The following is a 70,202-nucleotide window of genomic DNA, read 5'->3' as shown; positions in this document are numbered from 1 at the left end:
GTGATGGGTGTGTGTGAATGGTTGGTGTGTGTGGAGTGATGGGTGTGTGTGTGAATGGTAGGTGTGTGTGGAGTGATGGGTGTGTGTGTGAGTGGTAGGTATGTGTGGAGTGATGGGTGTGTGTGTGAATGGTAGGTGTGTGTGGAGTGATGGGTGTGTGTGTGAATAGTAGATGTGTGTGGAGTGATGGGTGTGTGTGTGTGTGAATGGTAGGTGTGTGTGGAGTGATGGGTGTGTGTGTGTGTAAGAATGGTATGTGTGTATTGATGGGTGTTTGTGTGAATGGTAGGTGTGTATGGAGTGATGGGTGTGTGTGTCAATAGTAGGTGTGTGTGGAGTGATGGGTGTGTTTGTGAATGGTAGATGTGTGTGGAGTGATGGGTGTGTGTGTGTGTGTGAATAGTAGGTTGTGTGGAGTGATGGGTGTGTGTGTGTTTGGATGGTAGGTGTGTGTGGAGTGATGGGGTGTGTGAAGGGTAGGTGTGTGTGGAGTGATGGGTGTGTGTGTGTGTGAATGGTAGGTGTGTGTTGATGATGGGTGTGTGTGAATAGTAGGTGTGTGTGGACTGATGGGTGTGTGTGGAGTGATGGGAGTGTGTGTGAATAGTAGGTGTGTGTGAAGTGATGGGTGTGTGTGTGAATAGTAGATGTGTGTGGAGTGATAGGTGTGTGTGTGTGAGTGGTAGGTGTGTGTGAAGTGATGGGTGTGTGTGAATGGTTGGTGTGTGTGGAGTGATGGGTGTGTGTGTGAATGGTAGGTGTGTGTGGAGTGATGGGTGTGTGTGTGAATAGTAGATGTGGGTGGAGTGATGGGTGTGTGTGTGTGTGAATGGTAGGTGTGTGTGGAGTGATGGGGTGTGTGTGTGTGTAAGAATGGTATGTGTGTATTGATGGGTGTTTGTGTGAATGGTAGGTGTGTATGGAGTGATGGGTGTGTGTGTGAATAGTAGGTGTGTGTGGAGTGATGGGTGTGTTTGTGAATGGTAGATGTGTGTGGAGTGATGGGTGTGTGTGTGTGTGTGTGTGAATAGTAGGTTGTGTGGAGTGATGGGTGTGTGTGTGTGTGGATGGTAGGTGTGTGTGGAGTGATGGGGTGTGTGAAGGGTAGGTGTGTGTGGAGTGATGGGTGTGTGTGTGTGTGAATGGTAGGTGTGTGTGGATTGATGGGTGTGTGTGAATAGTAGGTGTGTGTGGACTGATGGGTGTGTGTGGAGTGATGGGAGTGTGTGTGAATAGTAGGTGTGTGTGAAGTGATGGGTGTGTGTGTGAATAGTAGATGTGTGTGGAGTGATGGGTGTGTGTGTGTGAGTGGTAGGTGTGTGTGAAGTGATGGGTGTGTGTGAATGGTAGGTGTGTGTGACGTGATGGGTGTGGGTGTGAATGGTAGGTGTGTGTGGAGTGATGGGTGTGTGTGTGTGTGAATAGTAGGTGTGTGTGGAGTGATGGGTTGTTTGTGTGAGTGGTAGGTGTGTGAAGTGATGGGTGTGTGTGTGTGTGAATGGTAGATGTGTGTGGAGTGATGGGTGTGTGTGTGAATGGTAGGTGTCTGTGGAGTGATGGGTGTGTGTGTGAATGGTAGGTGTATCTGGAGTGATGAGTGTGTGTGAATGGTTGGTGGGTGTGGAGTGATGGGTGTGTGTGTCAATAGTAGGTGTGTGTGGAGTGATGGGTGTGTGTGAATGGTTGATGTGTGTGGAGTGATGGTTGTGTGTGTGTGTGAATAGTAGGTGTGTGTGGAGTGATGGGTGTGTGTGTGTGAATGGTAGATGTGTTTGGAGTGATGGGTGTGTGTGTGAATGGTAGGTGTGTGTGGAGTGATGGGTGTGTGTGTGTGAATAGTAGGTGTGTGGAGTGATGTGTGTGTGTGTGTGTGAGTGGTGTGTGTGTGTGTGAATGGTTGGTGTGTGTGTGAATGGTAGGTGTGTGTGGAGTGAGGAGTGTGTGTGTGTGTGAGTGGTAGGTGTGTGTGAAGTGATGGGTGTGTGTGTGAATGGTAGGTCTGTGTGGAGTGATGAGTGTGTGTGAATGGTTGGTGTGTGTGGAGTGATGAGTGTGTGTGAATGGTTGGTGTGTGTGGAGTGATGGGTGTGTGTGTGAATGGTAGGTGTGTGTGGAGTGCTGGTTGTGTGTGTGTGTGTGAATAGTAGGTGTGTGTTGAGTGATGGGTGTGTGTGTGTGAATGGTAGGTGTGTGTGGAGTGATGGGTGTGTGTGTGAATGGTAGGTATGTGTGGAGTGATGGGTGTGTGTGTGAATGGTAGGTGTGTGTGGAGTGATGGTTGTGTGTGTGTGTGTGAATAGTAGGTGTGTGGAGTGATGGGGGTGTGTGTGTGAGTGGTAGGTGTGTGTGAAGTGATGGGTGTGTGTGCGTGTGAGTGGTAGATGTGTGTGGAGTGATGGGTGTGTGTGTGAATGGTAGGTGTGTGTGGAGTGATGGGTGTGTGTGTGAATGGTAGGTGTGTGTGGAGTGATGAGTGTGTGTGAATGGCTGGTGTGTGTGGAGTGATGGGTGTGTGTGTGAATGGTAGGTGTGTGTGGAGTGATGGGTGTGTGTGTGAATAGTAGATGTGTGTGGAGTGATGGGTGTGTGTGTGTGTGAATGGTAGGTGTGTGTGGAGTGGTGGCTGTGTGTGTGTAAGAATGGTAGGTGTGTGGATTGATGGGTGTGTGTGTGAATGGTAGGTGTGTGTGGAGTAAAGGGTGTGTGTGTGAATGGTAGGTGTGTGTGGAGTGATGGGTGTGTTTGTGAATGGTAGATGTGTGTGGAGTGATGGGTGTGTGTGTGTGTGTGTGTGTGAATAGTAGGTTGTGTGGAGTGAAGGGTGTGTGTGTGTGTGAATGATAGGTGTGTGTGGAGTGATGGTGTGTGTGAATGGTAGGTGTGTGTGGAGTGATGGGTGTGTGTGTGTGAATGGTAGGTGTGTGTGGATTGATGGGTGTGTGTGAATAGTAGGTGTGTGTGGAGTGATGGGTGTGTGTGGAGTGATGGGAGTGTGTGTGAATAGTAGGTGTGTGTGAAGTGATGGGTGTGTGTGTGAATAGTAGAAGTGTGTGGAGTGATGGGTGTGTGTGTGTGTGTGAATGGGAGGTGTGTGTGGAGTGATGGGTGTGTATGTGAGTGATGGGTGTGTGTGTGAATAGTAGGTGTGTTTGGAGTGATGGGTGTATGTGTGAGTGGTAGGTGTGTGTGGAGTGATGGGTGTGTGTGAATAGTAGGTGTGTGTGGAGTGATGGGTGTGTGTGGAGTGATGGGTGTGTGTGTGAATAGTAGGTGTGTGTGGAGTGATGGGTGTGTGTGTGAGTGATGGGTGTGGTATGAATAGTAGGTGTGTGTGGAGTGATCGGTGTGTGTGTGAGTGGTAGGTGTGTGTGGAGTGATGGGTGTGTGTGTGAATGGTTGATGTCTGTGGAGTGATTTTTGTGTGTGTGTGTGAATAGTAGGTGTGTGTGGAGTGATGGGTGTTTGTGTGTGTGAATGGTAGATGTGTTTGTAGTAATGGGTGTGTGTGTGAATGGTAGGTGTGTGTGGAGTGATGGGTGTGTGTGTGTGAATAGTAGGTGTGTGGAGTGATGTGTGTGTAGGTGTGTGTGTGGTGGGTGGGTGTGTGAATGGTAGGTGTTTGTGTGAATGGTAGGTGTGTGTGGAGTGATGAGTGTGTGTGTGTGTGAGTGGTAGGTGTGTGTGAAGTGATGGGTGTGTGTGTGTGTGAGTGGTAGGTGTGTGTGGAGTGATGGGTGTGTGTGTGAATGGTAGGTGTGTGTGCAGTGATGGGTGTGTGTGTGTGTGAATGGTAGGTGTGTGTGGAGTGATGGGTGTGTGTGTGAATAGTAGGTGTGTGTGGAGTGATGGGTGTTTGTGGAGTGATGGGTGTGTGTGGAGTGATGGGTGTGTGTGTGAATGGTAGGTGTGTGTGGAGTGATGGGTGTGTGTGTGAATGGTAGGTGTGTGTGGAGTGATGAGTGTGTGTGAATGGTTGGTGTGTGTGGAGTGATGGGTGTGTGTGTGAATGGTAGGTGTGTGTGGAGTGATGGGTGTGTGTGTGTGTGTGTGTGTGTGTGTGTGTGTGTGTGTGTGTGTGAATAGTAGATGTGTGTGGAGTGATGGGTGTGTGTGTGTGTGAATGGTAGGTGTGTATGAAGTGATGGGTGTGTGTGTGAATGGTAGGTGTGTGTGGAGTGATGGGTGTGTGTGTGAATGGTAGGTGAGTGTGGAGTGATGGGTGTGTGTGTGTGTGTGTGAATAGTAGGTGTGTGTGGAGTGATGGATTGTGTGTGTGAGTGGTAGGTGTGTGTGGAGTGATGGGTGTGTGTGTGAATGGTAGGTGTGTGTGGAGTGATGGGTGTGTGTGTGAATGGTAGGTGTATCTGGAGTGAGGAGTGTGTGTGAATGGTTGGTGTGTGTGGAGTGATGGGTGTGTGTGTGAATGGTAGGTGTGTGTGGAGTGATGGGTGTGTGTGTGAGTGGTAGGTATGTGTGGAGTGATGGGTGTGTGTGTGAATGGTAGATGTGTGTGGAGTGATGGGTGTGTGTGTGTGTGAATAGTAGGTGTTTGTGGGGTGATGGGTGTGTGTGTGAATAGTAGGTGTGTGATGGAGTGATGGGTGTGTGTGTGAATGGTAGGTGTGTGTGGAGTGATGGGTGTGTGTGTGTGTGAATGGTAGGTGTGTGATGGAGTGATGGGTGTGTGTGTGTGAATAGTAGGTGTGTGATGGAGTGATGGGTGTGTGTGTGAATGGTAGGTGTGTGATGGAGTGATGGGTGTGTGTGTGTGAATAGTAGGTGTGTGATGGAGTGATGGGTGTGTGTGTGAATGGTAGTTGTGTGTGGAGTGATGGGTGTGTGTGTGTGTGTGAATGGTAGGTGTGTGTGGAGTGAAGGGTGTGTGAGTGGTAGGTGTGTGTGGAGTGATGGGTGTGTGTGTGAATGGTAGATGTGTGTGGAGTTATGTGTGTGTGTGTGTGTGAATAGTAGGTGTGTGTGGAGTGATGGGTGTGTGTGTGTGAATGGTAGGTGTGTGTGGAGTGATGGGTGTGTGTGTGAATAGTAGATGTGTGTGGAGTGATGGTTGTGTGTGTGTGTGTGTGAATGGTAGGTGCGTGTGGAGTGATGGGTGTGTGTGTGAATAGTAGGTGTGTGTGGAGTGATGGGTGTGTGTGTGAATGGTAGGTGTGTGTGGAGTGATGGGTGTGTGTGTGAATAGTAGATGTGTGTGGAGTGATGGGTGTGTGTGTGTGTGAATGGTAGGTGTGTGTGTAGTGATGGGTGTGTGTGTATGAATAGTAGGTGTGTGTGGAGTGATGGGTGTGTGTGAATAGTAGGTGTGTGTGGAGTGATGGGTGTGTGTGATTAGTATGTGTGTGTGTAGTGATGGGTGTGTGGTGAATGGTAGGTGTGTGTGGAGTGATGGGTGTGTGTGAATAGTAGGTGTGTGTGGAGTGATGGGTGTGTGTGGAGTGATGGGTGTGTGTGTGAATAGTAGGTGTGTGTGGAGTGATGGGTGTGTGTGTGAGTGGTAGGTGTGTGTGGAGTGATGGGTGTGTGTGTGAATGGTTGATGTCTGTGGAGTGATGGTTGTGTGTGTGTGTGAATAGTAGGTGTGTGTGGAGTGATGGGTGTTTGTGTGTGTGAATGGTAGATGTGTTTGTAGTAATGGGTGTGTGTGTGAATGGTAGGTGTGTGTGGAGTGATGGGTGTGTGTGTGTGAATAGTAGGTGTGTGGAGTGATGTGTGTGTAGGTGTGTGTGTGGTGGGTGGGTGTGTGAATGGTAGGTGTTTGTGTGAATGGTAGGTGTGTGTGGAGTGATGAGTCTGTGTGTGTGTGAGTGGTAGGTGTGTGTGAAGTGATGGGTGTGTGTGTGTGTGAGTGGTAGGTGTGTGTGGAGTGATGGGTGTGTGTGTGAATGGTAGGTGTGTATGGAGTGATGAGTGTGTGTGAATGGTTGGTGTGTGTGGAGTGATGAGTGTGTGTGAATGGTTGGTGTGTGTGGAGTGATGGGTGTGTGTGTGAATGGTAGGTGTGTGTGGAGTGATGGGTGTGTGTGTGAATGGTAGGTGTGTGTGGAGTGATGGGTGTGTGTGTGAATGGTAGGTGTGTGTGGAGTGATGAGTGTGTGTGAATGGTTGGTGTGTGTGGAGTGATGGGTGTGTGTGTGAATGGTAGGTGTGTGTGGAGTGATGGGTGTGTGTGTGTGTGTGTGTGTGTGTGTGTGTGAATAGTAGAAGTCTGTGGAGTGATGGGTGTGTGTGTGTGTGTGAATAGTAGGTGTGTGTTGAGTGATGGATTGTGTGTGTGAGTGGTAGGTGTGTGTGAAGTGATGGGGGTGTGTGTGTGTGAGTGGTAGGTGTGTGTGAAGTGATGGTTGTGTGTGTGTGTGAGTGGTAGGTGTGTGTGGAGTGATGGGTGTGTGTGTGAATGGTAGGTGTGTATGGAGTGATGAGTGTGTGTGAATGGTTGGTGTGTGTGGAGTGATGAGTGTGTGTGAATGGTTGGTGTGTGTGGAGTGATGTGTGTGTGTGTGAATGGTAGGTGTGTGTGGAGTGATGGGTGTGTGTGTGAGTGGTAGGTATGTGTGGAGTGGTGGGTGTGTGTGTGACTGGTAGATGTGTGTGGAGTGATGGGTGTGTGTGTGTGTGTGAATAGTAGGTGTTTGTGGGGTGATGGGTGTGTGTGTGTGAATAGTAGGTGTGTGATGGAGTGATGGGTGTGTGTGTGAATGGTAGTTGTGTGATGGAGTGATGGTAGATGTGTGTGGAGTGATGGGTGTGTGTGTGAATGGTAGGTGTGTGTGGAGTGATGGGTGTGTGTGTGAATGGTAGTTGTATCTGGAGTGATGAGTGTGTGTGAATGGTTGGTGTGTGTGGAGTGATGGGTGTGTGTGTGAATGGTAGGTGTGTGTGGAGTGATGGGTGTGTGTGTGAGTGGTAGGTATGTGTGGAGTGATGGGTGTGTGTGTGACTGGTAGATGTGTGTGGAGTGATGGGTGTGTGTGTGTGTGAATAGTAGGTGTTTGTGGGGTGATGGGTGTGTGTGGAGTGATGGGTGTGTGTGTGAATAGTAGGTGTGTGATGGAGTGATGGGTGTGTGTGTGAATGGTAGGTGTGTGTGGAGTGATGGGTGTGTGTGTGTGTGAATGGTAGGTGTGTGTGGAGTGATGGGTGTGTGTGTGTGTGAATGGTAGGTGTGTGATGGAGTGATGGGTGTGTGTGTGTGAATAGTAGGTGTGTGATGGAGTGATGGGTGTGTGTGTGAATGGTAGGTGTGTGATGGAGTGATGGGTGTGTGTGTGTGAATAGTAGGTGTGTGATGGAGTGATGGGTGTGTGTGTGAATGGTAGTTGTGTGTGGAGTGATGGGTGTGTGTGTGTGTGTGAATGGTAGGTGTGTGTGGAGTGAAGGGTGTGTGAGTGGTAGGTGTGTGTGGAGTGATGGGTGTGTGTGTGAATGGTAGATGTGTGTGGAGTTATGTGTGTGTGTGTGTATGAATAGTAGGTGTGTGTGGAGTGATGGGTGTGTGTGTGTGTGTGTGAATGGTAGGTGTGTGCGGAGTGATGGGTGTGAGTGTGAATGGTAGGTGTGTGTGGAGTGATGGGTGTGTGTGTGTGTGAGTCGTAGGTGTGTGTGAAGTGATGGGGTGTGTGTGTGTGAGTGGTAGATGTGTGTGGAGTGATGGGTGTGTGTGTGTGTGTGAATAGTAGGTGTGTGTGGAGTGATGGGTGTGTGTGGAATGATGGGTGTGTGTGTGAATAGTAGGTGTGTGATGGAGTGATGGGTGTGTGTATGAGTGGTAGATGTGTGTGGAGTGATGAGTGTGTGTGTGTGAATGGTAGGTGTGTGTGGAGTGATGGGTGTGTGTGTGTGAATGGTAGGTGTGTGATGGAGTGATATGGGTGTGTGTGTGTGAATAGTAGGTGTGTGTTGGAGTGATGGGTGTGTGTGTGCGTGGTAGGTGTGGGTGGGAGTGATGGGTGTGTGTGTGTGTGAATAGTAGGTGTGTGATGGAGTGATGGGTGTGTGTGTGAATGGTAGGTGTGTGTGGAGTGATGGGTGTGTGTGTGTGTGAATGGTAGGTGTGTGTGGAGTGATGGGTGTGTGTGTGTGTGAATGGTAGGTGTGTGATGGAGTGATGTGTGTGTGTGTGTGTGAATAGTAGGTGTGTGATGGAGTGATGGGTGTGTGTGTGAGTGGTAGGTGTGTGTGGAGTGATGGCTGTGTGTGTGAATGGTAGGTGTGTGTGGAGTGATGAGTGTGTGTGAATGGTTGTTGTGTGTGGAGTGATGGGTGTGTGTGTGAATGGTAGGTGTGTGTGGAGTGATGAGTGTGTGTGAGTGGTAGGTGTGTGTAGAGTGATGGGTGTGTGTGTTTGTGAATGTTTGCTATGTGTGGAGTGATGGGTATGTGTGAGTGGTAGGTGTGTTTGGAGTGATGGGTGTGTGTGAATGGTAGGTGTGTGTGGAGTGATGAGTGTGTGTGAATGGTAGGTGTGTGTGGAGTGATGGGTGTGTGTGTGAATGGTAGGTGTGTGTGGAGTGATGAGTGTGTGTGAATGGTAGGTGTGTGTGGAGTGATGAGTGTTTGTGAATGGTAGGTGTGTGTGGAGTGATGGGTGTGTGTGTGTGTGAGTGGTAGGTGTGTGTGGAGTGATGAGTGTGTGTGAATGGTTGGTGTGTGTGGAGTGATGGGTGTGTGTGTTTGTGAATGGTTGCTATGTGTAGAGTGATGGGTATGTGTGAGTGGTAGGTGTGTGTGGAGTGATGAGTGTGTGTGAGTGGTAGGTGTGTGTAGAGTGATGGGTGTTTGGGAATGGTAGGTGTGTGTGGAGTGATGGGTGTGTGTGTGAATGGTAGGTGTGTGTGGAGTGATGAGTGTGTGTGAATGGTAGGTGTGTGTGGAGTGATGAGTGTTTGTGAATGGTAGGTGTGTGTGGAGTGATGGGTGTGTGTGTGTGAGTGGTAGGTGTGTGTGGAGTGATGAGTGTGTGTGAATGGTTGGTGTGTGTGGAGTGATGGGTGTGTGTGTTTGTGAATGGTTGCTATGTGTAGAGTGATGGGTATGTGTGAGTGGTAGGTGTGTGTGGAGTGATGAGTGTGTGTGAGTGGTAGGTGTGTGTAGAGTGATGGGTGTTTGGGAATGGTAGGTGTGTGTGGAGTGATGGGTGTGTGTGTGAATGGTAGGTGTGTGTGGAGTGATGAGTGTGTGTGAATGGTAGGTGTGTGTGGAGTGATGAGTGTTTGTGAATGGTAGGTGTGTGTGGAGTGATGGGTGTGTGTGAATGGTAGGTGTGTGTGGAGTGATGGGTGTGTGTGAATGGTAGGTGTGTGTGGAGTGATGGGTGTGTGTGAGTGGCAGGTGTGGGTGAGAGTAAGAGAAGTGATGCGGGTGAGCAGGAATGGGCAGGAGTGAGTGGAAGCTGACAGGAGTGATGGGAGGGTGGGAGGTCTTTTTCCCCACTTCTTACTCTTGATTCCAGTGTTTGTTTGTTTGTTTGTTTGTTTAAGACTTTGCTTTTTAAGAAAGCACACCCTCTGGGCTGGAGAGTTGGCTCAGAGGTTAAGGACACTGTCTGTTCTTCCAAACACTGTCTGTTCAATTCCCAGCAACCACATGGTGCTCCATAACCATCTATAATGCAATCTGGGCCCTCTTCTGGTATGAGTACTGTATAAATAATAAATAAAATCTTTAAAAAAAAAAGAAAAAAAGAAAGAAAGCACACCCTCAGGCTCACAGTAAGAAAGGATGGTGCGTGCAGATTTCCCATATAACCCCTGTGATGGCTACTGTTGACCATCAACTTTATGGAATCTACAGTTACTTGGAAGAGGGGCCTCTGGATGTGTGGGGGACAGGGAGAGGGGTAATCTTAATTATATTGACTGGGGATGACCTGCCCACTGTGGGGGGCACCATTCCTTGGCTGGGATCCTAAGCTGGATAAATGGAGAATGGGAAGTGAGCACCAGCATGGATTTAATCTTCTCTGCTTACTGGCTGTGAGTGCACGATGGCGGGCTGCCACCTGACAGAGCAAACCCTCCTCTCTCAAGTTCCCCCAGTGAGAGCGTTTCACCACCACAGCACTAGGGGAGAAGCTGAGGCAGCTGCTCGCTAGCACATGCACCATTTCCTCAGTGACCCAGATTCCTCTCCAGAGCCACACATTTGTTAGAGCTGACACTTGGGAGTTACCTAAAGTCCATAGGGGGTGTGAACAGTCCATGACTTTGGTCAACTGTACAGTGCTTGCATCCTTCATAATAGAGTCCCATATAATATCTTCACTGTCCTAAAATAGCCTTTGTGCTCCAAATCTTTATCCAATTCCTTTCCAACCAACCAGCTGACATCACTGATCTGTTTACTGCCCTCACGGATTTTTTTATTTTTTATTTTTGGTCTCTTCCAAACACCATTTAGTTAGCCATACAGAGTACATAGCCTTTTCAGTTTTTTTTCAGTTAATAATATGTATAAATTTCTTCACTTATCAGTTTACCCACTGACCAGTGAAAATAATGACTTAGTTCCTTCCAAGTTCTGGTGGTTATGAATAAAGCTATCATAAATAATGTGTATGTGTTTTTTCAAATGGACAAACATTTCCAGTTCCTTTGGATTAATGCCAAAGAGTACAATTGCTAAATGCTACAATGAAAATATAGTTTGGTTTTGCAGTAATTGCCAGATCGTCTTCCAGGGAGTTGTGCTGTTTTGCATTTTTGAGAATGAGAATTCCAGCTGCTCCATGATCTCACCATCATTATTGGATTTTAATGATTATGAGTGTGTGGGAGTGACTGCTCATGCCTGTTTGTGCACACTAGCGCCACGAGAGGGTGCTGTGTTTTCTATTCTATCTCTCTCTACTTATTTCTTTGAGGCAGGCTCTCTCCCTGACCCTAGGCCCTGCACTTTCTCAGCTGGGCTAGAAGTCAGCAAACCTCAGAGATCCCCCTATCTCCACCTGCCTCAGAAACATGCAGACATCCATAGGTACATTCCTACATACATACATACATGTATACATACATACATACAGTTTGCTACGTGGGTTCTGGTATTGGAACTCTGAGTCTCCTGATTACACACCAAGTGCTATTAACTTGAGCCGTTTCTCCAGGCCAGGTATTGGTCGCTCTAAGAGGTGTGTAGTGGAATTTCATTTTCATTTTAATTATATTTCCTTGATAACATAGAAATGCTGTATGTAGTTTGTTTTATACATGTGTAATAAAATAAAAGGATAAAAAACAAATATACATACGTACGTATCAAAAGAAAAAAAGGAAAATAAGGCATAGTCTATGCTTACTCACTTATATCTGAGTTTTAATTACATATCTAATATTTCTTCACATTGATTTTGATTATATATGCACAAGCCTTTAAATTAAGAAAATAAAACTCAAAATGTGTTTTCTACAACCAAAATATCCTGAATGTTTTCCAGGATGATGCTAATTGTCAGAAAACCTTTACTTTTTTTTTTTTCTTTATAAAGCAGACATGCAAGAAAAAAAGAAAGAAATGAAGCGTGTAATTCACATTCATATTTACCATGTATCTTATTTGAGGAGATATCTGTTAGTCTTTGGTGCATTTTTAAATTGAATAGTTTAGTCTTAAAGAATACTTTAAGAGTTCTTTCTAAATTTTGGATATATCAGTCAGAAGACCTACCAGCATAGATCTTTTTCAAATGTTTTCTTCCTGTTTCTGGCTTGTTTTCTCATTCTCTTGTCATGTGCTCTTCAAACAGTTTTAAATTTTTAATGAACAAGAATGACCATGGCACAATAACGTCAAGGATGCAACGGTGGCATGCACACCTTGGTGGCAACCAACAGCTCTGTAATTGGACTTAAGCTCCACTGAACAAAGGGCAAATCATGCCTGGTACTGGAAACCTAGCCAACATCTCAGGGCCAGCGAAGTCATGGGTCTTGGAGGAAAACCTACAACCACCATTTTACTACATCATCATAAGCCGTAACTACACTGTAAATATCAGTCCTTGTATCCTCAGATGAGTGTAGCCCTCACCCCACAGCAAGGTCAAGATGCAGAACTGTGCAGCCCTGTCTCAATGGCTGCATCTACAACTCCCTCACCGAAGGCTCAAGAGGAGAGGGCAGCAAGATTACAAGAACCAGAGTTAACAGGGAGTTTGCTGTCTAAATGTCAGAAGCCACACCGTAAAGTCTCAGCAACAAGATGGCAGGCTGTGCGCTGAACAAGAGCAGTAGACACGCTGATCTGAGCCAGAGGAGGGAGGTCAGGGCAGAAGCCAGGATGCCTGAGCCCCACACAAAGAACTACAGGCAACAGGGATGCTGAGAGTGGGAGAAACAGTCTGCCAGGGCAACAGGGATGCCGAGAGTGGGAGAAACAGTCTGCCAGGGCAACAGGAATGCTGAGAGTGAGAGAAACAGTCTGCCAGGGAAGAGCACACTGATGAGTTATCCAATGCCAAGTGGTCAGCCCTGAAAACATATGTACACACACACACACACACACACACACACACACACACACACACACACACATGTGTACGCATGTGTGTATGTATGTAGACATATATATTGAACAGGTTGTATGAAGGTATTTAAGGAGTGTGTGTGTGTGTGTGTGTGTGTGTGCATGTGTGTAAAACAACTAATAAAAAAGGTCATGGACTTGAAAAAGCACAAGGAGGGGCATTTGGGGGTATATGGGAGGGTTCAGAGGGTAGAAAGGAAAGGGAGAAATGATGTAACTATATCATAATCTCAAAAAACAAAGCAAAGAGTTTAAAATGTTTTAACAAAGTCTAATTTTACCAATTATTTGGTTTTGTGCCCTCCAAATCTCACGGCTTTAATATCCTGGAAGGTTAATGGTTTTGCCTTTTACATTTAGAGCACTGTCCATGCTGTGTTAGTTTTTTGTCTGTGTCTAGATCCCCTGCACCACACACATAGGAGCCCACTTGTTCTAACATTCTTTGAAATGATATCTTTGCTTTTTTTTTTTGCCAAAGATTAACAAATTATGTGCATTTATTTCTGAACTCTGCTCTGTCCCAAGCATCTATTTGTCTGGTCCTTCTACCTCTTGCAGACAGATAGAGTTAGTCCTCTGACCTATTCCTCTACAATATGTGTTGTTTGTTCTTGCTGTTTTGCCTCTCTGTATAAACGCTGGGTTCAGTTTTTGGGTGCTCACAAAATAACTTGCTGGGGCTTTAAATCAGGGTTATACTGAACTCACACATTTGATGGTTGATTTTGTCAATGTGACATAATCTAGAGTCATCTGGAACAGTGTGTTAATGGGTGGCTGTCTAAATCAGCTTGACTCACGGGCATGGCTGTGGGGGTGTTGTCTTCATTAGCCAAGCTGTGTCCACCACAGGCGTTACCACTCCCCAGGCCTGCGGATCCTGGACTGTGCCGATGTAAAGACTGAGTATTAACTAACAAGCAAGCATGGCTCTAGTCTTTCTTTGCTCTCAACTGCGGTGTGACTGGCTGCTTCAAGTTCCTCCTGCCTGGACTTTCCCATAGTGATGGACAGTAACGTGGACTTGTGAGCCATTTCTCTTCTATGCTTCTTTGGTCAGGGCATTTTACCACAGGACCAGGAAACAAACTGGGACACATATTGAGTTGGGAAGAACATTTTGACGCTATTAAGTCTTCTTAACAAGGAATATCTTCATTTAGTTATACTATGATGTCTTGCATCAGAATTTTAGTTTTCCTTACTTGGGTCTTGTACATAATTGTGAATTTTTTGTTTTGTTTTTTACTCACAATTTTCATTTTTAGGGAGCTGCTAACATAAGTGGTGTTACACTTTAAAATTCAGTATCAGCCTCCCTGTTCAGATACAGAAAAGCAACTACAGAAGCAACTGCGGCGTACGGGCTATTTGCACTGGCCTATGACCACCATCTTACGTTCTCTTATTGTCAGGAGCTTTTCATTTATTTTGTTGTTGACACTTGGATATTCCTCACTAATTATCATACAAGCTGCAAGTGAAGCTTAGTCTCCAATTCACTTGTCTTTTGTTTCCTTTCATCTATATATTTTTTGGGTGGGGTTTGGTTTTTGGTTTGGTTTGGTTTGGTTTTTCAAGACAGAGTTTCTCTTTGTAGCCTTAACTGTCCTGGATTCACTTTGTAAACCAGGCTGTCCTCAAATTCACAGAAATCTGCCTGCCTCTGCCTCCCAAGTGCTGGGATTAAAGGCGTGCACCACCACACCCAGCTCAGAACATCACATTTTTAAAGGTAATTTTAGAACACATTTTATGTATGTATTTATTTAGTTAGTTGTTGCTACCTAATCCAGGTTGGCTTTAAACTGATATGTAGCCCAGGATAGCCTCAGCCTCAGCCTCCTCAGTGCTAGGATTTGATTACACTTGTACCACACTCAGCATTAGAATACTTTTAGATTAGCAAAGAAAGATAACACAGTGAGGGGCCATGTACCCCACATCTAGCTACTGTCCTCATGTATGTCCATGTAGTCTACTTGTAATGTTAATGAGCTCATATTGACACATGATTGGCTGGCATCTCTATCTTACTCATGTTTCCTAAAGTTTCCTTACTGTCCCGTCTCTGTTTCAGGGTCTGATTTAGGAAAAGTCATTGTGTTCAATAGCCATGTCCCCTCACGTCTGTCATGACAATGGCAGTTTCTTAGACTCTTCGTTCATCACGACCTTGACAATAGCGAGAATTGTTGGATAGTTGATTTGTGAGATGCCCTTGGATTGGACATGTTCTCTTCGCAATCACCAGGCAATGCATTCTGGGAACGAAGAACACACATGTTGACTGCAGCCTCATAGCACATCATAGCACGAACACAGATCACAGTGTGGCGTGGCTTTGTTGACATTAGCCTTGGTTAGCTGGTTCCAGATAATGAGATTACGTTTGCCAGGCTTCCTCTTTGTAAAGTTTCTCTTTTCATTTCCCATATGCACTAGGGAAAAGTCATTATCCACATCTCACACCTAAGGAGTAGTGAGTCACCCTCACGTCCTTAGAGAGCAGCACACAGATAATGTGACATGATTCCTCGTGGGAATCTGTCCTTTCCCCGCTGAGGCACGTATTCCATCACTTATTTGGGTATAGACTCATGGACATTTGTTTGTTACTTTGGGTTATACTGCAGTAGTAGTTGTTTATTTTTCCTCAGTATCTTCCAGCTTTCCTCAATATATTCCATGTGGACGTTTCATTTTCCTCACCATGGTCACTTCACTTCTCCACCTTTTAACATTAGCTGGCACTGCCTGCTCTGTGCCTACTGTCTACCACCTGGTTGGGCCTGAGAATCAGTATTTCTCTAAGTAACTGTGATTCCTTTGTACTGGAGAAAACATAACAGGGCACCTGATAGGCCTGTCGTTGTGAAGCATCACTTCAAGGCCTTTTTGCGTAAAGGTCTACACTGGCACAGACTGAGTAGTCTTTCTCTTCCAAAGAATAAGGAAATATGCTGGGTGGTGGTGGTGCATACCTTTAGTCTCTGCACTCGGGAGGCAGAGGCAGGTGGATCCCTGTTGAGTTTGAGGCCAGCCTGGTCTACAATGTGAGTCCAGGACAGCCAAGGCTACACAGAGAAACCCTGTCTCGAAAAACCAAAACCAAAAAGAACAAGAAAATATACACTCACCTGTGTATAGACACCCACATATAACTATTTCTACATATCATTATCTCGAAGTGTACCACGCTAAGTGTGTGTCTGACTTTGATCATTTCTACAGAAGTCATTTCTACACTCTACTCCTTATCAATTATGCACCATCCCAGTTTAAAAAACAAAAAACAAAAATCTTGCCTCCTGCCACCCACTTACTGGGTTGTTGAATTCTAGCTTACACATAAAATGGCTTCAGACTTGTGGCCCAAACCCCGTGGGAAGCAGTGTAGCAGTTACAAAAGGATCTTTACAACCCTCACCACTTCCAAAGTCACAGGGACCGGTCCTAATCACATGCCCAGTGAGCTCACCCCATAGAGCTATAATATATTCAGGTCCTTTAATGTCTTTATTCTATTCTTAGCTTCCTCAAACTCCTAAAGGATTTCTTAATTTGCATAAACTTTACTCTTTATGCTATGAAGCGCTATGCGTCTTGACAAATATCTAATGTCTTGTGTTCACCATTATGGCGTTACACAAAAGTTCACCGACCTAAAACATCAGCGTGTGTCATCTGTTTAACTCTTGCCCGTCCTCTGGAAACACCGATCTATATACGGTGCGCGTTTGCTTTTTGGAAGATGCATGTTTGCAACATACAATACGTAACTTTATACTTCTTTAGCTTAGAAATGTGGATCTGAGACCTCTCCACAGCTTTTCACAGCGTGAATAGTGCATTGTTTTTCCTTAACTCGTTGTACGGCTATAGCAACTCCTCACACGCATGCCCACAAGCTGACCTCGGTATTTTCTCCTGCCAGATGACAGTAAACTGTGGCAAGTTGACAATTAAGGGTAAAAACACATGGTGTGTGGTCCAGGATGTCATTGTAAATAAAGAATAAATAATGTGAGTGAAAAGCATTGTGGTCTACGTAGGTCGGTATTTTCCTGGCTTAGCATGTTTAAAATGAACACTTCTGGTTTTGCTCTGCTATGTGTGCTTTGCCACTAGCCAGTCCCTCTTTCCGCGCTGTTGCATCCACAGCTGCGGAATCTGTAAGCGGATGGCCTTACATAGAGCAGAATAAGAAGAACATGGCTGCCTACAGCCTCACACAAGTTTTAATCAAACAGCTTTTGCTTGGAACTTTAGAAGACCTTTCTCCTCTGGATTAAAATTAGTAAAGAAAAAGGGCTAAAAACAAAAAATGACGCAGCATGCAGTCAGCACTTCGCAATCGAACTCAGTTTGCTCCTTGCTCTCATTGATGCTCCCTAGCGTCTGGTAGACCAGCAGCTGGGCGACAGGTATATTTACGTGTCTGAGGTTCCCAAGGCACCCAGGTGCACTTCACAAGCACGTGCCCCTTTGTAGTTTCCAATGTCCTGGGCTCCCTGACTTTGGATGAATCACACAGTGAGAAACAAATCCAGAGCTTCTGTGTGCATTTTTACCACATGTCCTATGTCTCCAGAGCAGGCCGAGGGGGCCACAAGTACGAGAGCTATTACAAAGAGAATACGCTTGATTTTCATGACTTGGAAAGACCTGGAAGGTGAAGTGACTAATGCATTTGTTTATAACTTTATTGAGAAAGAGAGACAGAGACAGAGACAGACAGAGACAGAGACAAAAAAGCATATGAGTGCCTACAAAGGCCAAAGCCGTCCTATCTCCTGGAGGTGGGGTTTCGGGTACTTGTGAGCCACCCCACACGGGCACTGGGAACTGAACTCTAGTTCTCTGCAAGAGCGGCCAGTGCTCCTAACACTAAACCATCTCTCCAGCCCTGGAAATATTACGTATCAGAGCCGTACATGGTGTATTCCTGCATGAGGAATTGGAGCCTATAATCCCACGTATTTTCAAAGAAGTTTCCAGAATTTGGATATTTACTAAATAACACCCAAACAGACAGATTTTATAATGAGCCCTGGAGTTTTCCGGAGTCCTGACTTACACTTTCCTTTCATGTGCACTGAGCTATCGGTAGCCTTCTGGTGTTCAGGCAGGCGGTTCCATTTGCCCAGGTGGTGTGTTTTTCCCAACCCCCACCATGGGGGAAGCTTGGATCTTTCCAGAAGGTCCTACTATGTCAAACCCTCCTCTCCAGGACCTGCTGATGAGACCTCCTTCCCCTGAGCTGAGGGATTACAGCTGTAGTTGTGGAATTGAATTGGAATTAACTTGACTGTGGGCGTGGTGACCAGAGTTTGATTACACACACACACACACACACACACACACACACACACACACACACACACACACAAACATACACAATGTAATAATAAACAAGCCCACAAAATAAAAATATCCATCTTGGTCAGACACTCATATTAATATCTTCCACAAATAGGTTGTTATATACCAATTGGGGTTGGAGTCATAACTTGAGCTGGTTAAGTGACATTTACACGGGCAAGCGGGGAAGCCAAGGAGTCTGAAGTCTCCCAGCTGGACGGTAACCAATTTCTAACAGCACGTGTCCCTTGATAGCTACATATCCTGGCGCACCTCGCAAAGGAATCTTACTGTTTGTATGCGAACTGCGGCTGGCCTACTCTCTGGGCCAGCCGCATGCAGGTGGCCTCGTCCAGTTGCTTTTTGTGGTAACTGCCCGAGTATGTTGTCACTGAAGCCGCAGACCACCTCGACTCGTCTTGCCACAGGTCTCGGGCCTTGCATCTGATCAGCTCGAACTCTTTAGACGGGAGAGGGCTGAAGGGAAGCAGAATTTCTGGGGCCAAGTAAAAATAATGCGCCATGGCTATGGGCGGGCTGCTGCGAGCAACAGCCTTTCAAGCCCTGGCCATAGCGAAGTGCTCGCTTCCTTCTGGTTGAAGGAAGCTATTGACTGGATGACCAGGCTTCTGAAGCCTCACAGCTCACAAAGAGAAGCTTAGCAGCCTTAGGTACAGTTACCAGGCAACAGGTCACAAAATTCCACAAATAAAACCTCCACTCTAAGCACACAGATTTTTTTTTCACTAATTTCTAAGTTGTAAAACTTTGAGCTGTTGATCTGAGAAATATACTGCTTCGTAATTATGGCAAGAAGGCACTGGGCAGAATTATTTGCCTATGGGTACTGACACAAATAATGAGCTACATCCTAAAGATGGCAGCTTAGGCGGTAGGAGCCGGGGGTGAAAAATGGCCCCTGAAAACCTGGGCTCCGAGAGCCTAGAAAACAGCATTAGCTGCTTGTAATGTCAATAGCAGGTGACTCGACAGTTTCTGTGTATTACAGAGCAGTGGTATTCCCGCTGGCTGGGTGACAGGACGGACATTCTGGCCTGTTAAAATAACAAGGATACAACCCCAGATTCTGATATTATCAGTCTTGGGGGTAACTGTTAAAAAGCCAAGGCCTGAAAAACAAAAACAACAGCAACAAACAAACAAACAAAGCCAAGGCCTGAATGCTGTAAAGAATTGTCAGGGATAAGAATCAAGGCAATAAAGCAGGCTCACAGGTGCACACCTTTAATCCCAGCACTCGGGAGGCAGAGGCAGGCGGATCGCTGTGAGTTCGAGGCCAGCCTGGTCTACAAAGTGAGTCCAGGACAAGCAAGGATACACAGAGAAATCCTCTCTGGGGAAACAACAACAACAACAACTCAAGGAAATGGCTATATCACGGTGAACTCCGAGGCTGAGAAATCAGATAATTCAGCACATGGTTCAGGATTCCTTCCTGCTTAATTGCTCTGTCCTTGGTTAATGTTTGCCTAGCCACACTTCTCCAGGGCCACTCTTAGTCAGGGTTCCTGTTGCTTTCATGAAACACCATGACCAAAAAAGCAGGTTGGGGAGCAAAGGGTTTTTTTTTTTTTTTGGCTTATACTTCCATGTCATATTTCATCACTGAAGGAAGTCAGGACAGGAACTCAAACAGGGCAGGAACCTGGAGACAGGAACTGATGCAGAGGCCGTGGATAACGCTGCTTACTGGCTTGCTCCACACGGCTTGCTCAGACTGCTCCTCGCTTATAGAACTCAGGGCTACCAGCCGAGGGATGGCACCACCCCCAATGAACTGGGCTTCCCCACCCCCCCATTGATCACTCATTGAGATAATGCCCTACATCTGATCTCATGGAGGCATTTTCTCACTAGAGGTTCCCATCTCTCTGATGACTCTAGCTTGTGCCAAGTTGACACACAAAACCCACACAGGACACCCACCAACAATTGTATGACTCTAGCTTGTGCCAAGTTGACACACAAAACCCACACAGGACACCCACCAACAATTGTATCACTCTAGCTTGTGCCAAGTTGACACACAAAACCCACACAGGACACCCACCAACAATTGTTTGACAAATTAAAATGAAATTGTTTTTTTTTTCTGAGACCAGATTTCTTTGTGTTAGCCTTTGCTGTCCTGTACTTGCTTTGTAGACCAGGCTGGTCTCAAACTCAAAGAGATCCACCTGCCTCTGCCTCCCGAGTGCTGGGATTAAAGGCGTGCACCACCACACCTGGCTCCTGACTTTTTTTTTTTTTTAAATGTCTGGCCTTTATCTTATGAACTCCTGGAGTGGGCACAGCTCAACAGTTAGTGTTTGGCCAAGTCACAGGTGCTGCCTTGGGTGATTACATCAGTGGTGAGACGCTTCATTCGACAAGAAACACTGCCATCCATGACTTCAGAAGCTAAGTCAAGGCAAACCCAGGAATCTGCATTTTAAAAGTATCTTACAATGTATTTTTTATTTTTACTGTGTATGTGCAGATCTATGTAAAAACTCATGTGTACAGTTGTCCATAGAGGTCAAAGGAAGGCACGGGAGCCCTGGAACGGGCAGTGTGAGCAATTGTGAGCTGCCAGGAAAGGGTGTGCTGGAAACAGAACCCAGTCTGTACTCTTCCCCCACCCCCGAGATAGGCTTTCTCTGTGTAACTTTTGCTGTCCTGGACTCACTTTGTAGACTCACAGAGATGCACCTGCCTCTGCCTCACAGACTGCAGGCATGTGCCACCACCCCCCGGCTCAGTCTGCATTCTTCACCAATTAGCTCTGTCTAGAGCCTGTGTATTAACGGTGTCACTGGTCGTGATGCAAGCCATGTTTGAGTGGCCTGGACGGAGTTCTGGGGACAGGATTTTAGAACATCCGAGCCGAGGCTGCCACCCTGCCTGATGTGACTCTCTGAAACTGTTGGCAAATACTGCACGCACAACATGCGGCTTGAAGGATTTTCTTAAAGCGTTGAAATCTAGACCATCAGGACCCGTTGCTCCGGGAAAGTCAGTAGACTGCAGCCCAAGCTGCTGCTTCTCCCAGGTAAAGGCCTCCTAGAGAAATCCAGGTGAGGCAACAAGATGGAGAAATGAAATGAAAGACAAGAAAGAGAAATGCGTGCCCAGCTCTTGTCAACCCATTGGAGGGTCAAGGAGCGAGCAGCTGCGTGTGCCCTTGAGACTTTGTTCATTCAGACAAAAATGATGGGTTTTGCTTGGAAAATTCTGCTAACAATATGCATTGTTCTGAAATAAGATAGTAAACAAAACAAACTGGGAAAGGCCATTTATATAAAACGCTTTCAGATTTTCCTCTCAAATTATAGGGCAGTCTATAAACAAATATGGAATAAACTAAGATCCTTCCAAATAAATTTCCCTGTAAGTCACTTTACTGTCCCTGTCCTGTTCCTTTATAATTCTTTTCTTTCTTTCTTTTTTTTTCTTCCTAGAAATGATCATGATATCATTTTAACAATTATAACCACCCAAAGCGGTGACACTTGGGCTGCAGATACGGCTCCGGAGACTCAGAAATAAACTCCTGACGCTTCAGCCATCTGGTTTTTGACAAGAGAAGAGGAAACACGTACTGAAAAAAAAAAAAAAAGGACAGCCCCTTACAAGTGCTGCTGGGAAGCTGGGCATCGGTGCATGGGAAAGGACACTGGGTCTCTGCATAAAAATCTTACCCTGTACAGAAGTCAAATCAAAATGGACCAAAGATCTTAACGTAGGAGAATCTGAAACTGAGAGGACATGGCGAAGGCACTCATGTGAGGTAGAGGACGCATGTGAGGTAGAGGCCATTTTGAATAGGATTCCAGTTGTTGAGGAAATAATAGAAATAGTTCACAAATGACTGTATTTAGCTAAAAACACTCCAGTGTGGAAAAAAAAGCAATTAGCAGAGTGAAGACCTACAGAAGAGGAGGAAACCTGTGCCAACTACTCATCCAACAGGGGCTTAATACCCAGAGCACATAAAGAACCCAGAAAACTAAAACACTAGAGGAGCAAATAGCCCAGTCAATAAATGAACAAATGAACTGAGTAGATCCCTTTCAAATGAAGGAATGCAAATAGGCAAAACAAAAATGGGAAAAAAATATTCTGCATTTTGAGCCATTAGGGAACTGCAAGTTAAGCAAAATTGGGAGTCTATCTTATGTTAGTGGAAGCTTCCGGTTTCTTTAAAAACTCAGTTGTGTCATGTGGTGTTTTTCTGGAAGCTGTTTTATAAGAGGGTATGTGATGTCTTGCTTAAAACAGACACACGAGAGGGCATGTGATGTTTAGAAAGAATATAAATATATCCCCACAAACAATGAGATGTTTTTGTATTGCAACACCACGCAATGCTTAGCTGGTCTTCGGTGATCTTTGCTGGTCTTCGTGTCATAAAGAGAAACATGCCAGAGAACTTCTTATGGGATTCCAGCTGATTCTGGCCACTTCCACTGACTCGGGTCAATTTGGCAAAGACTTGCTGTTTCTACTGGATTATGGTGCCACTACTGATTTGTGTTGCTGCTTGGTGTTTGCTATTGACCTGGACTGCTTATATCCAGACAACGCAGGCTGGAATCTCCCCAAGGCACTATGTCTAAACATGTCCACAGCCCCCTCTCCCAATTAACCTTCTTTCTCCCCTACCTCTGGTTGATGGGTTACAAGGGAGGTAGAAACATTTAAGAACCCTGAATAAAGTAGGTTTTAAAAAAATCTAAGCCCACAAACAAGAAAATAGACAAGGAATAAATAGTTACAAGCATGAAGAAAGGGTCCCTTTATACACTGCTGGTAGGACTTTCAATCTGTATAAGTTAGATGGAAATCAGTGCTGAGGTTCAAAAAAAAAAAAAGCAACAACAACAACAACAACAAAACGTAGAATGAAACCCAATCCAGCTATTATCCAAAGGCGTCAAAGACACCTGCACATCTATGCACTGTTTACAACAGCCAATGTACACAACCAGCATGTGAGGTGTGCTTATGGTGGGATTTTACTAAGCCATAAATAAAATCATCTTTTTAAGGAAAATGGATAGACTTGTGTGTAGTGAGAATTTTGGTCTCTTTTTATAAAACAACAACAACAACAACAATTATGTTATCTAAATACATTTTTGTTTTAATCCCAGGTGTGGGATATGAGGCTGCCTCAGTTTGTCCACCGTCATTAACTATCATTGTCTTGTGCTTTAGGAGGGGCGTGACTTTTGCCAGCTGCAGATAGTTTAGTTCTGGGGCCTCTGGAGAGGGTATAAATGGGGGAGCCCTGAGAGGGCTTGTGGTGACTGCTGCTCCCCCTACTGCCCCTGCCGAGCCCCCTCGTCCATCCTCCCTCACCCCCTGCTGCTGATCCCTGCTGCTGCGTTTGCTATTGGTCGATATTCTGATGATGAAGATTGGACTTGCCCCTAGGAACCGGATGCCCCTGATTAGCAGGAACTAGTCTAAAGAGATCTGTGCCCCCTTTTCCTTTCTTTCTCTCCTACCTCGTATTGGGGTTGGAAGGAATTAGTGTAAAATGAGGGTTGGAAGAATCCAATAAATTAACCCAAAAAAGTACCCCTGTGTATCTCCCTGTTGAGCCAATCTCACAAGCACACACATCTTCTCCTACTTGTGGGAATTAGAAGGTAGGGGGAGATAAAGGGGGAATTATTAGAGATAGGGAAGGAGAAAGAGGTCGTGGGTGGGGGGGGGTAAGAGAAGATAATGGGTATGTGTGGATATGACCAAAGTGCATTATACACATGTACGAAATTATTATAGCAAAGCCCATCACTTTACACAATTAACGTGTGATAATGAAATTTTAAAAGGATAGCAGTGACACTGAATCCCAGTGTGTGAACTATCGGCTCAGGTGGCATTGTGGAGTCAGCCTGCTAGATGTTGAACAGCTCTGTTAAAATGTACTCACCCTGAATGTAGCTCCTGTTACAAGATCACTTTCCTCACACAAACAAAGCTGGGGGTTTGGTCTCAGCCCTGCAATGCTAAATAAATAAATAAATAAATAAATAAATAAATAAATAAATAGCACTGGATGTTTTAATCTGAGTGTTTGGTCTGTAAGAATCTTGAAGAACCCCATGCCCATTCATCTTTTTATCCATATTGTCAGGAACCGGCCTATGGCGTTGATCTGCATGGTCTGACTTCTATATCGGAGAGTCTTCACTAAAAACTTCCTTTTGGGGCTGGTGATGTGGCTCAGTAAGTTAAGGTGCTTGCTGTGCAAGCCTGGTGACCTGAATTCAATCCCCAGAACCCACATAATGGTGGAAGATGAGAACTGACTTCCTAAAGTTGTCTTTTAACCTCCCTACACACTCTGGGGAGTATGTGCCTTACGTACATATATAAACACACATAATAATTTAAAGAAATTAATTTTTGGAAATGGAAACCCCCTTTTTTTTTTTTGTAACCAGAGTTCAGTGACCTGTGATTTTCTATCACGATATGTTAAACATAACCAAAAACCTAACCAAGAGTACAGGGCTATGTGAACATGAGTTTTTGTTTTATGTATTGTTTTTACATAATGCTTGTGCCATGTTATCCAGCAGGGGGCTTGCTACCCATCTCAATAAGGGAGCCTTTGGAGGGTGGGCTGTGACCAGACTCCTCTGAATGCAACTGGTCAGTTTAAAGATGTCTTGGTAGACATTTACCTAAAAGGTTGCATGGTGAGAAAAGTTGAGAACAAATTGATGACACATGTTCTTAGCTATAGGTCTTCCCAGAACTTTCACTCTTTTGATGTGCATGATGCATCTTTGCAGGGGAACTAGATTCCGCCATGACTGCAAGCTTCCTTTCATGGGAGGTCATCCCTGGACCAGCTGTCTCTGAAATGGCCAGGAACTGAGAAGATTTGAGGAGACCATAGCTGAGATGATGACGAAGCTCAGACTCTATAGAGTGTTCTAGATCTCAAATAGGCCTCTAGTCTAAGCCTGGCAGGAGCCTGGACCAAGGAGCAGCGACGGACAAACAAACAAAAATACAAAACAAAAAACAGAGCGCTGACATTAAGTAGTAAAGCACCCACCTATATTCACCCATCCATGGATCTGTGGTCCAAATGCAGCCTCCTGGAGGACCTTGTTCCCCCCACCCCCAAACAACGCATGCACTGCACACCGTATTACCTGGCACTCACTATTTGGGTCTGTCATCACAGACTGGCCCCAGCAAGCTGTGTTCCCTGAGGGCAGAAACTCACTGATATTGTTGGAAGTCCAGGATGATGACATTTCCTGAGGGCGGGAATCCTACAGGAAGAAAGAGCTTCCATCTCAACCCCGATCTGTCTCTTCCCTATGAACAGACGCATCTGACATCTGCCTGAGTGTGGCTCATGTCTGAATCATCACACATATTGTGACAGTAGCTGTTTGAGTCTTTCAGTCATAATAATGTAATTCTTGATTTTGAGGACTAATGTCTTCACGCTTAACAACTGTGTGCCTCGGACATATTTTTTTTTCAGTAGCTCTTGAAGCCAGTGAGGTGGGAAACGTGGAGCTGTGTCCCACAGAAGTAGATGAAGATAGGGGAAGGTAAACTGCAAACAACCAGGGGAAAAACAAAAAATTGTTGAGAAACAAGAAAGGGAGATTTTTTTCTTTCCTTTTTGCTTTGCTTTATTGAACTTTAGTTATGCTTACTGCTTTAAAAAGAAAGCTGATAGTGGGTGGTGGCACACCCCTGTAATCTCAGCAGTTGGAAAGCACAGGCAGGGGTATCTGAGTTAGAGGTCAGCCTGGTCTACAAAGGGAGTCCAGGACAGTCAAGGCTACACAGAGAAACGCTGTCTTGGAAAACAAACAAACAAACAAAAACAAAGAAGGAGGAGGGAGAGGAGGAGGAGGAAAGAAAGAAAGAAGAAAGAGAGAGAAAGCCCAAACTGATATAAGTTAGCACTTGTTGCTGAGTGGGACACACATGTGCTATTTAAATCTTATGTTCTTTTCTTCAAGGATTAGGAGGTAAAGAGCTGGCTTCATTGACATCGTGACTGCCATGCATGAAGACCCTTAGCACCCACTTAAAAAGTAGCATATGGCAGCATATAGCTGCAATGCCAGCACCGGAGAACTGGAGACAGAAAGATGCTGGGGCTTGCTGGCCAGCCAGGTTCAGCCAGAGACTCCATTTCAAAAGGTGAATAATTGAGGAACATACCTGATGTTAACCTCTAGCCTCCAAAAGGGTACAACCGTGGGGTTGGGAGGTTGTGCCTGTGTAGGCCGGGAAAGGTGTTGGATCCTCCTGAAGCTGGAATAATAGGTGGTCTGAGACTCTCGAAGTAGGTCCTTAGTACTGAATCTAGGTCCTCTTCAAGAGCAGCAAGTATTTTTAACCACACCTCTCCGGTCCCAAATACATCTTTTGTAAGAGGTCATGATTACTCAGATTCTTGTGAAATCGAGATGTCATGTGTCTGGGTATCTCTAGCCAGAAATGCCATTCTAGAATGAAGGAGGCTGGTGACTTTATGAAGAAGGCCATGGGCACTACGCAGGTCCCTGCCCTTGTCACCTGCCAACATCTTGGATATATAAAGGACATGTATAACTCTTTAACAAGAAAATAAATAACCCAATGCTTAGGACATGAATAGAGATGTCTCCAAAGATGCTCAGATGGCAATAAGCATGGGGAACAGCTCAATCACTAATTGTTGGGGAAATGTCTATCAAAACTGTAATAAGCCTCATTTGGTGGTACATACCTTTAATCTCAGCACTCGGGAGACAGAGGCAGGTAGATCTCTGTGAGTTCAAGGCCATCCTGGTCTACACAGTGAGTTCCAGAACAGCCAGGGCTATTTCGAAAAACCCTTCCTGAAAATAACAACCAGCAAATTGTTGTGAGATGGCACCTTACACCTTATAGAACAGCCATCTTGAAAACAGAAAGTTATGTTTCCAATGGGGACATTGGCCCTACCCCTCACCTGGGCATCATGGGAGAGCTAGCCTTGAGGTCATGAGATCAGAAGAGCTGACCCTCCCCCTATCCGGCTGCAGTACTCAGGAGAGTGGGCCCTACACATTGTGGGAGTTGCAGGGGAGCCAGTCCAAGAGTGTAAGTGTGGGAGAACTGGCCCTACCACTGTTTCCCAAGTAGTGACATAGATAAGGGAGAGATGCCCTCTTCCCCGCCCCCTTCTCCTCCCCAACCATGGCAGGTGGAAGACCTGGCCCTGGGGTCAGGAGAGTAGGAGAGTTTTGCTCTGCTCTTCACCAGCTGCATCACTCAGGAGAGTGGGCCCTGCACCTCACCAGGGCAGCACGGTAGAGCTAAACCTGGTGACAGTTATGGGGGGGTGGGGGAGCCAGCCCTGGGGGATGAGCATGGGAGAGCTACCTCCACCTCTTCTCTGCTGTGGGGTGACATGGACAAGGAGGAAATCTTCTCCACTCCCATTCGCCCTCACCACTGCGGGTGAGCAGGAGAGCTGGTCCTGGGGTCATGAGAGTGGAGGGACTGCCCATGTCTCTCACCAGCTGCAATATTTGGGACAGTGGGTCCTGCACCTTGCCCGGGCAGCAGGGTAGAGCTGGCCCCGGTTGCAGGAGTTCCTGGTAAGCCAGCCCAATGGCCAAGAGTGGGAGAGCTGGCAGTCTGGCCAGCTCAGACACCTCTGCAGCCCAGATCCAGGGCTTTGAATTGGCCCATCCCAAAATCTGCTCCATCTATGAACCGCTGACATGCATGAAGAGATCAACACTACAAAAGCACAGCGTCTCCGTGACACAGGGCAACAACAGGATGTCTGAAAGGAGTCCCAGTGAGGTTCCGGTATTGACAGAGCAGCAGAAGCCAGAGACTCAAAGCAGATCAATGAGTCATTGCGATGGACATTTGCAAGCAAAGAAATGTGACAAAAGGGTATGTATACTGCGGGGCACACTGTGATACACACTAGCTTCTGCAAGGAGGTTTCTTGTTCTGTGGTGCAGGGTGTGGGAGAGGGGCTGGGAGGGTGGAGGATGGGTATAAAGAGAGGGGGAGATGTGTGGGATTGGGGTACATGGGGTGAAATTCACAAAGAGCTATAACAATAATTTATATTTGGGAGTGCTTTCCTATTCACCCACTCTGCTCCCCCAAATAAATGACACAGAGACTTCATAGACTGATTTATAAGCTTTAGGCTCAGTAGCTGGGCAGCTATGCATTTGTACTAATCCCCCTATGTTAGTCTTGTGCCCCATGCTACATGCCATATTGGGCCTGTGTGGATGTTTCTGTTCCATCAGGCCATGTCTTTCTCTTCCTCTCTCCTCTCATTTTTCTTCTTCTCTCTTCTTCCTCACCTCATCGTCCCTGCGGAGACCCCAAGCCTGAGACTGGAAGCCCCGCCTACTCTCTTCTGCCCAGCTACCAGCTGTCCAGATTCTTTATTAACCAATTGGAGATAATTGGGGAGCAAAATATATACAATATTGATCAATATACATGACAACGCCCTTGTATGGACTGCAACCAGACGTTGGAGCCCAGAATTCAGCATTTGTATGCATAAAGCACAAGACCAACCCCCAACATTCCCTCTTTTTGTTTAAATAAAAAGGCTCTTTCTTTTACAGTAATAACTACATACAGTAAGAACAATTATGAAAACTATGATGTAAAAATTATACTCACAATGTCTAGTCCGTTTTTATTTGGCAAATTAGGAGAAATTACTCTACTGTCTACCATGTCTTGGTGAGTGCTGTACCCCAGTTATTTCTATCATAGCTTGTAGTTATCAATCTGAAAGTCTGTTTAGACCTAAAAATATCTTTTAAAACTTTTTTAAAATCTGAAACAACTTAAGCTTACTTGTGAGACTATAGCTATGTAGTCTTCAACCCTGTCAGAGACCCAAGAAGGGTAAATATTACCTGAGTAAACAAGAAGTGCAAAGCAAGCGGCTTCCTAAATATAGAAATGGCAGGTACAGTGGAGTCTGGTGGCCCTTTAACAGAACGGAGTTAGTCAGACTCCACAGCCTCACTTTGCTTCCTGTCTTGAAATTTGGCTGCTCACATGTGCTCCCAAGACTGTCATCTGGTACCTGCACCAGCACCACACAGATGGGCGCCCTGCCTCTGAACCTCCAAAACTGGGAGCTAAATAAACATCTGTTTATGTTGGTTACACCAGGTATTTTGCTCTAGTAGTCTCTCACTGACTAGAATACTCAACAATATTTTCAATTGATGATGATTTTATTTGGATATAATCTGATTATAAATTGAAGAGCAGTGCATGTGCTGTCACAATGTTAATTAAATTCCTAACATGAGTTGTTTGGGGGACACATTAAAGCCACAGTAATGAACAATGCAGGATTGGGGTAGTTCTGGAAACCTGAGGCGTGACAATCTTTATGTTGTTAACAATACATAGTTGTGTGCTTGTAGATTGTTGGGAATGTGACAGGTGTGTGTACATGCACAAAACTGATTAATAGGCAATATATTTACCTTAAGTTATTTATAATCCATGTGTACTAGTTTCTTTTCTGTCGCTGTGATAAAATACCCTGCCAAAAATCAACTTATGGGGAAAAGTGTGGGACCGTAATGTCCCCAGGCTGCGGAGGAAGGGTCAAGCAAGCTTCAACCGAGGATTCTTCAGACATGAGGACAGCATGTCTTCCCTCCCTTCCAATCTGGTGCCATAAAGCCGGGTCCCCCACCACTAACCCTAGCAAGAATTTATTACCCTGACAGTTCCCACCACACTTTACTCCTTGTTTGACCTTGTAAGGGCCCATCCACCTACCCAACAGCCCCTGAATATGCGGGTGAACCATGTTCCAAACCCCATGGCTGATGTTGCACAGCCACACAGTCCCTGTCCCACAGACCCTGGCCACCTCCCCAGGGGCACAAATACACCCCCCCCCAATAAACCAACACAGCTCTCCAAAGCTATTTCTGGGTGTGTTTATCACCCATGCCCAGCTACGCTTCCCTCCCTCCAGTCCAGCTCAGAGCACAGGCAGCCTGGTACCCTGAGGGGGAAGCCAACACCACGGAGTAACAGAAAAAGAGTTTGTTTTGACTTAAGGTTTCAGAGGAGTAAAGTCCATCATGGCAGGAAGACATGGAAACTGGCAGGGAAGTCACATGGCAGGTGCAGGACCCTCGCTGATGACTTCACATCCATGCGCAGGACTCAGAGAGAGCATAGCAGAACCTAGCTAGAAAACCTCCAAGTCGGCCTGCTGGCAGTAAAGCACTTCCTCTGCCAAGACTCCACCTCCTAACAGTTTCATAGCCTTCCAGAACAGCGTCATCGGCTGGGACAAACTGTTCGAACATGTGAGTCTATGAGGGGACACTCATATTCAAAATACAACACTGTCCAATGGAGAGAGTGTTGAAAACATAGAGAAACACTTAGTACTTAAATAAATCCTTCTTTCATCTTCCAAGTGATTTGTTCAGGGTGAGAGCAAGCATCGCTGCCTGATCTACTCACAGACCTCAGGAAAAAGAGCCTTGCAACCCTCTCCTGATTAATAAGCAGGAACCATATTCATACTAGATGTCTTCCTCACCCAACTAAGACTGAGGTGCCATCTTGGTTCTGAGCCACCTGTCTTTAGTCTTCTTCCGTGACTCTGTTGCCTCCCAAAGTTGACCAAGCCAGTCAGATTTCTATTAAGAATTTAAAATCTGGAAACAAAAATGTAAATCGTAGCTCACTGGGTCTTTGACAGTCTACATGAAAATCGTTTATGACTGAGTCAAGTCCAAAATGGTGCAGAAAAAAGAGGTGCTAGAAGCCGTGACAGGCAGTGTCAAGCACTGACTCCGTTCTTGTAGGTGTGGCTTCTGAATGTGATGTGGCAGCATATGGGGGTATTTTTGGCTTATGTTTTGTCTATTTGATTTTTGTATTGTCTAGTGTTCTTCTAAGTTTATCTTGCTTAGCTCCTGGATCTGTGGTTTGATGTCTGTCATTAGCCTTGGCTTATTCCAAAGCATTATTATATTATTATTTCATTTTTCTTCTTCTTCTTCTTCTTCTTCTTCTTCTTCTTCTTCTTCTTCTTCTTCTTCTTCTTCTTCTTGGAATCCACAACTTGTGTGTAGCATATTTTGATATTTTTCCATGGTTCTTAAATGTTCTATTCTGCCTTGTCATCTTTTTTATGTTTCATTTTAATTTATAAAGTTTCCAAGTGACCGATTTTCAAGCTCCCTGACCCCAGTTCTTGGTCATGCTAGCCTGTGGATGAACCTATAGAAAGCAGTCTTCATTTTTTTGTTAGTGTTTTATTCGTAGCGTTTTTTTCTTGAGTGCTTCATGGAGCCCTATTTCTCTGCTTAAGTGATGTTTATTTTCCTCCACTAAATTCTTTAACATATTAGTCACAGTGATTTTAAATTCCCTGTTTGATCACTCTGGCTTCTCTATCATGTCTAAATCTGGTTCTGATGAGTTTTTTTGTCTGTCCACACTGCTTTTCTCTTACCTTTCAGGATATTTATGGTTAAGGGTTGAAATGGGAACATATTTATAGGTAATAGGAGCTGAGATACAAATGTATCTGAGAAATCAACTTAAATGAATTATCCACGGTCACTAAGCCTTGCAGCTTTTAGGCCTGGGGTGATGCACATAATAATATAGCAGAAATGTGTGCTTGAGCAAAGTCACTCCCTTTCTATCCAGGAAGGAGAGGGGGGTGGGGAGAGAACACGAAAAAGAGTGGGGGCTCCCAATACACTCTTCAAAGGTGAACAGTGCCCCATGCTCTGAAGCAATGGCTCTCAACCTCCCTAATTCTGACTCTTTATTACAGTTCCTCATGCCGTGGTGACTCCCAAACATCAAATTATCTTTATAGACACTTCATAATGGTAACTTTGCTACTGTTAGGAATCATAATGTAAGTATCTGCGTTTTCCAGTGGTCTTAGGCGACCCCTGTGAAAGGGTCAATGGGTTGAGATCCAGACGTTGAGAACCACTGCTCCCAACACAACTAAACCTATGGTATGTGAGCCTTCAGGAAACATTTTCTGATGCAAACTACAACTTTTCTCTTCAGAAGGGAGCCAGCCTTTTCAAAAGCTTAACGTGTCATGATTTAAAACACAGGTCTCACTTCCTCCACAACCTGAAGGCTGAACTTTGACTTCTGTCTTTATGACTTTGTGACATTCACCATATTACAAATAAATCCATCTTTTTTTTAGTTGTCCTGCACAATAAACCATGCAGACAAAAGACTTGTGGGTGTAGTTCATTGCCCTGCCTGAATCACAGCTCCCTCAATTGTATAAACAGGGTTGGGGTAAAATAATTTTAAAATCTTTTTTGTCGTCGTTGTTGTTGTTGTTTTGTTTTTCGAGACAGGGTTTCTCTGTGTAGCTTTGGCTGTCTTAGACTCACTTTGTAGACCAGGCTGGCCTTGAACTCACAGGGATCCACCTGCCTTTGCCTCCCAAGTGCTGGGATTAAAGGCATGTGCCACCATGCCTGGCTTAAAATCTATTAAATTTCTAGTGATAAAAATTTGTACTAAAAAAGGTAGCATGATTTATTGAACTATTCCGCTTTAGATTACTGGTCATTTCCTATCTTCAGATGTCTTCACTATAAGGAAAGGTAAATGATTATTAGTAAGAAGGGGAAAAAAATAAGTAGCCTTTAAAACTGGGTCAGAAAGAAACTTCCCAGTAACCAAGAATGCTGTGGCCATACCAGTTAGAACATGTGACAGCTGACTGTATAAACTCTATTTCATTGGTATGCTATCAATCATTAAGCATTTTCATTACGAACGCGTTGCTTTTCAGTGCAGAAGCCTGTACACGGTAGGCCAGCACTATAATTGAACTAAATCCCCAGCTCCCGGCATGTTCACTGCAAGACAGCCCAAACCATCTACTCTAAGTCACTTGTTCAAAACAGAATTAAAGCGTCTGTTCTAACATTAGTTCTGTCTGCCTGGCGTCCTGCTTCTCTCTGTGACTACCAATCCACTTAGTGTGGAAACTGATCTTTTCCCAACTTCAAGTGTTTCCCGTCACTCATAGAAGCCCCACACCCTGTAGAGACCTGAAACCCGACAGGTAAATCAGTCTGAGTGCTTCCTTGAATCCTTCAGACTCGAATCTGTGGAGCTACGGACATCTTTCCTCTGCTGAGGACTGCAGGTTGCCTCACGTGGAGCCGCAGGGAGGAACCGAGGAACTGGAGGCGGGATGCAGAACCGGATGAGGAGAGTCCTCGCAGAGTCTGTGTTCTGGAGGCTGGCATGGGTGGGTTCATGTCTTATTCCCAGCCAAGATGCCTATGTGATATAGAAGCTGATGGAATGGGCTTTTATTTTGTTCAGGGCTGGTTCTTAACATCTTAAAGTGTTATTGTCCAGCATAAGCAGAAAGTCAACAGAGAAATACCTCAAGGGACTCTTCTGCAAAATAGCAAAGAGGACAGACAGTAAGTTAAAGAAGACGAGAGTTAGAAATGAAAACTCTGAGGCCCTTCCCATTTGAATTATGTAGAGTCTTATCTGCTCTGTACCATGAAAGTGTCTATAAATGCAGATCTCTGTCACTGGACTGACTTATAGAAAGAATAAAATAGAGTTCATGAAGTGCTTACAACTTCTAAAACACTTCTACTTGAGTAGAGTATGGATCGTGCATCACTTTTAGGACCAGTGCCTTGAGACTTATTTCCTAATATCACTGACGTTCAATTTCTTCTTTTGTAAAATGGAGGTGTATTGTTTTAAGGTAGCTCATGGTTTAACCTAAGATGATCCTATTAGATAATTAAAGACTGCCAGCCCCTGAGCATTCTTTGTGAGAGTTAACATGTACTTGTGGTATTGTGGGGCAAGTGGTCTGCAGAGAGCAGAGTGGTTCATGCAGAAATATTGAGGAGTAAAACTGCCTTCATCTTAGCTACTGTTGTTCTATTGCTGTGAAAAGACATGGAGACCAAAGCAATTCCTCTAAAAGAAACATTTAATTTGGGAGGCTTGCTTACAGATTCAGAGAATTGGTTCATGATTATCTTGGCAGGAAGAGAGCAGCAGGCAGCAGGCAGGCAGGCAGGCAGGCATGGTGTTGGAGAAGTAGCTAAGAGCTTTATGTCCTGATCCACAGGCAGCAGCAGTCAGAGAGAGACTGGGACTGGTGTGGGCTTTGGAAACCTCAAAGCCCAACCCCAGTGACACGCCTCCTCCAACAAGGCCACACCCACTCCAACAAGGCCACACCTCCTAATTCTTCCCAAAGAGTTCCACTCCCTGGTAACTGCCACTCAAACAAATGAGCCGGTGGGAGCCATTCTCATTCAAACCACTGCACCTGCTGATGTGACTTTATTCTAAAGGGAAGTTAATCCCTGAAACCCCCCTCCCCCTTCCCCCACCCCCACATCCCACATAGAACAAGGTACAGGATGAGGCTGAGGAGTGGCTTTATCATTCTTCTTGATAGTGCTCTACCGAATCTACACTTTTGGTGATGTCGTCACATGATTACTTCCCTTTAAGGTAGAAATAACATGAAACACTTGATCTTGCTAAGAGCAGAAGAATTTCTGGCCCATACACACCTTCATTCCTTCAGGAGGCTGAAGTGGCAAACAACATCAATCATTACCTTTATACTATCACACATTCAGGCCCAAACATTCATGTACGTTAACCCACGTCATCTACATTTTATGCTCACGAATAACCCTATCATATCCAGCACAAGTTTTACGCTGTTTATATTTTATAAAACATGCCAATAGTGTTTGGTGAGTGCTCGTCTTGCTCATGATTCTGGTACTATCCCTGAATTATGTAAGTACCTACACAAAGAAACCCTGTCTTGAAAAAAATCAAACATCCACTCTAAAGCCAGGCATGGTGGCAGCACCCCATGGACAAGGACAAGAAGTTTGTGGGCTTGAGGCCAGATCAGGCTACAGAGACCTTGTCTCCAAAAACAAAGTCATTTAATTTAAACAGGAATTTCAGAAATGGGTTTCCTCTCTTTTCCTCCACAACCTGTATGTAGCATATTTTGATATTTTCCCGTGGTTTTCTAATATTCTATTTTGCCTTATCATCTCCCAGCTTCTGCTTCCCAAGTCCTAGGATTAAGGGTAGAAACCACTATGCCCAGGTTTCTCCCCGCCCCCCTTTATTGTTTTTAAAATGTATGCATGAGTGTTCTGGCTGCATGTATGTGCATGTACTACGAGTGTGCCTGGTGCCTTAATAGGTCAGAAGAAAGCATCAGGTCAGAACTTATGGATGTTTGTAAGCCACCTGTGGATGCTGGGAACTGAACCCAGGTCCTCTGCAAGGACAAGAACTCGTAACCATCTCTCCCACCCTGGTAGTTATGTTTAGCCATCCTACGAGGCAACGCCTACTCACTCTCCAACATTTAGCACTTGCTATGCCCACCTGCTCCCCAGCAGCTCTGGGTTGACAGCACTGTATTAGTTCCTGTGAGAGTGGGAGTTGCTGGAACTGTGGGGTGAGCACAAGTGACTGGTCGGAGAGTTGGCTACCCTCCTGCCAGTTCCATTTAACAGTGGGGAAACTGAGGAATGGGGCGATTAACAGTCTGGTCCATCTGAAAGGAATGATAGCCTTGGGGGGGCGGGGTCAACAAATGTCTATGAGCAATCCCGAGAGCACTGCCTGCCGCTATTGAGTGCCAGCCACTTCAGTTTCTGCAAACACGGAGAACTAATTTCCCTAACGCATTTGTCTGCCTCATGACAGAGCTGCCTGTTACATCAACATGCAGCTGAGTCAGAATCTCCGCTTTTGACAGAGCCAGAAGGCCCAGCACTATTGAACCACTGCTGAGAGCAAAGGGAACCAGTCATCAAGCTTAGCAAAATGGAGCACAGATTAGAAGAAGAAGAAGAAGAGGAGGAGGAGGAGGAGGAGGAGGAGGAGGAGGAGGAGGAGGAGGAGGAGAGGAGGAGGAGGGGAAGAAGGGGGAAGAGGAGGAGGAGGAGGAGAAAAATACCTTAGAGATCGGTTTATCACAGCCCATGGCAACAGCCACAGGAGGAGGGCAGAGGCTTTTCTTGTATTTTTATAGCTACATGTGTCATTTAAAAGTTCAAAAGAAGAACAAATACATTGCTAAATTCAGTGCTGACAAAGCCTGCTCCCCTTCCTACCTTTCTTTACAGTGCAGCAGGCACCTCATCCATGCTGACACTACCACAAGTGCAGGCTGTTATTCCCTGCTGTAGCTTATTAAGGGAAATTATGACATGTTTTTTCTGATCGTTTCTAAACATTCAGTTTTCTTCTTCTCAAGTCAAGAAACTCTCCTGATTTTGGGTAGAAACCAATAAAGCAGACAAACTGTGCAAAAAATCCTAAAGAATCCAAAAAAGCAGTGTGCTTAGAACTTCTAGAAGGGTATTCTAGAAGGGTATTTTGTTTGGGAGAATTTTTTTATGGCTGGAAATAATTTTACCCAAATGCATACAATTATAACTACCATCAAATAGTTTAAGATATTCAAAGAATTAAGCAGAGACAGGGTTTTAAAGACAATCATAAAATATCATGAGAGCATGATGGTAGTAATAAAACCATGGAGAAATTTAAATTATAAATAAGGTTTATGTAGCTTTAGGGATCCACAACTTTAGTATAATAAAAGCAGCAGGCAATATTTCCTATATGCCATCATGGTGAAATGATTTTCCTGAATAATTTAATCCTCATCAACTCCATAAGGCTGTACAGCAACCTCATCTTGCCAGGTAGGAAACTGAAGCCTACCAGAGTTAGGTTCCACGTTCAGGCTCAGAGAGGTTGGCCTGGTCTGGTTACACATACAAGGTAACCCTGAGCCCAGGTTCTTAGTCCCTTCGGTGAGCTTCCTCTTTCAGACCTGACTTGTGGTCAGCACCAAGGAAAAAGTCCATCTAGCAAGCAGGGACATGGCTCAGTTGGGCAAGAGATTGCTGCGCAAGCTTAAGGGCCTGCCTCAGAACCCAAACAGGAGTTGAGCATCATGCTTTGTGCCCATAAGACTCCCCTGGAAAGCTGTCGATGGTGGTGGGGCTGGAGAGGCTGCTGGGGCTAGCTGAATTGCTGAGTTCCAGATTCAAGGACATTTTCTAAAATAATGATGATGACGATGATGATGATGATGATGATGATGATGGGGATGGGGATGATGATGATGATGGGGATGATGATGGTGGTGGTGATGATGATGATGTGGATAAGCTAGGCATCGTGCACACCTTTAATCCCAATACTGAGGAGGACGAGGAAGGTGGGGAAGCTGGGTCAACATAGTGAAATCAAGGCTGGATAGGGATACACAATAAGAATCTATCTCAAAAAAAAAAAAATTGGCCAGCAATAGAACACATGCAAACATACTCAATGATGACCTATTATTACCACATGCAAGTATACAATATGTCTATATATATATATATATATATATATATATAGAGAGAGAGAGAGAGAGAGAGAGAGAGAGAGAGAGAGAGGAGAGAGAGGGAGAGAGAGAGAGAGAAGTAGATCCAATGTGAAGTAACCTGGCCAAGACAAGACTAGAAACATCTCTTAATTTTCAAACCGAGTTGGCCTGGCCTGTCCTGTCCTCTCTCCCCGAGTCTCTAGGGAGCTTGGGGCCCACATCTGTAGCTGATGTTCCCTTTCTACTGTCACAGAGAGCAAAGTCCAGCCAAGTGGAGCTTGAAAACTGGATTCGCATCATTCCTGCTGTTTTGTTACAAGTACACACGGCCACTTCAGAAATTCTTGGAATAGTCTGGTACACTAAATGCCAATCAAAACCCTCAGTTCTAAGAAAACTGGGGTGTGCTGTTCTGGCCTCAAATAAGTTTTCAGAAATGTGGTGATTCTGGCTTGTATTTTCTCCAGCAGCTCAGAGAAGTGAGAATTGATGTGTGCGCCTTCCTCTTCTCCTCAGCTCCCTCCACCTCTTACTCTGCAGGCCAGCATGCCAGGGCATAAGGAAAGGATGGAGTGGGACCAGCCCTACACAGCAGGCTCTCACAGTGTGGTGCATGTCTAACCACCTTCAAGGTCACAAGCAGTTCAGACAAGTCAGCTGGGGTGTGATACAGGAATCCCAGTATAAACTCACAGGTGCTATTTTAGATATTAAGTGCTCGAGGAAACTTTATAATATGATTGTGCAGGAAAAATTTATTAGTGTGTGCTTTTAAAAGCTTTCAACAGTAAGTCTGCTGCTAGTCCTGGGGAGAGGGCCCCGCTGACGACCTTTCTCTCCATCAGGGGAAGCTGCTCTCGGATGCTGGGATGGGCCCTAAAGTGCTCCAAGACGTTCTCCTGGATGAGGTTCCACATCCAGACTTTCTGCTGCTTCTGCCTCTTGGTGGCCAGCTCCCCGCTGCTCAGCATCAGGTCCTGAAATTCTCTCATTGCATCCCACACCTCACCGATGCCCTCTCCACTTCTGGCAGAAATGCGCATTACCTGTTGAGAGGACGGAACCCGAACTGTCATTTCACGGGAAATCTGAGATCTGCCGATTAATTCTTACAGGTGGTGGAAACAGATGAATGACCAAATTGAGGCGTCACTGCTCTGTGAAAGCAAACATGCTGGCAAACATCGCAGCAAGCGCCTCAGAAGACCAATGGTGTGGCAGAAGGAAGACATCAATCTAAGGCCTAACTTTTCAGCCCAGACAGTTATTTTAACTTAGGACGGCTCAGATAATCCCAGGGGACTCATCTGCTCATGGGATGAACAGAGGCAATGGGAGGCCTGAGTCAAGCGAAGCGAGGAAGAGCTCCATTCCCTGTCTAGTCAGTGCAAGGCTGAGTAAGCGGCCAGCACCTCCATGGACAAGATGGCGTAGGCCCCACACAGGAGTCACCGGAGAAGCCAGCAGTAAGAAAGGGCCCACTGCTCTCATGCTGACCATGGCATACTCTGTCCTAAGATGGCGTCCTCCTACAGAGAGGCTGCCAGCGTCAGTGGACTGCATTGCTTCTTCCTACATCATTTTTCTTCCTTTCCTTAGCTTACTGAAAATCATGTGGCTGGAAGCATCACATCCCAAGCCTTTGCTCTGCTGCCCAGGTCCTAACATGATCAAACCATGAAGTGCTCCCTAACCTTAAGGACAGTTCCTCTCAGGACGGGCCTCCTATTACTCTCAAATGGTTCACACCAAGTGTTGAGCAGTCTTATCTACTACCTCACTCTAGCTTTTGACATCCTGTGGTTGAAATATTATATTTAAAATCAGTGCTACAAACTTTGGCTTTGTCGTATTTTCAAAGTGTAGTGTTTACACTGAAGCAAAGGCTCATCGTGTGTCCGGCCTGGCCCTGCACCCTCTCTCCTACGGTGCACAGGCTACTCCGTGAAAAACAGAAAGGCGTGCAAGCCAACCTTTGGTCTCCAGACTTCTGAGCGCCTGCGGAGCAACTTCAGGGCACTCACGTACTCGGCCTGGATCCGGCGGGCTGGCACAACCAGGTCTCCATCAGCTTTAGTTATAACTACCAGGTCCGCCATCTCAATTATACCCCTCTTGATGCCCTAGAGAGAGCAGAGGAGCTGTGTTTAGCAGGAGCATCCCGTTTACTCTCGACCAGAATGGGAACAAGACAACCAGTAGATGCTGTGGCTTCAAACTCACAGTTTTTCTGTATCTTCCTAAGTTCCATGTGCCAGGAATAAAAATTATTTGGCAAAAATTACCTAGATGTACCAGCTCTTGGTATTATGAAAGTCATCTGTAATATCCCTTCCAAATTTAAGGACTAATTTCATGAAATATATCCAGATGATCAAGACAAAACCTGACGGTGGCAGGAGGCAGCTCACAGCAGCTCATGGAAGTAAGAGGCAGCTGCCCAGTGCACAGGAAGTAGGAACAATGGTAAATGACAAGCTACTCATGTAGCCCAAGTACAGGGAAGGGAAATTATTTGATCAGTAGCCCACAAAGTAGGTAAGGCAAAGTAAGAGAATAAATCAAGGTGACAGTGACATATGACCACTGCCTGGACTGGATGAGCAAAGTTTAACTGTCTCCACATGAGTCAAGGAGACACACAACAGTGTGGGGGCTCCTCACTGGTTTGGCTCATGATGTGCTCAAAGGATGACGAGTCTCAGAAAAGAGTACCTCAGCTCCTATTCACTTCCCAGCTTACGTCCCACAAAAGGCCGCTAAACAGCACGAGGGGACACACCCCTCTCCTGGGACAACGCCTCCCACTCTACAGGTCTTTCTCCTCGATAAAAATCAATGTTCACATGCTCACCCCTTATTCTTCATCAACAAGAGACAATTAACTCCACGGCCACTGGCTTAGGGTCCTCTGGTGACTGTTGAGCATCTAATACCTTAGTCTCCTGGGTTAAGCCCACCAGAGCCAAGAAAGGATTTTAACAGAAAAACAGACTTTTTTACATGATCATGGTGTATCTGTCCCCCTCCCACCCACACAGAACCCCACCCACTGCACACACAGAGACCCCTCCCACCCACACAGAACTCCACCCACTGCACACACAGAGACCCCACACACACACACAGAACCCCACCCACTGCACACACAGAGACCCCACACACCCACTGCACACACAGAGACCCCACACACCCACGCAGAACCCCACCCACTGCACACACAGAGACCCCACACACCCACGCAGAACCCCACCCACTGCACACACAGAGACCCCACACACCCACGCAGAACCCCACCCACTGCACACACAGAGACCCCACACACCCACGCAGAACCCCACCCACTGCACACACAGAGACCCCACACACCCACGCAGAACCCCACCCACTGCACACACAGAGACCCCACACACCCACGCAGAACCCCACCCACTGCACACACAGAGACCCCACACACCCACGCAGAACCCCACCCACTGCACACACAGAGACCCCACACACCCACACAGAACCCCCACCCATTGCACACACAGAGACCCCACACACCCACACAGAACCCCCACCCATTGCACACACAGAGACCCCACACACCCACACAGAACCCCACCCACTGCGCACACAGGGACCCCACACACACACACAGAACCCCACCCACTGCGCACACAGGGACCCCACACACGCACGCAGAACCCCACCCACTGCACACACAGAGACCCCACACACCCACGCAGAACCCCACCCACTGCACACACAGAGACCCCACACACCCACGCAGAACCCCACCCACTGCACACACAGAGACCCCACACACCCACGCAGAACCCCACCCACTGCACACACAGAGACCCCACACACCCACGCAGAACCCCACCCACTGCACACACAGAGACCCCACACACCCACGCAGAACCCCACCCACTGCACACACAGAGACCCCACACACCCACGCAGAACCCCACCCACTGCACACACAGAGACCCCACACACCCACACAGAACCCCCACCCATTGCACACACAGAGACCTCACACACCCACACAGAACCCCCACCCATTGCACACACAGAGACCCCACACACCCACACAGAACCCCACCCACTGCGCACACAGGGACCCCACACACCCACACAGAACCCCACCCACTGCACACACAGAGACCCCTCCCACCCACACAGAACTCCACCCACTGCACACACAGAGACCCCACACACCCACACAGAACCCCACCCACTGCACACACAGAGACCCCACACACCCACTGCACACACAAAGACCCCACACACCCACGCAGAACCCCACCCACTGCACACACAGAGACCCCACACACCCACGCAGAACCCCACCCACTGCACACACAGAGACCCCACACACCCACGCAGAACCCCACCCACTGCACACACAGAGACCCCACACACCCACGCAGAACCCCACCCACTGCACACACAGAGACCCCACACACCCACGCAGAACCCCACCCACTGCACACACAGAGACCCCACACACCCACGCAGAACCCCCACCCATTGCACACACAGAGACCCCACACACCCACACAGAACCCCCACCCATTGCACACACAGAGACCCCACACACCCACACAGAACCCCACCCACTGCGCACACAGGGACCCCACACACCCACACAGAACCCCACCCACTGCACACACAGAGACCCCACACACCCACACAGAACCCCACCCACTGCACACACAGAGACCCCACACACCCACACAGAACCCCACCCACTGCACACACAGAGACCCCACACACCCACACAGAACCCCACCCACTGCACACACAGAGACCCCACACACCCACACAGAACCCCACCCACTGCACACACAGAGACCCCACACACCCACACAGAACCCCACCCACTGCACACACAGAGACCCCACACACCCACACAGACTTCTTTGGGTGGGTGTATCCCAGTATCGGGGTGTTTACTCTTCACTGGGCTAGCCTTTGTCATAAACCTATGATTACAGAACCTTCTTGAATTTTGTGAGTTATTCTAATGAATTACTGAACCTGAGAGAAAGTGGGAACTGTCAGCTTTGTAGCCAGTTCCTCAATGGTACACATGGCCTGGAAACCCAGCTGGTGTCTAAACTGGATGGGTACGGTGAAGACTTGAGCTGGCTAATGAGGAGACGACGGGGTGGGGGAGTGCTAGCCTCTTACACAGTATGTAGACTACACAGTGATACGGCATGGATTCTTTTTGAGCCAAGTGTTCTACAAACACACTTGATGCTGTGGTCCCTCTGGGCCAAAGCCCTCCCGGTATTCCAGTCTCTTCCATGCTGAACAGGAAGAAGTTTAAGTTGTATGAATAGCTCTGAGTCACATCTTTTATTACTGTCAGTTCAGAAAAAGACATGTAGAGAGAATTTGTTCTTCATACGCTATCTTCAACTGATTTTACAACAACACCACACTGCACACTTGCACTTCAGAGCTGTGACCTGAGAGTGGGGACGCGGAAGCCATTACCTGCAGCTCATCCCCTCCTGCTGGTGGCAGCAATAAAACAAACATGTCAACCATGTCAGCAACAGCAAACTCCGACTGCCCCACACCTGGAATTTTAAATTACAACTTTACTGAAAATATTCACTTATTATTCTTTTTTCAAAGTTACTGGCTCATTTACATTCTACCTCATTCAATTCCTCATCTTCATAGTTATGCATTAACCCTTTAAAGCCCTGTTATAACTAAACACCTAAGACTTGAGAAGGAATAAAAGCTTCTTTGCTCAGAGTTCTGCAGTGGCAAACGCAAGCGCACAAGCCAGCATCGACTCAGACAGCATCACATGGGGAGACAGGGCAAGCAGACCGATGCACGTGTCTTTTCTGCTTCTTAAGAAGCCACGGGCACCATTGCAGGGCCTCGTGCTCACCACCTTACCTAATGCCAGTTACTCCCAAAGGCCCCACCTCCAAATGAATCAGCATGCTTTTGGACTAAGTTGCTGACACACGGTCCTTTGCTCGCTAAACCAAAGCTTTGGATGGAAACCTTATAGACTTCCATTCTCTGCTACCTTGAAGCTTTCTCTTGCCTTCTCCTTCATCAGCAAGTGGTTTGAACACTGATTCTAGTCCTAAAGCATGTCTACCAAATATTTTCATCTCTTTATGCCTTTTTATCTTTATTCCCACTCTGCAAACCCCCAATTATCTCCTCTTTAAGCATGCTTGTAGAGATCTCCTCATTGCAGACAAGTATCACTGAAGGGTCTCATAAGCCACTCCCCCCTAGGGAGCTGGAGAGATGGCTCAGAGGTTAAAAGCACTTGCTGCTTTTGCAGAGGACCCAGTTCTGTTCTTAACACCACCTAGTGGCTCACAACTCTAGTTCCAGGGGATACAACACCCTCTTCTGGCTTCTGTGAGCACCAGGAACACATGTGGTATGCAGACATACATAAGGCAAAAACCTATACACACACACACAAAAAAAATTTAAGCCAACTCCTAAATGTCTTCTGTCAGTTTCCTCCATGGATTTTCACTGTGGCAGCCATATCACAGAGGAAACTAAGGAAGTACATCCCAGCTTTCCCCCAGCCCACTCTGTGGACAAACAGATGCCAGCACAGCCTTAGGGAGGTGCCCACTCTGCAGTTTCAATGTGAGCAGTACTCCATTCCATCCCCTTTCCTGAACTCTCACTCTTCCTTGAAATCAAGCCCAACCCAATCCAAAAAAAAAAAAAAAAACCCAGAACAGAACAAAAAATAGGGAGGGGGGAGGAGAAGGAAGAAAAGGAAGGAAGAGAGAAAGAGAGAGAGAAAGAAACAAAAATTTCACAGCTTCTTTAACCAAATTTCTTACTTTCTCTTTATGGTCAAATTTTTAGAAAACTTTTTGTTGTTTTTGTTTTTAGAGACAGAGTTTCTCTATGTAGCCCTGGCTGTCCTGGACTCACTTTATAGACCAGGCTGGCCTCGAACTCACCGAGATCTGCCTGCCTTCACCTCTGGAGTGCTGGGATTACAGGCGTGTGTCACCACACCCGGCTTGGAAAAGTTAGTGGATGCTCACTGTCCACGTCTTGATCCACATCCCTAGCTCAAACACTCACCTGGAGACTCTTTTTGTGGTATAGACTTTTGGTGCCTATTTCTATCTTTTTGTTTCCTGTCCTCAGCCTAGAGCGTCAGTGTACCAAGTCAGGCCCACATTCCAAGGTCTCCTTTCAGGCAGATGAGCAGTGAGTGACAGAAACGCTCAGTAGACGGGGCTCCCAGGCAAGTTCTCTGAAGAAGGCCAGGCCAGCTGGGCGCCCCTCTTCTACCCCACCTCACATTTCACACCCCCTCTCCTTCCTTCCCTCTGGAACCCAGGCGGGACGGTGAGAGCGTCATTGCCCACCTTCCAATCATGAGGAACCTTGAGGACAGAAACTAAGTGTGAAGGATGCGGAGCGATGCTGGGGCGTCCCGGGGAGTGCAGCTGGGGACACCTGTCCTCACCCACCTGCCCTGGGGCTTCCTTACTCCCAGGGCAGCAATCTGCCTCTTATCCGAGTCACTGTTACTGAGTCTCTGGACAAGCAGCAGAATACAACTTTGAGACAGCACGCTTGGCTTTTGAATCACCTCTCCTGCCTCTCCTGCCATCATCACTCAGGTAACTCTTCCCCCATTCAGACTTAAATGGGGCACTCCCTAAGGCTGCTCGGACTACTGTTAGGGGCTAAGTTAGGCCTGTCTTCCCCTCACGTCCGCTGTGGAAACCCCAGCCCTCAGTGTGATGTAAGGAGATGGGTTCTAAGGAGGCAGGAGAGTGGGGCGATAAATCAATGGCACTGATGCCCTTGCAGGAAGAGGACACACCAGGGTAAATATGCCTGAGAAGCAGCCATGTGAAGGCACAGCAAAAAGGAGGCCATCTGCAAACAAGGGAAGAGCGCAGAAAACCACCCTGCTGCTGCTGGACCCTGGAGTTCCAGCTTCCAGAACTCTGAGGAGGCAGATGTCTGTGGTCTAAGCCACCCAGGCCACATTATGACAACAATCCTAGCAAACCAATGTGGCTAGTTTCCTTTTTTATCCCCCATTTTCCTTCATTTAACCTAAACCAAATAAATTTGTAACAGTACAAAACTATGAGCCACGTTGATACCGTCAGGTCTGCATCTATTGCCCGGTCTCCTAAAACAGTGTCACCTGGCACCTAACGAGCATGTCACAGTGGTGTCCTGATGACTGACTCCCATCATGCGCCTTCTCCTTCCTGCCCTTTTCCACGTCCTTCTTCCTTCCTCATCTCTTATATTTAATCAGCAATAAAGTCCTGCTGACTTACTGCCAGTGCTTCTTAACCCGTCGCCTCCTCTCTAGGCCCGGTTCTCACTAGATGTAGAACGCTGTGTGCGTTTCTTTCTTTGATTGGCACATGGTCTAGCTGCCTCCCTCCACCACTACATGTTCCAGTCACTCTTGCTCTGCTGCAGGGGTTTCCTCCACACGCACCTGCGGCTTCCCTTCTTCTGCCTTCCCTCTCCCTCTAGAGAAAGTAAAAACTCTTTGGCTGGGCATGTAAGGAGAACCTGACCCTGGCCACTGCTCCGAGCTCCTCTCTTTGCCAGCAGCGCTGCAAGCTGCATTTCTCTGACTGAGTCACACGTTCTCACTCTGCATCTGTGCAAATCCCCGTTTCCTCCTACGATGAACTCCCACCCTCCCCCCTCAGGAAGTTTTCTTAAATCCTCCAAACACTGGTTTGGGTTGTGTCAAACACATTCATCACAAACTAAACCAAAACATCATCTCTCCACAAGAATGCGAATTGCTTGGCATTTCCCTGTCAATGCTCTCAACTGCACATGCGCTAACGATGAAACAGACAGCCTCATAATCCCAAGTTCCCAGCGGCCCTGAGTTTCTTAATGAATGCTGTGGGCGTGAAGTGTGCTTAAGGAGTGCTGCTTTGCTTCTCAGGGTCATGCTCGTGCTTACCATCCTCTGGCACATAGAGCCCGTCAACTTGCGCATCAGCTATGCAGACACACGGCTCACTTTCACACTTATAGGAAGGCTCCTGCAAGTAGGGAGCACAGCCACATCCTCACCTTGCCTGTGGGCAACGCCTTGTATATAATTACACTACACATCTGCTGAATGAACTAAACGAACTCAGTTGTATTCATCTTTAAATAGCATTCATTATAACACCACACTATTTTTATGACAGAGTATCACACTCACCTACAGTTTCGATAAGAATGATGTCATAGCCCCCTGCTTCACACAACAGAATAGCTTCATTTGTGGTCCTTGTCACACCTCCTAAAGTCCCACTGGTAGGAGATGGCCTGATGTATGCATTCATATCTCTTGATAGCTCAATCATCCGGGTTTTATCACCTAAGAGGGACCCTAAAACACACACATTTTACAGTGAGGGAAGAGCTGTAAGGACTACTTACCAATCAGTGCAGTGCAAGGGGCATGACTTAGGGCGTTCCTCCCAGCCTCAGGTGTGGCTCACGTTACTGAGCTCCCCTCCAACTGTCTGTCCTCACACTGGAGCTCTTGCCTGTGCACCTCAATCTAAGGCTACTGTGCACTGAGTGCTGAGCAAAGTGGGTACAGTGGGGAGTCAGCTAGTACCCAGGGAATGGATTGATTATGTATTTTTTATTTAATTGTCACATTTGAGCAAACATCAAGACTGGAAAATTTGCAAAGAATTAAGCCCTGAAACCATTATTACCTTTTCTGACTTTGCCTTTTTTGTACTTTAAAAAAAAATTAGCTTTTATTATCATTAGTAGTATTAATATTAGTATTTCGAGACACAGTTTCTCTTGTGAAGTCATGGCTGTCCTAGACTCACTTTGTAGACCAGGCTGGCCTGGAACTCACGGCAATCCTCCTGCTTCTGCTTCTCGAGTGCTAGGATTAAAGGCATGTGCCACCACACCATGCCCGGCTTTAGGCTTTATTATTCTTAATTACATGTATATGTGTATATCTGCTTGTGAGTATGTGTGCACAAGTGCAGGTGCCCTTGGAGGCTGGAGGTGCTCGCCTCTTGTCCTCCTAGAACTAGTGTTACAGGTGCTTGTATAGATGCTGGGAACTGAACCCAGGTCCTCTGCAAGAACAGTCAGTGCTCTTAACTACGGAGCCATCTCTCCAGCCCACTAATTCTTTTTGCCATATAGTTACATACGAGAAGTGGGGATATTCTAACCTGAATATTTACACCATATATAAGGGCTTTTCCTTACCACATGAGATGTTAAAGACTGAAATGTTCCTTAAAGGTATGTGCTTTTCTTTTATTAGTCCATATTAGAGCCTTCTAATAGGTACTAATTCTAGGGTGCATGCCTACCATATACCTCAATTACCTTATTCACTTCACATGAAACTTTTTCCTAAAATATTTTTATGTACGAAGTCATCCCTCTGGAAGTGCACAATCTACTGTAGCTACATATTACCCTAGGGATCCTATCACACTTGTAACGTCCCATCTGTCAGCTGTAGACCCCAAGATGGTCTCAGTGCTATCACAAGAAAGCTTATAAATCTAAAGCACAAAGGCAGATGAAGAAACCAATGTTGTTCAAACTTTAATTCAGTGCTATTTTTCCAATATACATTAATGTTCTGTTATTAATTACTATTTCAAGCTATCGTTTTATTTTCCTATGGAAAATATTCTAGATGATGACGGTGGAGAGGAAATGACATTCTCCCTTGTATGAAAATTAGGACCATTTATGAAAACCCTTCATTAATTTGCATTTAGCAAAGTTCCTTTGGGTGGTTGGTTGGTTTGGTTTTTGGACACAGGGTTTCTTTGTGTAACCCTGGCTGTCCTGAAACTTGTTCTATAGACCAAGCTGGCCTCAAATTCAGAAATCTGTCTGCCGCTGCCTCTGGAGTTCCAGGGTTAAAAGTGTGTGGCAGGCTCATTTAGCAAAGTTCTTAAACAGTAAATAAACAACAAACTGACAAGGCTTTAATTTTGGAACTTGAATGTAACTTCATCTACACTTTTTCTTTTCCCCATTTCAGTATACCTTCCTTTATTATTACAGTGGGCCAACCCCGATGACTTCTCTGGGCCGTGTTGTCAATAAAGGGTAACTAGAATTGTCATCTACTTCTCTATAACCTCAGGCCTTCCACATGATTACTGCCTGCAGAATACCACAGCATACAAGCCAAGCACTTTTACTAAATACCTATTATTTACCCCTCATAGCACACAATACAATGTGACTCCTTGCACTGCCTGCTTCCCTCGTGAGATATAAATACGGGCAAGGCCAAGAGCATCGTGTCCTTTTCACCTGTTGCCATGGTCTCTGTTGTGCTGGTCCCTCACCTCCAGAAGGCACTCCAGTACCCAGGCAGGGAATGGCTGGGATCTGAGCAGCTTAACTCACAAAGACAGAAAGGGAGGAAAAACAGTTCCTGGGTATTTATAGGAAAGGCTTTATATGGTTTCTTTAAATGGTCCTTAGGGAGCTAAGTTTATATTCATTTTATCTCTGATGAGCTGCAAATTAAATGTTGAGTGACGGCATGACCTCACATCAGCACATGATTGCTGAACACTGTGAAGTGCAGTATGCTCTGCAGAGGGCTGCAGGGGAACAGCAGTTAAGTTACGCAGCCCTTCTAGAGCCTTCTGCTTCACTGGACATGGAATAGACAGATGATAAGCTATAAACAAGTGTACTTTTTTTCCTCAAGCTTAATTTAAGAGATGCTACAACACTATGAAGATAACAACAGAGAAGCAAGGACTACTGGGGAAACAAAGACTGCAAAAAGGGCCTGGCCTCAGGCGTGATCACCAAAGGGCTAAAACGTGCTGTGCCGTTTGAGCAGCCTCAACTTCTGGCACCTCTGACCCTACCTGAGTATCCACGGAGCTCCCCACAAGCTGACCTCCTCTGTGGAACTCAGCACTTCCTAACTAAGTCTCAGACTTTCCACCTCACTCTGCAGAACAGAAATGGCTCTTTTCCTGAGACCAAACCAGCTGGGTAGAGGTCACCCAACTACCAGTTCCCACTGATCTGTCACGGAGCCCCCACTAGCTGCCCAGTTAAAAAGTCGGCTGTACTCACCGCCACTGGTGCAAGAAGATGGGTCCACAGCAAGCACAGATAATCTGTGCCCTCTCTCAGTCAGCATTTTCCCAAAATATTCTATAAAGGTTGATTTTCCTGCACCAGGGGGCCCAGACAGTCCTAGAGTGGAAAGAGGTCTTGTAAGTATTACAGCTCAGATGGAAAGGCATCCTGGCATCGGGAGCCAAGGACCACCCCAAAGTCACAGCACACAACAAACCTCACACAAGACATGTATTGGGAGGGGAAAACGCAGGAGGGTGGCAAGCAGCAGAGAACTGAGCAGGAGGTGGGGCTTTATTTAGGGTGTGGGTGTGGGGGGAGGGCCTAATCTTGGCCTTTTTGGGGTTTTGTTGTTTTTCTGTAGGGCAGGGCCTGGTCTTTGTGCCTTAAGAATTTACAGGTCTCCCATAAATACAATCAGCACCATGACTAGTTTCCTCTAGTTTATGAAAATCACAGCTTAACACGCATAAAGGAGTGGGTGAAAATCATCTCTTTATCAACTCCTGAGTAACAGTCAGATAGAGAGGAAACAAATCCAAATTTATAAAGTTCACTTCCGCCAATCAGAGCAAGAGTTTCCCTTTGTGCAGACCTCCCTCACCTGCCCTCCTCCCATCACAGTAGGGGATTATTCCACTTGCCCCACTTGGGCTTCTGCCCATTAGAAACAATCCACTACTTCAGAAATTGCCAGTGACTGAGAAAGTAATTTCCTATACTAATATTTTTCCTCCTTCTCACTCATAACTTCAAAATACCCAATAAAAAGAAATCTGAAAAAAACAAAACAACAACAACAAAGAAACTTGTGTTCAGAAAAGCAGGAAGCCCCTCGTAGAGAGACAGTCAGGCATGGCAGGTAAGGGGCAAACCCTGAGCTGCCAGTGCCTCTCATGTGCTGTTTCCAGCAAGTCTGTGGTCTGTACTGTGCTGACCCTCTCCTGGCGCTCTCTTCAGCATTCTCCTCAATGCAGCAGCTACTGCAATAATATGGATCTTTGCATGTTGTTTTAAGAATTAGATGAGATAATGTTTAGTACAGTGTCACATATACTACATGCCATGAGAGCTGTTCCCGGTCAATAAAGAACATTCAATGCGGGCATTTAACAATCTTCAAGAGTGTATGCGGTGTATGGCAGGCTTAGGTCCTTACTACTTACTATTCACGGCAGGTTTCCATCTTAAGCACCTTTACAGATGCTGAGTAAATCTGTGCTGCTTTTATTTATAATAATGATAAAATAACTGAAGACGAGTTTATCTGGCCTAATCAGGGTAGAATATCCAGAATGCCCTGAGAAGGTGTGTGTGAGTTGCTAAGCAAACAAATCCCTGGAACTCTTCAAGAGTTCTCTAGAGCCAAGCATAAGTACACACTTTGACATGCTGGGTGTCTCCTTGGGGTTTGCTATTCTGTCTACAACACATAAAGATGCCAAGATCTAGTGTGGCACTGTCAACATGAAAGTCCCTCCTCGCAGGTAGAGGAAGGACTGTGAAATCCGTGGGCTAGTGTAAAGGCTGGTTGGAGACCTATGTGTGAGAGCATCTTTAAAGCACTCCTATCCATCCCTATAAAGAGGAGGAGGTTTGGTCCTCTGTGATACCGACACACCACGACACCGTCTAGTACAATGCCAGTGCTTATATGTATCTACTCCTTGCCCACAAGCTCCCTGCACTATCCCAGCATCTCAAGCTGTTGTGCGCAGAAGAGTTGATTCAAAACACCTGCTTCACTTCTGTGGGACACTCTCTTTCTACCCAAACTGCCTTGCTTAATTCCTGCTGCTCAAATATTGCATGGTTTCAAAATATAACAAGCTTACTCACAGTCTTAGGACAAAGAGTCAAGTGAACATTTAAGTAAGACAGTAAGCGATATTGTTCCTTTAAAAATCACAGTATGGAGAGGCTTCGAACAACTCCTAGAAGCTTAATAAAAAGTACCTCAGTGAGACGTGAGAGCCTAGAGTCATAGGACAGGTTTGGAATCCCAGCATTCAAGAGGCTGAGGCAGGAGGATGTGACACAGCAAGACTAAAGAAAAGGTGCAGGGCAGTGGTGGCGCACGCCTTTAATCTCAGCACTTGGGAGGCAGAGGCAGGTGGATTGCTGTGAGTTCGAAGCCAGCCTGGTCTACAAAGTGAATCCAGGACAGTTAACGCTACACAGAGAAACTCTGTCTCGAAAAACCAAAAAAAAGAAAGAAAAGATGAGGCTCGTGTACAGACAGACTTCAGAGGCAGAATTCAGTGTGGCTAGGAGAAGTAACCACGGGTGCAGCACAGAACAGAGACCCCACCCCCACCCCCATCCTATCAGATAAGGACTGTCGAAGGAAGGGCACACTGGCTCACACGTCATTCCCTGAGTAGTTCTGCTCTGGAATCTGTTCTGCTGTTCTTGCCACAACACAACTCTCACTCTGCCTAGGTGCACAGGCTTGCTTTAAATGGTCATGGTCATTTTACCATATATGAAGATTAATACTTATAAAACAGTGTTTATATTCCATCCACATATCAAGGACAGAAATTTCTATTTGATCTCACAGTACTTAGATGTATTTTAAAAGAAGACAGAACTTAGAAAAACACTTACTGAACAAGCAGAAAAGAAAACCGACCTACTCGGAACGTGCGGGGCTTTCCTTGGTTCAGGCGCTCCTGCTCGCGCTGGTGGGCCAGGACTCTCTGCAGAAGCGTCTGGGCTAGCTCCTTCTTCCTGGCGTGAGCAGATTCCACAAGAGTTATGGCCTCCGCTAGGCAGGCTCTCTGTCCTTGGACTAAACCTGTATAAAGTTTATCCACAAATCTTTGCTCTTTATCAGAAAGTCCTTCTGTGTGGTCCTTCAAGGTAGCCTGGACACATAACGTTCTCCTTAAGCCGTCGGACAGCAGCAGCCACTTAGTACAATGGTGTCCTAAGGCCTTCGGCAGAGCGCTTGGGGCCCCTGATGCAGGATGACTCGAGTGGAGAACGGAGTGGAGACGTGGGGAAGGCACTCTTGACAGGCTGTTTAGCAAACATCGTCGGGAAGGACGCAGTAGCAGCGTGGGAATGCTCATTTTGTTTGTAACTGGATACGTTCTGACTTAGTATGATTTATGGACTCACTAGGAGGAGGAAAAAGATATTCTTGAGTTCAACAGACAATTAAGACACTGAAGTAGTAAAACTAAGAGACTACGGCATTCCTGCATCCTAAGACATGAATAATCGGGGTTCTCGATAATATAGGTAATGACTAATTTTGGTTGTCAGCTTGACTACATCTAGAACCAACTAAAGCCCAGTCTGTTGGGCTCCTCCTGTGAGAGATTTTTTTTAAATTTATTATGTATACAGTATGCATCCAAATACATTATAGATGGTTGTGAGCCACATGTGGTGCTGGGAATTGAACTCAGGACTTCTGCAAGAGCAGTCAGTGCTCTTACCCACTGAGCCATCTCTCCAGCCACTGAGAGATTTTCTTAACCAGTTTATTTGAAACAGGAAGACCCATCCTAAATCTGGTGGCAGCCCACACTGACATGGAAAAAGATGATTTTGCCTTTTGCTTGCTTGTCCTCATCTCACTGGTGTGTTCATCTACTTGGCTACTGAGCTATGCTGGCCAAGATTAGAGGCGTCTTTTTCGGGGTTTAAGTGCACAGTGAAGATCAGCAGCTTTCCAGGTCTCCTCCAGGACTCCCAGGACCAGATTAGGACTGTGAGAATCCAGTCTGGAGCACTGAGAAAGGCAGCCAACAGTGTTCCTCCATGGTCTCTGCTCCGTCTCAGCCCCCCTGCCCTGACTCCCTGTGGGCGGGTCAGGTGAGACCCTGCAAGCCTTGGCCCTGTCCTCTCCACGTTGCTCGTGCTCATGGTGTTTTATCTCAGCAACAGAAACCTAACAAGAGTAAAATTTAGGAAAAGACTCCGTTGGCCACAGTTAGTATTCAGAATAACCCAGAACATGAAACAATTTTATTATAAATAGAATTTACATTAAAATTGCCCTGTAAACAAAACCAACACAAGACCTTTGTAAAAAGTGCTTGCTACATCCAACTAACATTCCTAGGACCCACAACAGGAAGACTTGACTTCCAAAGGCTATCCTACCTCTATGTGCTGCGTCACGCACATGAGTGTGCACACACACAGTACTAATAATAAATGTAAAAAGTAATATACAAAATCTCATTGGAGTAGATATTTTCTGCCATTTTTTCCCTTGCATTCATCTTAATTGATTTCTTCAGGTCAACATACCCGATTCTGAGGCGTGCACAAAAGATTCTTTCAGAAGATTCCCTCTGATGCTGGCCTCTTATTCAGTCTCTGCATAAGAAGTGTGATTAGGAGTGCAGCACTTGAGGCGCACGTTTAGGTCCACGCATGTACTCAGAGAGGCACCCTGAATAATCTGACATAAGCACACAATCAACAACAATAAGGCTTAATGTGAAGTGAACTGCGTAGGCTGTGAAGTGAGCAGAGCAGTGTATGTCAAAGCCGGTCAGAAGCGCCCAGCGCTGCTCAGCGTGCCTCTCCCCAGCCCCACAGCGGCCACGGCAGGTGAGCACGCTCAGCTCTGAACCACCACAGCACCAGGTAAAAGCCTTTTCAGATTCACTCAACTCCTTCCCATCATATTAAAGAAAGCTGACGTGTATTAAAAGTTATGAGCCATGGCAGCTCACTTTTGCTGTCCTGACTTTGGGTTCTGGAGTAAAAAGAACAGGTAAGAGCAGTGCGGTTGTAAGGATCAAAAGGCGTGATTGCTGTGAGAAGCCTGGGGTAGTCAGCACTAGGCCTTGCTGTTATTTTATCAACTTGTAACACACTATAACGCTAGGCCACGCGCCCTGCTTCCAGGGAAAGCCAGGAAGTACAGCTGTACAGAATCTGCCCGGCTTAAGCGTTGGGTCCCTTACACTTTGTAGTTCATTGAGTTACTTTATTGTTCTAAGGTACTTTCCCCACATAGTACGTGGAGGCCAATGAATATGAAATTTATTTCAGTTAATAGCAAACATTTTATTAGGAGTAAAGAAGAAATGGGTTAAAGTTTTTCATTTTTAGAATTAGAGCTGCTCTGATTTTCTAAGGCAACAACCTTTTTTCCTGTTTTGAGAAAGGTTGCGATGGCCAATCTTGGTTGTCAACTTGACTACGTCTGGAATTAACTACGCCCAAATGACTGGGCACACCTGTGAGGATCTTTTTTTTTTTAATTAAATAATTTGAAGTGGGAAGACCCATTTCTAAACCAGATCTTTGATCTGGAGAGACAAATGTTTAATCCAGATCTTTTGAGGTGGGAAAACTCACATCTAATATGGGCCACACCTTCTGCTGGCTGCCTATATGAAGGGCACGGAAGGACGCCCTCCCTCTTGGCTCCTCTCTGTGGCTCTCGCTCTGCTAGCAAACCCATTCCTTCACTGGCGGTAAAGCCTCCTTCTCCAGGATTCCAGGGTATACTAAAGACAAGCGGAGCCATCAGCCTCGCGGACTGAACAACTACTGGATTCTCAGATTGCTGGATTAGCTGAACTACAGCCTGGACATTCTAAAATCACGTATGTGTGTATATATAGGATTTTGTAGAGGATTCTACATATGTAGAATCTCATATGTAGAGATTCATTTCATTATTTTATAAGTTCTATTACTCTACAGAACCCTGACTAATACAAAAGTATTATAATTTGTTTATATAAAATAATCTTATTCTAAATGTACAATTAATTTATTTTTGAGATTATATCACTTCCCCCTTCCCTTTCTTCATCCCAAACCCTTCCATACACACATCCTTGCTCTTTCAAAATCATGGCCTCTTTTTCCATTAATTGTTACATACGTATATGTATATACACATATATTCCTAAGTATGACCTGCTAAATCTGTTCAATGTTACTTATGTGTATGTTCTCCGGGCTGACCACTTGGCGTTGGATTAACCCGTCTGTGCGCTCTTCCCTGACAGACTGTTTCTCCCACTCCCAGCATCCCTCAGTTGTCTGTAGTTCTTTGTGTGGGGTGAGGCCCTGTGGCTTTCCCTCCACCTCCGAGTGTCTAGTGTTGTCCGTGTTCAGCTCATGGTTAGGCAGCCGCGTCGGTGAGACTTCATGTGTGTAACTTCCAGCTTTTCTAGAAGACGCAGTCTTGGAGAAAATATTGTGATAAAAGGACACTTCTTTAAAAATGTGTAAAACTTATTAAATACCCACCACTACTGCTTATACATGTAAAACAGCAAAACACCATAGGGGCTGGGGCAATGGCTCAGTAGTTAAGAGCACACACTGCTCATACAGAGGAGCCAAGTTTCACTCCTAGCACCCACACAGGTAGCTCACTACGACTATAATTCTAGCTACGGGGGCTCTGATGCCCTTTTTAGCCTCTGTGGGCACCTGCACTCACTTGCACATATATACACAATGTGTAATTTAATGATAAATACCTTAGGGGCCAGAGAGGTAGCTCAGCAGTTAGGAGCACTGGCTGTTCTTCCAGAAGACCTGGGCTCAATTCCTAGCACCCACATGGCAGCTCACAAATGTCTGTAACGCCAGTTCCAGAGGATTTGATGTCCTCTTCTGGCTTCCAAGAGCACTGCATGCAAGTACACAGGCTTATATGCCAGCAAAACACCCATACTAATAAAGTCAATTTTTACTTTCGAATTTTTTCAAGACAGGATTTCTCTGTATAGCTCTGGCTGTCCTGGAACTCACTCTGTAGACCAGGCTGGCTTCAAACTCACAGCAATCTGCCTGCCTCTACTTTTTAAGAGTGCTGGGATTAAAGGCGTGTGCCACCATACCTGATTTATAAAATAAAAATTTTAAATGCTTTCTTTTTAATTAAGAGGAGTCTACCTTCAAAGGCTTCTTTCAGCATAACTTTACACATGATTTTTAAAATTTATTTATTTATTTATTTATTTGGTTTTTCGAGACAGGGTTTCTCTGTGTAGCCTTGGCTGTCCTGGACTCACTTTGTAGGCCAGGCTGGCCTCAAACTCACAGCGATCCGCCTGCCTCTGCCTCCCGGGTGCTGGGATTAAAGGCGTGCGCCACCACGCTCAGCTCACATCTGATTCTTATCACCACTACTACCAGTACCTGCAGACCAAGAGTTCATGGACAAGAACTGTATTTTTCTCCAGCCTTTCTTTTCTGAGAACATACTACTCTTTGGGTGATCAGAGCAACAGTAAAACATGGATGATGACTGAAATGGTGCTAGGTGTCCCTGCCTGCTCTGGGCTAACTCCGACTTGTTCCCTATGGCTCCTGTGTGTAATTACTTGGTTCTTGACTGCTGCCAATCTTAGGAAGTTGTTACAGGAGAAACTTTGACAGTTGATTCTTTTTGCCTCTGGCCCCAAGCTCTCGGCTTCCGTGTGGCTGGGTGATGTGAGGAGGCCAGCATCTGCTCTCGCCACCATAGTGTGCTGAAGTCCTCTGGGACAATGAGGCAAACAAGGCTTTCCTCGGCTATGTCACTTCTTTCAGGTGTTTTGCTCAGTGATGAGAAACAGCAACCACACACAGCTATCAGCTTTAACATTCTACTTAGCTCGTCACAGCAGTTCTAACCAATTACTATGATGGAACTAACTGCGAAACCCCACATTTCCAGGTTCTGGGATTAGGATGTGCCCTGTGGGGGTTCCTACTCAACCTACTCCACCTTCCTAGGAAGAAACATAGCCCTAGTACTTCAAGAGCTCAGCGAACAAAGCAAATCAGCAACAGCCCAAACTCACATCGTGCTAAGGGAGCAGTCACGATGGCAGGACCTAACTCTCCCTGAGGAGTTCAAGTCACCAAGTAGTCAGTGCCAGGACTAAGTCTGGAGGAAGGAAAAAGCTCAAGAAGGGTGAGGCAGATTTCCAGGCTGAGGCCTTAATGTGTAAAGTCAGAGTAGGTGCTTGGTCTAGTCCTTGCCACAGCAGAGAAGACTGGCAAAGCCAAAGTCAGTGGGGGCAGAAGGCCTGGGGATACAAAACTAGTGACGGGAGATGAGGTTTGAACCAGGACGAAAACTGAGGCCAAAACTACTCCTTGTCTGTTGTCATGGGCAAAGGACAGAGGCAACACAACCAATCTTAGCAGCAGTAGCAGTAGAATACCCAGAAACCCTGAGAATTCAAGAGTTAAGACTCTAGGAACACAGAGCCCAGAGTCAGCCACCTGAGCAAGGCTCCTAGCAAGGAGACAAGTGGAGGAGAACACAGACTTGGGTGGGGCATTACAGGAGAGAAAACAGCAGCCAGATTAAAGAGATTCCTGTCCCTGTTAGAATCCACAAAGCTGACATCTGGCATGTGGCCTTTACAGAAAAACAAACAAACAACCACAAAGAAGACGTACTACTGATCTGAACTGACTTCTCCACTTGCCTGGCGCTTAAGAGTTTGTAAACCATGTTCAAACACTTTATACTATTCTCCAGTTCCATGAAAACAGTATGAGGACAGTTTAAGGAAAGGAAAGGATATCCTGAGGACAGGATAAGGAAAAATCAAGAATGAATTAAGTGTCTGTAGTCACAGAGGCAGGACTAAAATCCAGGGCGTTGGGATCTTTCTGACATTTTTTTCTCAATGAAGTATGTTAGTACAAAAGAGATGTCCTGTGGCTAAAAGGGAAAAATATATTCATAACTGCCTATCTTCAAAGTCTGTAAAAAGAATTTAAGTTGCAACGAAGAAAGGCTAGAGAACAGAGAATACCCTCATGCCAAAGAACATCCTCAGCATCAAATCTAGTCCTGCCTAGAAATCCTACAAAAAGATACTCTCACATGCTGTCTAAAAGCAAAATAGAAGCACTTAAAATACACTTTTTGTACTAACAGGCCTTGCCATGACTACCTTTGGTTACCAAACAAACCCGAAGTAATACACTGAGGAGAGAGGGGAAACCCCAAACCAAGAACACTGTGCATCATTCATCCAATAAGCGTTTGAGCATTTATTATGTCCCGTGCACTAGTCTAGCACTGGGAAGGCAGCAGCAGCAACAAAGAACGCTACTGCCACCATGAAGGTTATACTCTTAGGCGAAAAGCAACCTCCTCTCTGTCATCAGTCCTTCAGTCAGTCACTGGCTGGATCTGAATGAGCCACAGGGACAGTGCAAGAGACCCAGACAGGTGGAATATGCGGCTTTTCTAGGAGATGAGTATACTACCTTTCATTGAGATGGGATGTGAGGACAAAGAACTTATCATGCCTGTCTGTCATAATGTACCATATTTTTCAGACTATAAGACATACATGACCATCAGACACACCCAGTTTTTAGAGCAGTAAAACAAGAGAAACAGTAAAACAACAATTGGACCATAAGGTGTACCCTAATGTCCCCCCCTACTTTGGGGGGGAGTGCATCTTATGGTCTGAAAAATATGGTATATGCATACTCTGTTTTCATCTATCTATCTATCTATCTATCTATCTATCTATCTAATTTAACGTATATGAGTGCTCTGTCTTCATGAACACCGGAAAAGAGAGTCAGATTCCATTACAGATGGTCGTGAGCCACCATGTGGGTACTAGGAATTGAACTCAGGACCTCTGGAAGAGCAGCCAGTGCTCTTAACTCCTGAACCATGTCTCCAGGCTATTGCATGCATTTTTTTTTAAGGCACCCTGTCTGTTTCATATAAAATTCCAAAGTAGGTATTGGGGAGTGAGATGTAAAAACAAAGATTAGAAAACAAGTGAGAAAACTATTTCAAGTATACTGCTGAGTCAAATTCCATATGAATTCTGAAGGAGATGTTTTCATACAAGATGTGCACGGGAAACGAAGCAGGTTAAGGCCTAGGTGAAGGTCTACCCTGAGTCACAGAAAGCTGACTGGGAGGTGAGGTCTGAAGCATGACCAGGAGTTAAGGGGAGAGGGACAGACGGAGGAAGAGAAGGAGAGGGAGAGGGAGAGCCACCAAAATGAAATCCATTTTATTTTTTATGTTGGGAGACACATGTTTGTGTGCTCGGGTATGGCCAGGCATGCACATGTCACGTATCTAGAGACTAGATGATGATGTCAGACGTTTTCCATGACTGCTCTCCATCTTGATACTGAGGTGAGTCGATCACTTGAACTCTCTGTTCACTAACTTAGCTAGTCTAGTTAGCTAGCTCGCTTTGGGGCTCCGTCTATCTGCCTTCTGAGTGCTGAGAACCATGCCTGGCAGCTACTTACATGGTGGCTGAGGATGTGAACCCCAGTCCTCACTCTTGGATGACAAGGGACTTATCTATTGAGCCAGCTCCCCAGCCCCAGACTTAATTTTTAAGAAGATCAATTGACTATCCAACTGAGCAGGCAGTTTCATTTCAGCCAAAATCAGAGTTGAGGCATAATTTGGGTATCAATGACGTTTAGATGCTATTTAAATCCATGAGATATAAGCATCTCTTAAAACTGATTAGAGATAGAGGAGGTGAGAGCATGTTTTTAAAAATAAAACTTCACATGTATTAGGATTACCATGGTGCTTCCAGGTTGTTCTTGGCAGAACATAATCTTTTTTTTTTTTCCGAGACAGGGTTTCTCCATGTTAGCTTTGGCTGTCCTGGACTCACTTTGTAGCCCAGGGTGACCTTTGAACTCACAGTGATCCGCCTGCCTCTGCCTCTGCCTCCCAAGTGCTGGGATTAAAGGTGTGCGCCACCACGCCCAGCTCTGGCAGACCATGCATATGATTTTTTTAAAGCAGCATACCGTTATAGTATAGAATACTGGCATCCCTGACAGTGTCCATGTTGCTGGTGCCCTCGACTCTGAGAACATATTATGTTACTTTACAAAGGGGAAGTGAAATGTGCTAACAGAACTCAGGGTGCTGGTCAGCTAAGTTTAAGATAAAAAAAGTATACTTAGTCCAAGTTGGCTCCATGGAATCACCAAGGGCTTTAAAATGAGGAGAGAGGCAGAAAGAAAGAGCAGCCTGATGGCCTGAGGACTCGGTCCACTCATGTTGGAGAATAAGGACCAAGAGCCAACCAATGACAGCTGACTGGAGAGGCTGGAAAAATCAAAGGGGCAGAAGTCACTGAGAGGAGAACGGACTAAAGCACCCGTGGCACTTGACTGTGGCCCACTTCCACCCACATCAGGCACGACCAACCAAACTCTAAGACAAATAATTTGTTGGGGCAGCATGACAGCTCAGCAGGCACAAGGGCTTCCATGCAAGCCTAGTCACCTGACTTTGAGCCACAGTGCCAAAGTAAAAGTGGACAAAGAAAACAATCTCCATTAAGTTGCTCTCTGACCTCCACATGCATGAGTGCCCTCCCCCAAATCAATTAATTATGAAGAAAATAAATTTGTTTTCTTGACTAAGTGTGTGGTAACTTGCAACACACTAACGCCACCAATGGAAAACTAATGCAGTTGCTATAGCAACCACAGAATCTTTTTTAAAGATTAGAACTTAGATTTTTTTTTTAAATGAGAAATGTCTAATAAGCACTCATGATTTAATTATCGTTGCCATAACCCAAGACCTCTCCATTCCTCATTTAGATCTCTTCCCAACCCGGAAGTCAACTTGATGGGTCTTTTACTATTTATTGTCACCTTCAGTGTTACATTCGATATGCGTGCACGTCAACTTCCAAATTAGACATGAAATTAGCATATCTTCCAAAAACGAAACTAGCCAAAGGAAGCGCATGCAAGGTGAAAAGGATGGTTAGTGTTTCAGCTATGCTTCTACACACACATTTTTATCAGAGTCATACAGCGATTAGAAGTGCAAACACACTCTGAAAGGTGTTATCCACAGGCCACCACTATGTCTATTTTGCATTTTTTTTGACTGACAAATATCTCAAGTTGGAATAGCACCCCCACCAAGACACATTTCTTCCAACCTCACAAGGCACTAGTCATGCTAGCCAATGCTCCCCAACTTTCTGTTCACATCTGCTGCACAGTACTTGTTGCTTTGTCTTGAGTTCTGTTATCAATTCTCACCACCTCGTCAGTGACAATCCTCCCACAGAAAGGGCAGTGTCTGTCTTTATCTGCTCGGGCGCTGGAGCAGTGTCTGGCATGCAGTACCTTCAAAATGGGCCTTTGACCCATCAATGGACCTCAGCCTATGGGGAAAAGTCTGACTAACAATGAAACCCCTGTGATCTGAGAGCCCTTCCAGAACACACTCTGCTCTTCCATGCTCCCTGCTGTCAATTAAGACGTCTTTGGCATCTAACCAAACTTTCAAAGAAGAAATTAAATATGGAGGGAACCAAAACCATAACAAGAACTTTACTAGATGGAGGTATGTCCATTCATAACACAGCAGATCCTCCAAACAAAATGAATAAAAAGAGTCTAATAAACATAATACAGGGGCTGGAGAGATGGCTCAGAGGTTAAGAGCACTGTCTATTCTTCCAGAGGTCCTGAGTTCAATTCCTAGCAACCACATGGTGGCTCACAACCATCTATAATGCAATCTGGGCCCTCTTCTGGTATACAGAGTACTGTATAAATAATAAATAAATCTTTTAAAAAATAGTATAATTCCCTTAACATATAAAAAAGCTGTTTCTCCTCTTCCTGTAAGCGGCCCGAGGTGACCTGCGAAGACGGTTCACTACTCACTTGACCTGGAAAACCCTACAAAATCATGCAAATCAAGAGGTTCAAATCTTCGTGTTCACTTTAAGAACACCCAGGAAACTGCCCAGGCCATCAAGGGTATGCATATCCGGAAAGCCACCAAGTATCTGAAAGATGTCACTTTAAAGAAGCAGTGTGTGCCATTCCAGCGCTATAATGGTGCAGTCGGGAGGTGCGCCCAGGCCAAGCAGTGGGGCTGGACTCAGGGTCAGGGGCCAAAAAAGAGTGCTGAATTTTTGCTGCACATACTGAAAAATGCAGAGAGTAATGTTGAACTTAAGGGTTTAGATGTAGATTCCCTGTCATTGAACACATCCAGGTGAACAAGGCCCCTAAGATGCGCCGACGAACTTACAGAGCCCATGGCCGGATTAACCCGCACATGAGCTCCCCCTGCCACACCGAGATGAGCCTCACTGAAAAGGAGCAGACTGTTCCAAAGCCCGAGGAGGAGGTGGCACAGAAGAAGATATCCCAGAAGAAACTGAAGAAACAAAAACTGATGGCACGGGAATAAATTCTGCATAAAATAAATGCAGATAAAGGTAAAAAAAAAAAACTGTTTCCTTAGACAATATGTTTACTAGCCGAGAATTTCATGCATGCAGTGTTCTGCAACAATTTAATGACAATCTCTCTCCATGCTATCTGACCAGCTGAGGGTTTGTTCTGCAGGCAGGTCTTTCATGCCCATACAGACCTTAAAAGTCCTTTAAGTGAAACAAAAGACCTAAGGAAAGAATAGTATCATTTTTTAAAGACTTATTTATTTATGTAATTTATGCATGAGTGCTCTATTTGCATGTGTCCTTGCAGGCCAGAAGAGGGCACCAGATCTCATTATAGATGGTTGTGAGCCACCATGTGGTGGCTGGGAACTGAACTCAGATCCTTGGAAGAACAGCCAGTACCCTTAACTGCTGAGCCATTTTTCCAGCCCCAGAACGGTATCATTTTTACCTTTCCCCAATACACTAAAAAAGTACCCAGATTCTACTAAGGCCTTCTGGCTGTATCTGAGAGCTGATCCTCCACCCCTACCCTATCTCTTGGGACTATGTGAGCGCAGGCACACCAGCTCTGCTTCATTCCGTGTGTGGTGTGTATGAGGCTCTCTGTGCATTCCCCTACGTAATCCATGCAATAACCCTGCAACGATGGAGATCCTGCTGCACAGGCGAGCAGCTCAGCACGGGGAGGTGGACTGGCTAAGGCCTCACGACTAGTAGTGGGACTTCACGAACACAGACTTGTATGCGGAGACCTCAAGAGGAAGGGAAACAGCCTTCACATTTGAATGTGTCATGGTTTCATCTGGATGCTCACTGCTTAAATGGTTTTTCACTTTTGTCAAAATCAGAAAGTCAGCTTGAAGGCCCAATAGTGAGTCAAGTACAAAACAGACTAAAATTTAAACATTTTAAAATGTTCTTCATTTTACAGGAAAGTTACACCCAATAAATCTATAGCTTATATAACCCTATTATTTAATTAAACTGATTCTAAAGGGCTCAATACATTTCTTAAAATCTAATATAACTTAGCCTAATGAACAACTTTATTTTCTTTTTTTTTTTTTTTTTTTTTTTTTTTTTTTTTTTTTTGGTTTTTTGAGACAGGGCGTCTCTGTGTAGCCCTGGATGTCCTGGACTCTCTTTGTAGACCAGGCTGGCCTTGAACTCAGAGATCCACCTGCCTTTCTCCTGAATGCTAGGATTAAAGGTGTGCACCACCACGCCCAGCTCAGAACTTATCTTTAATATGCATGTGACAGGTAGGACAGAGAAATAAGTTTGTAGTTTTGACATTCTAGCAGGCCCTGTCCACTGTATTGGCAAGTTATCTGGGGAAAGGGGCTTCTTCCTTGCTCATGTGACTAAGCATCTCTGCTGACGGACAGACACCAGAGAACATGGCCATTAGTCACGTTAAACTGTGCAACTAATTGCCATGACTTCTGACAGAAAGACTTCATCCTACATTTGAAAGCTGTGCACGCCAGAACACAGACTTCTACAGCCTTTACAACATTCAGTGGCTTACTCCATACCGTCTCCCACAGCAAAGCAGGACGCCAGTGCTTTAACATAGCGTGAAAAACGGTAAGTAGCACACAGACTGACATAGGTTAAGTCACCACTCAGGCTATGGCTTCATCTTAAAGGTACCAGCAGGCCGTGTGCTTGGTTCTAATCCCTTGGTGCTTTTAGGGGCAGCAGAGCACTGAGGAAACGGGGTGTCGTGGAAGCTGTGCCATGGGGTGCCCTCAAAGGAATCCTGGAATCCCAGCCCTTCTTCCTTTCCTTTCTCACCCCATGAGGCAGATAGCTCCTCTGCCTCCCACGCCCACCATCACACACGGTGCCACCACAGGGCCAACAGGGGCCACAGTCTCCAAAACTGAACCAAAATAAACCTTCGCTTTGTTACAGGAACAACAATTAAGTATACTTCCCTTGAAAAGGAGAGTTCATGTGGATAGTAACATGTCACGGCCACACCTACTTTCCTCAAATATGATTTATTCATCCTTTCTTCTCCATCCTCCACATCTCTCTAGTGCAATGGGTCTCAAGCTCTGTAAGGCTTAAGAAATATATCTACAACACACATGCACACAAGGAACACAAACGTCACCCACTAACATGTATCCCTTTTACACAGTACGCACTCTAGTATTGTCTCTTTTGGCTTTCCCATGCAGCCTGCAAGGCCTACTGTCGCAGGCTCACTTGGTGAGGGTCTGCTCCTAGAACAGTAGAGATCTCAGGGGGCAATTAACAGTTAAATACAAAGCACCAGGCCATGCTGCAACGGTGACGTTTACAAGAGCACAGGCTACTACAGCCATCTCTCTCAGCATTATCTAGTTATCCTCCACAGTCACGCACCCATGCTCATATTATCCTCCTTAAAGCATTCAAAGATTCCCCTTGCCTTACCTGAAGAGCTGTAATAAAAGCGTCTCTTCTATGACTATGCCATTCATTCAATAAGTACTTATGCAGAAGCTATACATGCAGGGCACTGTACTGACCCTGGAATGCACTGACACAGGGGTCAGGCATGATGCCTGGTGTCATGAAGCTCCCCATCCAGGCAGGGCAGCCATCACATAAATACTGTATACTCCTTCGTGAAGACTTTTGTCATCCTCGCCAACTTACTCCCCTCCCCTCTTCAACTCTTACTGCCCTGCTATAACCACTCTGGTCTGCACACGGATCCCAGAGAAGGCTGCACTCTTTTCTAGAGTGGCCGTCATTCATACTTTCTATGTGGGATGTCCTCTTCCTCATCACCTCACGAAATCCTCTTCCGCTTTCAAGAACCAGCTCGAGTGTGTCCCCTGCAGAGCCTCTGGTTGCTCTCTTGACGTCTGCAGTTCACTCCTGCCTCTCTGACAACCCCCATCACAAAGCGCTGCGGTCACTTATACGATGGCCGTCCTCTGTAGACCACAGTTTCTCTGTACACATAGCTTACTGTTCACAGAACCAAAGAATATATGCAATAATTTTACAATGAGTCCACAGCTCTATTACACTGATTGCTAATTCATGTTTTTAAAACAGGATACTTGTAAATATGTACTTTTTTCTTTTTAGAGTCTGATATATACCTGGTTTTCTTCGTTAGGAGTCTGTTCAGCAGTAGGGGCCTGACTTAGAAAACTTTGTCTTGGGACTGATCAAGTGAATACTCTTAGTTTCAGTAATTACCATGGCAAGAAAAGGCATTTCAAACTCAACACATGAGGTCAGGGCCTGTGAAGTAGCACAACACATACAGGCCACACAATCTTCCCACGCGAGGGTGCTCAGCTGTCAGATGCCACTGACTTGCGTGAAGCTTCACCTCTCCCTTTCAAATGATTTTAAGATGTGTCTGCAAGGCAGGCAGACTTTCTTAATTTTTTTTTTTTTTTTGAGACAGGGTTTCTCTGTGTAGCCTTGGCTGTCCTGGACTTGCTTTGTAGACCAGGCTGGCCTCGAACTTACAGCGATCCACCTGCCTCTGCCTCCCAAGCGCAGGGATTAAAGGTGTGAGCCACTACGCCCAGCACCGGGCAGACTTTCTTAAGAAAGCTACTATTAAGCAAGGTTTAAGCAGGCCAGTGATATGGGGCAGTAATACAGAACACACTTCCTGCACGAGTAGGGCTTCTCTCAAGTTGCCACTTCACCCTCCACTGTTTCCAGAAAGACTCTAAATTTCTACTCTAGGTCAGCTTGTGGTGGGAGCCTCTCACCGCCGAATGTTCTTAGTCAGTCTTCTGCTCTGACCCAAGTTCAAATCTGCACTCTCTTAGCCTCAGGTTCTTCATGTGCAAAATGTACCAGGCCCCCAGGCAAGGGGCAGAGCAAGTATGAATGCTGTGCACGCACACACGGACCTGCCTTAGGACCTGGCACCCAGCGAGCGCATGCTGATAAGCACTAAGCCACACCGTGCCTCTCCAACGCCCATGGAGTTCACCACAGGTCACAGACTGGAACGTGAATCTAGGCTTCTCACTCTCTTCAGATCCCTCCACATCCTAGGAAAGCACTTCTCCAAAGCAGACCAGGAAGGCCTGATGAGAGGGAAACTCTCAGGCCGCACTCCAGACTTTGTACTTCAGACTGTGAGTTAGGCCTTCTGTTTGACAACCGCTGCCCTAGGAACAAAGTCCAAGAGTCCGTCTCTGGATCACAGGCTCTGCGGAACAATTTCCCTACATTCTCCTTTCAACCCTCCAAGGAGACTGTGTCTTCCAAACCTGCCGCTTACTTTCGCAACTTCCAGATTTGACCCACAGGTCACATCTTTCCTCTTCTGTGCCATTTCTCCTCCTCCTTTTAAAGTCCACTCACTGTTTTCTTAAATCCTGTCCTGATGATCCCAGCCTTCGGGGCTCTTTTTCTTCTCTAATTCCAATTACTCTGAATTATTAGCTTGGTCCTGTTCTCCACAAATCACTAACAAACTGTACCCGGCACACAGCACACAGGGGGTGCATGTTAACTCAACTGAAGGCCAAATCACATTCAAGCCAAGGGAAGGATCACATAAAAATACAAATCTGTGTTGTAGAAAATCGAATCTCTGTGAAAGACCCACACCAATGTTTACAACACCTTTCTTACACACAGGAAGATTAAGTGCCTGCTTTTCCCATCTGACATGAATCAGCCGGGGCAAGTTTCAACTATTCACTTGCTCTCTCCCGTTCCAAATAGATTTCTTGTAACACTCTCAAATTTTGTTAGCACCGATTCACGTTTCCTCATTGTTATATAACTTTCCGTGTTTATAGTCTCTCCTAATAGGAAACACAGCCTTAAGAGAACCATCCTTTCAAAAATACTATTTCCCTAAATGTATCTACTTTGTCAGAGAACATTCTGAACATTGTAAATGATACCCAAATGTTTCATTTCTCCTGGAAACCGGTTTTCTACTTGCTTACACACTTTTTATAGTTTCTTTGTTTGTTCTCCAAAATATATGCATGGGCCCCAGTTTTTAAGAAAGGCGGCAGTAAGAAACATTTTTCACGTTATTATGGCTTAGGCCGTTTTTCATTTTTCAAATGAGGAACACATATCTGAAGCTGGCATGTCCTTTGTGGAACAGCGCTGTGCAGACGGCGTTTGGCAACCCAGACACTGCTTTGTGACTCCTAGTTTAAACCCTACTTTATATGCCGGTTTGAACGCCCTGAAAATGAACATTCATTCCACTCTTCGGCGTCTGCTGCTCCCTTGCACAGGCGGAGCTGGTTACCATGGAGCAGCCGCCTGGCCCGGTCTCCTTCCCTGCGGCCCGAGATGAGCTCACACACCAGCCCACGAGCATCTGAGCATCCTTTCTTATGTAAGGAAAAAGCGCGCTGTCCCTCCAGGCCCGACCACAGACACCCCGCCCCCAATTCAGCCACATCCTCCTCCGCTGCCCCCCGCGAGCCTCCAGGGGGCGCCCCCGACAGCGGGGCTGACCCCGGGCGGAGGACGCACCGGCCCCGACTCCCGGCCTCCGCGCGCACAGGGCCCGACACTCACCCTCGCGAGGCCGCGCAGCATCGCACCGCCCCTTCCGCCCACTCCTTCCGCTCTGCCCGCCCCTTCCGCCGCCGGCGGCACGCAGGCGCGACGTGACGCCCCCGCGCAGGCGCAGTGGCTGATGGCGGGGGCGGGGCGCGGGGGGCAGGTCCGTCTCGTGGCGGCGCGGGCATGCGTGGGAAGTATGGTCCTCCTGGGCGGGATGCCGGAAGAAAGTCGCGCAAGGGTCGGCTTTTCCCCTCCGGATCGCGACTTCGCTTCGGCTCCTCCAGGGTCCTTTCAGCCTGCCCAGCTCTCCGCGGCCGCGGTGCCAAGCACTCTCCTTCCGCGCCTGGAAGCTTGAGATGGGTTACTGATGACGATGTAGACAAACTTGGCAAAGCTGCCACCTGTTGGAGTAACCGCTCCACCTCCAGCCTCAACGCAAGTTTCGGCTTGGTTTGGTGTGGCCGAAGAGCTCACGGGTTTTCTCCTTATTAACTGGTGCACTCGTAGTAATATTTCGTAACATGCCCCACATTTAGGGGCCGTTGCTTACCGCCACTGCAACGTCCGAGGAAGTCGCCTGGCGTGGGCAGGCTCTCTGTTAAAAGGAGTTGACTTTACATGGGCTAAATGGTAATTTTGTTTTGTTTTGTTTTTTGAGGCAGGGTCGTCCTGGCTGTCCTCTTAACAGATTAATCTGCCTCTGCCACACATGCTGGGATTAAAGGTGTGCCCCATTACGCCATGCTGTTACTAATTTAAAAAAAGACAAAAACATGTAACAGGTGGTGAATCCATGGTACAGGATTTTTATGAGAAAGTTTCTCTACTGTAATCAAGGTAACATCCACGCTGATCTGCACAATATTTTTCTTTTTTGATAAAGATGATTAAGATTTATGAAGGATAAATTCATGAAGTTTTTGCTAACTAGAAAACTGACTCCCTAACCTTTACTTGCTGTTTACTCTGCAAACTATGAAATACTTTTCTGCATGTTTTTAAAAAATTGAGTATTCCCGAACTGTTCGTGAATATCATCACTCCTTTGGGAAGTGTGGAAAATGCTAGTAGATGCTTCATGGAGCAGAAGTACTCCTGTCACCAGTGCGAGGGGGCGAGGTGGGGTACGGAAACAGGACATCAGCTGCAGCCTACCTTTAAGGCTGTGAGAGGTCCATCTGTGCAGGAATCTTCCCAAAATAATCTGAATCTCCTTGTTAAGAGCCCTACAGAAAAATTCAAAATTGGTTTGTTGGGGGGGGGGTTGTTTTGTTTGTTTTTTGTCTTCAGAAATGTCAGTATCAAAAAAATAACAACTGAGAAAAAAAAAAAAAACGTACTGGTTGCTCTGCAGAGGGGCCAAGTTGGATTCCTGGTCTCCACAAAGCAGTTCACACCCGTCTAACTCCAGTTCCAAAGAAATCGTTGCCCTTTTCTGGCCTCTGAACACCAGGCAGGTAGTAGATCACATGCATACTTGGAGACACATAAAAATAGTTTGGAAAGTTAAAAATTGGAGAGACAAAAAAAACAAACAAACCAAAAAAAAAAAAAAAACCCGCAGAGACATTGTATCTGGCCATTATTTAATTAAACACTCACATATAAGAAACACAAAACTGGTGATATACTAGTTCTTTTATAATCTGACCTTAAGAAATGTTGCACCGTGTCTAGGGACTGCATGTGGAAAGGGTTTAGAAATGACCTCATTGTTACAGGTGTCATATTTAACTCTATATACTTAAGGCCTGGGAATTCACCAACTGAAGTAATGTATATCATCTTTTGGTCACTGTACAGTGCTGTGTGTGGCCTGCCCTAAGTCTTGGGAGTTTTTGTAATTGGTCGGTTACGACTTCTTAACTATTCGACAAATCTGAGTAGCTGCCACATTCCAGATACTGTGCAGGTTCCTCGAACTCCTGGTGATAGTGTGCTTATTCCCTTTTACAGGGTGCCATTGTGTCCCCATCTTTAGCTTGTTTAAAGAACACAACAGGGAAACC

General features: G+C 45.9%; 2 protein-coding genes and 1 pseudogene across 5 annotated transcripts in view; 1 reads left to right on the top strand and 2 right to left on the bottom strand.

Annotated features, from left to right (window-relative positions):
• LOC311583610 (uncharacterized protein C4orf51 homolog) overlaps positions 1-18,545 on the bottom strand; it is a 53,899-nt gene extending 35,354 nt beyond the window's left edge. The window contains exon 1 of the mRNA XM_084757364.1: positions 18,193-18,545. Coding sequence (XP_084613490.1) covers positions 18,193-18,425 — 233 coding nt within the window. The 5' untranslated portion in view covers positions 18,426-18,545. The remainder of the gene's footprint in view (positions 1-18,192) is intronic.
• A 19,565-nt stretch (positions 18,546-38,110) lies between these two features.
• On the bottom strand, positions 38,111-68,329 carry MMAA (metabolism of cobalamin associated A). Of its 3 annotated transcripts, XM_084757362.1 has the most exons (8): positions 68,206-68,262; positions 53,762-53,915; positions 52,128-52,617; positions 49,487-49,609; positions 46,599-46,769; positions 42,872-42,957; positions 39,349-39,498; positions 38,111-38,421 (listed from the first exon to the last, which is right to left on the bottom strand). In XM_084757362.1, the coding sequence occupies exons 3-8, from the start codon at positions 52,567-52,569 to the stop codon at positions 38,134-38,136; spliced, it is 1,260 nt and encodes a 419-aa protein (XP_084613488.1). In that variant the 5' UTR covers positions 52,570-52,617; positions 53,762-53,915; positions 68,206-68,262; the 3' UTR covers positions 38,111-38,133. The 3 variants fall into 3 exon arrangements, with proteins under 3 accessions (XP_084613488.1, XP_084613487.1, XP_084613489.1); XM_084757361.1 differs by lacking the exon at positions 53,762-53,915 and having other exon boundaries at positions 68,206-68,324; XM_084757363.1 differs by lacking the exons at positions 39,349-39,498; positions 53,762-53,915 and having other exon boundaries at positions 68,206-68,329.
• On the top strand, positions 62,073-62,720 carry LOC311583611 (large ribosomal subunit protein uL22-like; annotated as a pseudogene). The gene has a single exon. The product of its transcript is annotated as a large ribosomal subunit protein uL22-like (transcript).
• Positions 68,330-70,202: the final 1,873 nt, after the last annotated feature.

The sequence above is a fragment of the Acomys minous genome, assembly GCF_964271855.1.
Source record: "Acomys minous genome assembly, chromosome: 14".
Classification (NCBI taxonomy): Eukaryota; Metazoa; Chordata; class Mammalia; order Rodentia; family Muridae; genus Acomys; species Acomys minous.
This window is presented reverse-complemented; position numbering and strand designations above follow the sequence as displayed.

Excerpts from the sequence above, each read along its gene's own strand:
- MMAA (XM_084757361.1), bottom strand. The coding sequence starts at position 52,569 with ATGAGCATTCCCACGCTGCTACTGCGTCCTTCCCGACGATGTTTGCTA. Across the intron at positions 46,770-49,486 it reads ATCTTCTTGCACCAGTGGCG|GGTCCCTCTTAGGTGATAAA; the intron begins GTGAGTACAGCC and ends TGTGTGTTTTAG. Across the intron at positions 39,499-42,871 it reads CAGGAGGGGATGAGCTGCAG|GGCATCAAGAGGGGTATAAT; the intron begins GTAATGGCTTCC and ends TGCTCTCTCTAG.